Source organism: Camelina sativa, chromosome 9 (genome assembly GCF_030686135.1).
Source record: "Camelina sativa cultivar CO46 ecotype springtype chromosome 9, ASM3068613v1".
Taxonomy (NCBI): Eukaryota; Viridiplantae; Streptophyta; class Magnoliopsida; order Brassicales; family Brassicaceae; genus Camelina; species Camelina sativa.
In genome coordinates, this window is record NC_141888.1 from 23,381,942 (window position 1) to 23,451,013 (window position 69,072).

A 69,072-nucleotide genomic window follows, 5' to 3' on the forward strand; every position below is an offset into this window, starting at 1 on the left:
TTTTATACATTTTATTATTTAATAAATTAAAAAAGACTAATAACTTAAATTATACATCAAGTTTTGTTTTTAGTAATGGAGTGTCGGTTGGGGTTGGGTATGGATAAATTATTATTTATGCTATGGATTGTTCAAATCTCCTTGTGATGATGATGTCAAATATTGACAATTAACCGATCTTTTCATCAGAATTGAATGATTTTAGGTTTTTAAAAATTGATTTATTGAATTTAGTATTAAACATATCTCTTAAGGATAATATATGTACCAAATGAAATTTACAAGAACAGGAAGTTTCTATTTTTTTTCACTTAAGCTTGTGGATTCTCTTTTGAAGAAAAAAAAAAGACTTTTTCAATAATTTAATATATAAGATTTAATTGTAAAATAAAAATAAAAATAAATCCCGGAATAACCGGTTACGCGTAACTAATAGAAGAAACTTTTTTACAGCAAATTAAAAAAGACGAACAGAACCAGAACGCCAGGCAAAAATAAATAAATACAGGGTGGATATTATTAAGTGGACTGAAGAACGGAACACTGAAATTTCAAATCAAGTTGGGGAAAAAAAACATTCATATTTATTCGAAAACTGAGAGTTACTGTAAAGTTGGTAACACAACATTTGTTGCAAATAGCACAACATTCATATTTTGTCTTCATAAAAAACAAACATTCATTAATGCAAGCCTTCTTAAGTATGTGTAATAGAGAGAAACAGAAAGCATAGATTATGATGGAAAATATGACATAGGCTTCAGAGTAGAAGCCTTTTAATTCGGTTACAAACTCTGTTGAGGAAACCATAATAACTTCAACGTCTGGCTGTTCTTCTGGCTTTAAAGAACCTCTCTCTGATTGAGATCAACTCCTTTGCAGCTTCACTCATTGCCAACCGGTTGATCGGGGAATCTCCACAGCACCTAAGTCCCAATTCTAAAACCAATTTCAAGCACTCAGCAACAGGGAAACCGACTCTGAGACCGCTGTGAAGAATCGATACGTCCATAATGTCCAATACTTGCTCTGGCAACGCCGATTTGGTGTAGCTGTGCAGGGTAAAGTTTCCTCCAAATAACTCATTGGTTGGACGTTTTCCAGTGAACATTTCCAAAAGGAGAACCCCAAAGCTATACTCATCACCGTGTATTGATGGTTGTCCTCCCATTCCATATTCTACACCATAGTTAAAAAAAAAAAAGACAACAAGATTGTAACAAAAAAAATTACATAAACTTTTCTCTTCATCTAAACATTCCATATGTGTAATAGTTTTACCTGGTGCGGCATAGCCAATAGTTCCTCTAACACCAGCTGAGCTTAGTTGATTCATGAAGGACTCCTGGTCGAACTTGAGAAGAAGACGAGCGAGACCAAAGTCGCTAACATGGGCGGTCAGATCATCATCTAATAGGACGTTTCCTGGCTTAAGATCGCAATGAGCTATAGGTTCATGGCAGTGAACATGAAGATAGTCCAACACAGTAACCACGTCTATGGCAATGTTGAGCCTTTCAAGAAGTGTCAAGGTTCTTGAAGGCCTACGTATCTCTTCCACTTCCTCTGGATGCAGCCACATATCCAAACTTCCATTTGGCATGAACTCATATATGAGAGCTCTGAATTCGTTTCCTTGGAAATCAATACTAGCGCAAGCTGTCAATAGTTTCACAAGATTACGATGCCTTACGTCCTTCAAAGATTCACATTCTGCCACAAAGCTCTTCATCGCTCCATGTCTCTGCATGTTAAGAACTTTCACTGCAAAAATCTTGTTATCAATCGGGAGCAATGCCTTAAACACAGTACCAAAACTGCCTGACCCAACTATATTGCTCAAAGAGAAGCCATCTGTCGCATTTCGGAGGTCTCCGTAACTTAACTTCTCATGGAAAATCTCCAATGTGGTAGGAGCAGAATTATTGGTCTTCTGGTTCTTCTTTCTTTTTCTGAACCAACGTAGAGAAACAATGAACACTAGCAAAAGCAAAGTTATTCCTACGCTGACCCCAATCGCAACTTTCCTCAAAAGCACAGGAGATGGATGCTTCGCCTCTATTGGTGGTGCTTGCACAATGCATGGTTTTAGTTTCAGTTCCTTGATGCCTCCACAAAGATTTTTGTTCCCAAATACCAAAACTATGGTAGAGTTCTGAAATCTTCCTTTTGTTGGCACCTGTCCGTCGAAATTATTCATGGATAGATTGAGATATTCCAACTTTAAAAAGCTTTCAAAATATCCAGGTATGCTACCTGAGAGATTATTATTCGACAAATCAACTCTTTTAACACCCACCAACCTTTTTATATCTGGTATTTTTCCATCAAAAGAATTCCCTTGTAGATATATTTCTTCCAATGAGAGACAGTTTCCCAAAGTCTGTGAGAGCTCCCCTGCTAATTTATTGTCGGAAACAGATAGTCGAACGAGCTTTTCTAGTCGTCCAACATCTTTTGGTAGAGTCCCTGTGATAGAATTACTTGGCATGCTAAAGGTAAGAAGCTGTGAAAGCTGCATAACTTTCGTAGGTATGGACCCATTCAACTTATTATACCCAATCTCTAAGTATAACAAGTCACTGCAGTTACCGAGACTTGGAGGAATGGTTCCTTCAAAACTATTGTTATACAAATAGAGTTTTTCTAACCGAGTGAGGTTGCCGATAGTAGATGGTATTACTCCTGACATTTTGTTTGAACTGAGATCTAAAACCCCAAGTCCAAAAAGATTACCAAGAGATGTTGGGAGTGGTCCAAACAACATATTGCCACTTAACTGAAGTGCTTGGAGACCCATGAGATTCCCAATATCGTGAGGAACTCTTCCAGAGATTTGATTTTTTTCTAGGCTTAAACCGGTGAGTTCCTTGGACAGATTGGCAATGAAAATAGGCAAGTCACCCCCAAGCCTATTCCCACCAATCCCTAATTTCTCTAGTTGGGTGCAGTTTGTTAGAGAACTGATGAATTCAAGATCTCCAGAAGAGTAACTTCCCAGAGAATTGCCACTGAGAATTAACCATTGCAAAATTGGTACATTTCTGAAGGTAGGAATACTTCCTGTGAGATTGTTGTCATTCAATGCCACTTTTTGAAGAGTCGAGATATTGGAAAATGTTGTTGGAATGGAACCTGTGAGATAATTTTTTCCCATATTTAAATCTTGAATATTTGGTAGCAGAATACCAAAATCAGGTCTCAGGGGGCCCGAGAAATGATTAAAAGCCATATATAAATATTCAAGTGAGGACATATTGTAGATTGCGGAGGGAATACCACCTGAGAATTTGTTAAATGATAATTCAAGTATCACCATTTGACTCAGCCTAGCTATTTCAGCTGGAATTTCTCCTTCCATATTGTTTCCTCCGAAGCTAGCTTGCGTGAGTGATGTCAAGTTTCCTAGAGATGCTGGAATCTTCCCTTTCAGATTGTTATCACGGAAATTTAAACTAACAAGGTTCGTCAATGACCCTAGTTCTGAAGGAACACCTCGTCCAAGAGGATTCATATATAAATCAAGTTCCAACAATCTAGAGCAATTAGAAATACTGGTTGGAATCCCTCCTCCCAGATAATTAAAGCCCATATATAAGTATTCAAGTCTAATCAAGTTTCCCACCTCTTGAGGTATGGTTCCACCAAAGGAGTTATTAGAGAGACCAAGATATACGAGGAAGGAAAGATTACCAATAGATGGCGATATCTCTCCGCCTAATTGCAATCCTCCAAGCTCCAAATAAGTAACTCTCTTGTGTTTGCGGCCACATGTAACCCCCATCCAGTTGCAGAGTGGGAATGAGTTATTCCAGGAGGACAAGACAACTCTTTTGTCTTCAGAAACTTGAGACTTGAACGCGAGCAACGCTTGCTTATCACTTTCATCGGTAAAACCATGTGCTTCAAGTAACATGAGACCATTGAAAGCAAGTAAAAGAAATATACTCATGCTTCCCATTTTTTTTTTTTTTCTTTTGTTGGTTTAAAAGCTTTTGGTGCTTCTCATGTTTTGTAGGAAAGTGTATATATAAGAGATGAATCAACTGCAAAATGCCTTAACTTGTGGTGAAAATTAAACTCGAAGCAAGAAATAGCGATAAGAAATATGCTCACAACCAAAGAGAATTGTCCAAAATGGCATAGATTCTTGCCGTCTAGACTCATATGCCGTGTAAGTCAAGTAGTCAACTGTCTAGAAAGACAAAAATACATTTCACGAGTCTTTCAACTTTTTTTAGACGTCATGTGGTGTTGTTAATGAGTTAACCATCAACGACAAAAAAAAAAAATAAATAAAAAAAAAAAAAACAAAAAAAAAAAACCACTTTTACGTTACATCCGACTGGGATCGTTTATTTACCCCAGGAAAATGCTTATCATTTGTTAAAGCTGTTAACACAAGATTCATATAAAGAATCAAAATCAAGAAAGTTGTTTATTAAACAGGACAAAAATATTATAAAATTATAAGCAAATTAAAAATCTTTGGCCTCACAGTTATAAGGAATATCACTACAAAAATTAGTAATTTATACACAATTCTTATATTCAAAATCTTCATAGACCAGGTAAAAAGTGAATGTAGCAATGCTTCTGACCAAGAATGCCTTGACCGCATAGCTAGACAAAAATATTTGTGAGCTAGCTTGGTCCCGTACGTTAAAGATCCTAATAGCAGGGAACAAAGAAATTAAAAGAAGCAAAACAGTAACACAGAAGATGAAGAAGAGAACCAAGGACTGACTGTAATCGTGTCTCAGAGCTACAATGCAAAGAAATATAAGTAACCAATATAATAAGACTCTTATTTTGGCGAGAGATATATCGTCGAAGAAATGAGGGTTTAGGGTCTAATCGTTCCCCTTTTCTCAAGTTTCTAAGCTAGCCATCTCAACTACTAGTTGTATGTATGGCAAAAGACAACAACTTGAGTTGATGAATCAATTCAAACATCATCAGTTAATCAAGTGGTTTAAGATTAACAACAGAACATATTGATCACTGAAGTCAGAGAAACATTGACTTTTCTTTCATTGAACTCTCTATTTTAGCTTTATAATTACAGTCAAACAAGGTTGGAGCTCAAACATTAAAAGCACAATAGAACCACTCTTATCATACACAATTTCAGGGCACACATAAACATTGACCTTTCTTTCATAAACAATGTCAGAGAAACATTGACCTTTCTTTCATTGAACTCTCTATTTTTTCCAGAAAATAACAGAACAGAACCTTGAAAAGCTTGACAAAAACGCCTTTGTTTTAACCGCTAGACAGAGTCGTCCGTAACCGCTTGGCAACTCTCACTGTAGGGGATTCTCGGCCAGAGGATGTCTTCGGTGTTTGGTTAGCTACACGCTACTAATCAATCGATTATCTCTGTTTTTGTTTTAAAATCACTTTCAGACTTAAAGTTGAAAATATTGTAAAGGCAGACGGTTTTTTTTTGTTTGAATAAATTTAACATTCATTCAAAATAAAAAAAAAAAACGCCTTTGTTTTTAACAAAAGTAAACAAATGCAGGGCAGCAAGTGAACAGAACAGAACACATACGTTCCAAATATAGTGGATTAAAAAAAAACATTCATATTTATTCGAAAACTGAGGGTTACTTCACTTTTTTGAGATTATTTATTATTCCCAGAAAATTTAAAGCTAGAAACAGAAACATTCCATCATGTCTGGAAACAAAACAGAGCATAAACAGAGGAAATAAAAAAACCACAGATTATGAAAAAACAAAATGATATAATTATACAGGTCTCAGATTAAGGCTTTTAAGTGGGTAGGCAAAGTTTGTAGATGATTAACACTTCAACGTCTGTTGGTTTTAAAGAACCTCTCTCTAATTGAGATTAACTCCTTTGCTGCCTCACTCGCTGCCAATCGGTTCACTGGAGATTCCTCACAACACCTTAGTCCCACTTCGAAAATCAATGTCAAGCACTCAGCAACAAGGAAACCGACTCTCAGACCACTGTGAAGAATCGATTTGTCTACAATGTCCAATACTTTTTCTGGCAGCGCCAACTTGGTGTAGTTGTTTAGGGTAAAGTTTCCCCCAAATAACTCATTGGTTGGTCGTTTTCCAGTGAACATTTCCAAAAGGAGAACCCCAAAGCTGTAAACATCACCATGTATTGACGGCTGCCCTCCCATTCCATATTCTACTCCATAATTCACACAGAAAATGACATCAAGATTATTATGCAAAAATATAATACATAAATTTTGTTCAAAGAAAACACATATAACTTCTCTTGTGTGATAGCTTTACCTGGTGCGGCATAGCCAATGGTTCCTCTAACGCCAGCTGAGCTTAGTTGGTTGAAGAAGGACTCTTGGTCGAATTTGAGGAGAAGACGAGCCAGACCAAAGTCACTAACATGGGCAGTTAGATCATCATCTAGAAGGATGTTGCTTGGCTTAACATCACAATGTGCTATAGGCTCATGACAATGAACATGAAGATAGTCCAAAACAGAAGCCACGTCTACAGCAATGTTGAGCCTTTCAATAAGTGTCAAGGTTCTTGAGGGCCTACGAATCTCTTCCATTTCCTCTGGATGCAGCCACATATCCAAGCTTCCATTCGGCATGAATTCATATATGAGAGCTCTGAATTCGTTTCCTTGGAAGTCAATACTCGAGCAAGCTGTCAAAAGTTTCACAAGATTACGATGCTTTATGTCCTTCAAGGATTTACATTCTGCCATAAAGCTCCTCATTGCTCCATGTCTCTTTAAGTTTAGAACTTTCACTGCAACAACTTTGTTCTCAGCAGGAAGCAATGCCTTAAACACAGTACCAAAACTACCTGATCCGACCATATTGCTTGAAGCAAAGCCATTTGTTGCATTTCGAAGATCTCCATAACTTATCGTCTCATGGAAAATATCCAATGTGGAAGGAGTTGTATTATTGGTCTGCTGGTTCTTCTTTCTTTTATTGAACCAACACAAAGAAAATAAAGATACGGACAACAATAAAAGCAAAGCTATGCCTAGGCTTACTCCAATTGCAACTTTCTTTACATGAGAGGAATGCTTTATGTCCAGTGGTGGTGCTTGGACAAGGCATGGCTTTAGTTGAAATTCTCTGATGCCTCCACAGAGATTTTTGTTCCCAGATATTGAAACTTTAGTAGCATTCAAAAAGTTTCCTTCTGATGGCACTCGTCCTTCGAAATTGTTAATGGATAGATTGAGATACTCCAACAGTGAGAAGTTTGCAAAGTATCTAGGTATACTTCCAGAGAGATTATTATTTGACAAATCAACTCTCTGAACACCCATCAAACCACTTACATCTGGAATGGCTCCATTAAAAGAATTTCCTTGTAGATAAATAGCTTCCATCGAGAGACATTTTCCCAAGGTTTGTGGGAGTTGTCCTGATAAGTTATTATTCCCAAGAGACACAGTACAACAAGATTTTGTAGTCTTCCAACATCGTTTGGTAGAGGGCCAGTCAATGAATTACCTCCCATGCTTAGGCGAACGAGGGTCGGGATTTGCATAATTTCCTTAGGTATAGCCCCATTCAACTTATTATACCCAATCCGTAAATCTAATAGGTGCCTACAATTACCTAGACGGAAAGGAACCATTCCTTCAAAACTATTGTTATACAAATATAGTATTTCTAACATAGTGAGGTTGCCTATTGAAGGTGGTATCTCTCCTGACATTCTATTTGAATAAAGAACGATCGCCCCCAAATCTGAAAGCTTCCCAAGAGAGTTTGGGAGCGGTCCCGTCAATAAATTTTGTGCCAACCAAAGTGTTTGGAGTCTGATGAGATTCCCAATGTCACGAGGAATGCTTCCTGATATGAGATTTTTTTGAAGGCTCAAATAGATGACGTTTGCGGACAGATTGACAATTGAAGTAGGCAACTCACCAGCAAGCCTATTGTCACCAACATCTACCTCTTGTAGTTGGGTGCAATTAATCAAAGCGTCAAGAAATTCAAGATCTCCAAAATAGCCACTTCCGAAATAATTAACATCAAGTCCTAGGTGTTGTAAATTTCGTACTTTTCCGAAGCTCGGAGGAATACTTCCTGTCAAACTATTATACTCCATCCTTAACGCTCGAAGATTCGAGATATTTGAAAGTGTGGTTGGAATGCTTCCCGTGATATAATTTTTGCCCATATATATCTCTTGAAGGTTTGGTAGCAAAGTACCAAAATCATGCTTTAGGCTACCCGCGAAACCATTTTCAAATATGTTTAAAAATTCAAGTGAGGATAAATTGTAGATAGCGGGAGGAAAAGCACCTGAGAAATTGTTCGATGGTAATTCAAGCCAGCGATATCATCCAGAATTCTACCTTCTATATTATTAACGCCAAAGACAAGATTTCTGAGAGATGTCAAGTTTCCAAGAGATGAAGGGAGAGTTCCTTTTATGTTGTTCCCACCAAAATTTAAAGTTACAAGTTTTGTCAATGATCCTAGTTCCCAAGGAACCCCTTCTTCAAGATGATTGAAATCCAAATAAAGCTCCAACAATCTAGAGCAGTTAGATAGACTTGTTGGAATCTCTCCTCTAAGAGCATTTGACCTCACAAACAAGTGTCGAAGTCTAAACAAGTTTCCCACCTCTAAAGGGATAGTACCACCAAAAGAGTTATCAGAGAGATTAAGTGATACGAGAAACGAAAGATTACCAATAGATGGTGATATCACTCCGCCTAACTGCAATCCTCCGACGTCCAGACCAGTAACTCTCCCGTGTTTGTGGCCACATCTAACCCCTTTCCAGTTGCAGAGAGGGAAAGAGTGATTCCATGAGGACAAGACAAATCTTTTGCCTTCAGAAACTTGAGACTTGAACTCCAACAACGCTTGTCTATCAGTTTCATCGGTGAAACCACATGCTTCAAGTAACAAGAGAGCACTGAAAGAAAGTATGACAAACAGTTTGATCATGCTTGTTTTAGTTATAAAAGCTTGTGGAGCTTCTTTTGCAGGAAAGTGAATATAAGGGACGACGCAATTGCAAAATGCCTTTAACTTGTGGTGATAATGCAACTTGGAAAATTACATTAATGGTTCCCAACCACATAGAGAAAACTGCAAGATTTTTTCCAGAATCGACTGTGTGCATAAAATGTCTACCAACCTTCTTGCCTGTTCCCACGAAAGTCAAGAAGTCAACTGTCTGAATAGTAAAAACAATGCCCTTGTCTTCACGACTTTGCTGTAGACCTCGTGGATCGGATTTGTGAAGAAATCAACCAACCGACAAAAGTTTTGCTTTCTTGCTTCTCATATTTTTGTAGGACAAAAAACATGCAAATTGTCTGTTCCTTGGGGTGACGTACTGCAACTAAAAAATCGTAATAATCACATAAAACACTTCCAGACTGATCCAAAATGAATTCTATTTCTTCGTTCAGCTTTTTGTAGAGATGGTCAATATAAGAATTGCATTAAAATGAAAAATATTTGCAGCTTACCTCTTAGGAACTGCAAGCGTTGCAGTAATCCATATTCAAGGAGAGCCAGAATCACTCATCTCTGTAGAACACCCGAGTCTGTAAGCACAGGTCAACACAGCCACTAACAACAAAGGTATACTTGAGATAGCAAAAAGATTCTGTAAATGAACCAAAAAAGATATAATGACTTCTTTCATTCCAAACAGTAAAACAACAAATATCATGACAAATATAGAGTGACAGTTATAGAATGAAGCAGTTTATATAGCCCCAACAAGAACTCTCTTGGAAAAAACAACAATGCTCATCCCCATCGACTCTAGCTACAACTGATAAACCATTGCGTATGCATAACACTACTATCTACCCCTTTAGCGACGGCGATCTTCCCTTCTTGAAGAATCCCTATCTTGCCTCGTGGATGTATCCGATCGCCTACTTGAACCTCTTTCCTCCCTGTCGTAATGATCTCTTCTGGATTCCGCCTTCGGTTTCTCCCAATCATCTGTTCTGGATCTCTTGTCCTCCCTTACATAATCAACATCAGCATCGTGTCTTCTAGATTGTGAATCATCATGCCGTCCTGATCTCTTTTGTTCCCTCCTATCATACCTTGGCTCCCTATCCTCCCTTTCCATTCTTTCTCTTTCTTTAGGGCGACCATACGAAGCATCTCCTCCATGACCCTTTTCTATGTAACCTTTCTCTTCCGCATCAGGTTTGAAATCTCCTCGCTGGCCAAAACTTGTACCACCCTTTCTGGCACCATTAAACTTGTCATGATCCCACTTGGAACTTCTATCCTCTTCATGACCCCAACCAGTATTTGCAGCTCTCTGTCAGGGTTCAAGAAAATAAATATTAACTTCTATCAAGTATTAATCATAAACCATATGTTGAAAGAATAAGTTGTACAACAATATCATCCAAATAAATTAGCTTCCTTACTTTTTCATCATGGGAAAATTTGCAAGAATCACCACGAGTACACTCTCCTCTCTGAAAAGCTCTGCATACACCACGAGCCTCTCTGTTCTGCCGTTGCGTCTCTTCATCCTCTTCTTCTCGCTTAGTGTATTTGCCACAATGATTCACCTTAATGGTCCGCCCCAACAACTGAGCTCCATTCAAATTATCTGCAATCACAAAACAGAATCCAATTACAACACCTATAAAAAGGAAGAGTAAAATCCACAAGATGAAACCAAATAATGCAAGAGTCATGACACTAACCAACAGCAAGAATGGTACTTCTCTGATCTTCATACGCAAGAAACGCAAAACCCCTAGATTTACCAGTTGCCTTGTCTCGAACAAGATTGACATCAACAATTTCACCATATCTACAAAACAAATAAGGCATAAGAAGAACTTTAAAAAAAACCCCATTTGGAAAAATTGAAACTTGAGAAACGCAAACAAACTAAACTTACTGTGAGAAGATGGCGAGGATATCACCTTCCGTGAGATCGAACGGTAGCAATCCGGCGTAGACATAAGCAGAATTTTTGAACTCAGCGTGCCATGAAGCTTCGCTAGAGATCCCTAAATCTGATTCCTTAGCGTTTCTACTCTGTATTAGCTTCACCTGCGTCAATGGATTCATCCTTTCAAAATCTCTCTCTGCGGTTTCGTGGCCGAGCAAGTTGAAGGAACCCTAAATCTTAAGAATTCGAGATCGAGCGAGATTAGCTGAGCGGGTCGGGTTTTCTTATGACCCGAGCTCTTACTAAGCAACCGACCCAGATTAAGGCCCAGTTATTTTATCTGGGCCGAGCAGATCTTGTTTATTTTGTGGTACATATTGTTTGTATACTTATTTGTCAAATTAGGTTTTGCTTAGGCTAGTTAAAAGGGTTTATTATTTTTAGGGTTTGTAAAGAAACAAAAGTGAAGACTATTGTTATTGGATTCTTGGTTATAAACTATAAAGGGAAAATACTTGGGATTACCACTAGGGGTGAACCTCTTCATTCACTCACTTATAAAATAAGGAAATAAAATCTGTATACATTATTATATAATTAAAAACTTAAACCGCTTTTTTATAAACCTAAACCGATATGTAATTTCATTCTATTGTAAAATCTAAACTCTAACTATCTCATTTGTAAACCCAAACCGATATATAATTTCGTTCTAATTGTAAAGTCAAAACCCTAACTATCTCATTTGTAAACCTAAACCGACATATAATTTCATTCTAATTGTAAAATCTAAACCCTAATCACCTCATTTGTAAACCCAAACCGACATATAATTTTGTTCTTATTGTAAAATCTAAACCCTAACCACCTTATTTGTAAACTCAAACCGATATATAATTTCAGTTTAATTGTAAAATCTAAACTCTAATTCTCATTTATCAACCCAAACCGATATATATTCTCGTTTAATTATAAAATATAAACAAAGTCAATATTTAACTTGCCTTAAATAAAAGTATACAAAATTTGTTTCCTTAATTTGTTTTGTTTTTAAATTTAATTTTGATTTATTTTTTAAATAAAATATTAGATAAAACATTCTGATTGGTTGAGAGGAGAGGGGGTGAATACAAAAGTTCAACCCTTAGGGGTGAACCTTATTTTTTCATTATAAAGAATGTTGAAGACTTCAACAAAATCATCAAAAAGTGAGTATTTTATAGTATTGTTGATTAGTTTTCTAAAATTTTGTAAATTAATCCAAACAATATCTGTATTTTTATAATATTTTATATGGTTTTATTTTGTAAAGAAAATGTGTAAAATCATGAACCAATAACATAATAATTGAATTCATTAATGATCCTAGATTCTTTTGTTTTAATTGAATAACACAAAATTTTAATTGGCTTAATAAAAGTCTAATCCAATAAACCAAATTTGTTAAGATTTTAAATGACTTTTTACAAATAACACTAAAAACAAAATATTAATTTAATAACAACAGATTCTACCCAACAGACAACACCGTATAAAGTCTTAAAACTCTATTAAAATATCAAACCAATAATCCCATAAAGTTTCCTACTTACATGAATAATTTGGTTATAAAAATTTTGAGAAGACGAGTGAAATTGTGTATTCTCGGCTACTGTGTATCCACCAGAAGAAGAAAGGTAAGCGAAGAATGTTAAAGCGAGTAGTCGCCTTCGTCTACTCTGTATTAGCTTCACCTGCGTCAATGGATCCGACACCGATCTGCATTCCTCTTGAGCTCCAGATTGAGATACTCTTAAGATTGCCTGTGAAGTCTCTATTGAGATTTCGATGTGTGTCCAAGCTTTGGTCCTTATCATCACCAGCCAAGATTTCCAAAAACGGCATTTGACTATTGCTTCTTCCTCATCTCCTCGTCTTCTCATTGCTTTTGAAGACTTCTACGGAGAAAAACTCATGTTAGTCTCCTCTCCTAACCCAAACACATCTTTGTCTTCCTCTTCTTCTTCATGTTGTGTATCTTACGAAGATTTGAGACGACTCAATATGAAAGGGAAAAAGGTGTATAATGCGGGTCAGGGTTTGATTTGCGTTGGAGGTTTTAAAAATGTTGCGATTTGTAATCCCAGCAGGAGACAGGTGCATATTTTTCCCGACTTCGAATTCAAAGAGTATCCACAAGTTTTTCCACGCCCCATGTACATGTTTGGGTACGATCCTGTTGGAGATCAGTATAAAGTGCTTGCCGTTGATGATTTGCCTAGGAGATTGGAGCATAAGGTTATTGTATTGGGAGGAGAAAGAGCTTGGAGAGAGGCTCCGTGTATCACCTGTCCTCATATTATTCAAACCCGGGGGATGTATATGAACGGAACACTGTACTACGGGGCTGCCTTGAAGGACAGTTATTCCCCGGATAGTAATTCTATAATTGTGAGTTTTGATGTTAGGCTTGAAACGTTTAACGTCATCAATGTACCAAGCAGACTTATACCAATGGGTTATGAGAATATGTGGCGTGCTGATAAGTGGGCTATTACAGTTACAGATAAAACTCTGATCAACTACAGAGGTAAAATTGGTGTGGTTGAGAAACCTCGTAAGGGTAGTTTTCGAATGTGGGTTGTGGAAGATGCTGAGAAAGAAGAATGGTCCATGAACACGTTTCATTTGCCCCAGTCAGCTGCTGGTGATGACTTTAACGTCATGGATACCTTTTATAACGGCGAGATTTGTCTAGTTCGAAAAGAATTGTCGGATCCGTTTCGTCTTTTCTTTTACAATTTGGATAGGAAAAGCATGAGACGTGTCACAATTGAAAGATTACCTATGTCCGAGCTTAAGCGACTCAGTGACATTTCTGTGACTGTTTCCGATTACTACGAGAGCTTAATGTTCTTAGAAAATGTTCTTAGAAAACGTTCTTAGAAAATGATCTTACAAACATGCAGTTTATTTAAGGTTTTTCTTTATATATGCTTATCTAATTATAGAACTTAATAAAAACTAAGCACCATTATTTAAAGATTCCAGCTTAAAAATCATGCTCGACCTGATCTTTTTGACTCTCCAAAAATTGACAGAAATAAAATTTAAGGAAACTTCAACATGTTTTTGGATGATCATGCAGCTTCTTCTCTTTTTATTAATAGTGTTAAAGAAGAGAGGTCTCTCACTGATATTGCAGATAAATATCATAACTATATTTCCTATGTACCTTAAAGAAGAGCTGAAACAAGAACAGAGAGTGTAGATTTGTGAGTAAAAGCCACTTCTTGAAGAAGTGGTTTTTAGATTCAGACATGAATGTACAATAGAAATAAAAGAGTTTGGGAACCAAAAGCCAGATGCAGATAAAAAGAAAAGCAAGTAGAAATGGACTTCCCCCGGAAATGGTTACTATATTTAATTACTACTTTACTCTAAAACATTATATTTACATTCAGATAAAGTTTTACCAGAACCGGTTCTTCTTCTTCTTAACTTCACTTGACATGGCAATCGTAAGGAGAAGATGCAAACACTTGATCTGGAACCACTAGAGGTAGCTTCTCTACGTACATAAACAGCCTTTTCTTATTCTCCCGCGCAATTGTATACATATTGACCGTATCTGATTTCTCCATCAACATCCACAAGTCTCCTGAGTTTACTCTCTTAAGACTGTCCCGGCAAAAAGGGCATGACTCTGACCTCCCATGCCTGCAAGATCAACATCCAGTTATGACTGAATCATCGGTTATGCGCAGAAGGAGATAGATACCGTTTTAGGAATTGATGACTTACCAATCGCGGTAACACTTGATGCATAAAGAATGTGTACAATTGGGGAGAACAACCATGTTGTTCATCTCCATGCAAATCCCACATTCTTCTTCTCTCTCGATGTCAATCTCCGAGAGCTTGACCTTTTCAGTCTCATCTTTGTTTCTGTACCGTATCTTACAGACCTCTTTCTGTTTGCGATCATCAAGGTCCGTGATACCCCTTTCTAGTTGTAATAGCGATGGAAATATCACAGCTGTTTCACAATACAGAAGAAAAAAAACCCCATAAGCATTACGAATAACTATCAACTTATTACCAAACAACTTGAATCTGAGCATTACCATAGAAATCTTTAATACTTGTTTTCCTCTCGTAAACCGACATTGTGGTTTTCCCATCCGCATAGGTCTGATTCAGTTGAACAGATTAATCCAACAATTACAAGAAAAGGTTTTGAAAAATGCAGTGGAAGAGAAAGAAGTGAAGAATATACCATGTAAATGAGAACTCTGAGCAAACCGAGGGCACCAGCAAGGTGGCAATCAGTCCACTGAACAAGGAAAAGTAAAAACTGGGCAGCAGGGTTGTAAGACAGTCTCATTTGAACACGCGCACCATCCTTCTCCCGAGGGTAATCTAAAGCTCTGTTATTCATAGAGAGAAAACAAAATGACATAGTTTATAATCACCATAACGAAAAAATTTGATAAAAAGCACAAACATAACAAGACTCTCTATTCGATGTATTGATACTGATACGATCGCAGGCATAAACATCAGAACAGATTGAACAATGCACGCAACCAAAAATGGAACTTGTCTAATCCAGCTAGATCAGCCCTCGGATACAATATAAACCACTTGATCATAGTACACATTCAAGGGTCAAAGTATTGATAGAATCAAGCATACTCAGATGTAATAAGTTGTTTTCAAATAACCAGCAGAAGAGATTGATTACCAAACTCACCAAAACATTCACTTTTCAGACATAGAGGTTCCTAACTCAGCTATATTACCATCAGAAACCAAATAAAATAAAGGTCTTAGCTTTAGATTACTTTTGATCATTGCAAACAAACACAATTTCCACCGACACCAAAAAAAAAACATCATCAACCAAAGACTTGGTTCAATTTCAAGAGTCAACACTCTTCAAAACTGTTTTTAGGATAAGACTCCTTAAAAATGACTTCATCACTCTTAAGTCGTTGGATCACTTAATTTACATGGGGCTCTGTTCAGAACCAGATTAAACCCTAAATTCAGTACCCAAAAAAAAAAAAAACAATCCGTACAAATTCCAAACTCTTCTGTACCACAAGAAAAAAATTCAGAAAACACACTTTGTTGTGGTCCTAGAAAAGAAAATAAGCTCAGCTAGAAACTTTTATTCCACCCAGAAAAAAAAAAAAAAAAAAAAAAAAATCGAAACTTTGAATACAAAAACAGAGAAAAATCAAAAATTGCAAAAAGGGGTTTTTAGAATTGAGAGGCTTACACAGTGTTAGCGTGTTGGATATCAGCTTCAAGAGCTTTCAGAGAATCCTTGAACGAAACTTTTGCCATTAAAACCCAATTCTCATCAAACAAACGAAACAGAGCAATCAAAACTAAATAAAAAAAAGTATCAAAAGCGAGAAGAAGAAGATGAAGCAAAGGAAATCAAAGTTTGATGCTTTTTCCTTTTTTAGTTTTTAGCAATTAGAAAAGATATTTCACCCAAATTCGATGAGCAAAAGAGATGAGAGAGAAGAATGGTATTTTCGTAAATTTGTGATATAGACAATGGTGTTTTGGTAAACTGGAACATAGAGATAAATCTCAGTTACGATTCTCGAAGTAGCTTTATCGAAAAAAGACGCTGAAGTGGGTTTCGAGATTGACTATTTTACCCTTTGTTCGGCTAATGGTAAGAGAGAGACACATACAAAAAAAAATATCGTGAGGGAAATAATCTTGTGTTTAAGGCGTAGGTGTAGGTTTTGTGGTATGCAATTGTATTTTGATACGTGGAGGATAAGGTTCTAAAGTATCTGCTTTATTATTAAGGATTACAAATCATTTGTCATATCCTTTAATTATCAAAAGTCAATCAACCCACTTGTTTGTAGTTTATGGTATTAAACATTGAATACATTACTATAAAACAGATTTGTGGGTAAATGACAATTATTTATATTGGAGTATAAGAAAACAATAAAGGAAAATGATTATTTTATACTAATATTAAGATATCAGAGTTTATATAATTCAACTAGATTATACTTTTAAAAAATATATACATACAGTATAGTGTTTTTTGTGCTGTTGACTATATAATTTTACAAATAATATTTTGGTAGCTAAGAAATTTTTTTAATCAGTTATTAAATATTATGTTATTGTTATTGATTTAAATGTATGATTTTCTGTCATATTTATTTTATCCAATAAAGTTTAGACAAATTTATATAGAACACAATATTTGTAATCACACAATTAGTCATTTTCAAACAACTAAAATATGCACAATTGAATGTCAGAGATTCAAGTGGTTTAATGAATGGGAGGTCTCAAGTCCAAAAATTATAGATCTTAAGACTAAAATTTATTGGGTGACCACAACAAAAAATCACTTGAAAAATTAAAATGTACACAAAGAAAAAGAAGCAAATAATTGATAAAAAAAAAAGTAAAACAAAAAAAAAATAAATGAAAATTTTCAATCTCTTTATAACACAAATTAAAGAGTCAGGTCATGTTCGCATTCTTGTCGCTGCATCCAGCGACAGCGACCAGCGACAGATTTCAGCGACAACATATGTTGTTCGTTTGTCTTAGCAACTGTAGCGACTATCACTAGAAAGTAGAAATTGTCGCTAAATTGTTCGTTTGCCTGTCGCTGCGACTAAATACCACATATTTTAAAAAAAAATTAATAAAACTTAAGTTTTGATAATTTATATTTTTATTTTTAAAAAAATTACATATAGCCATGAAAATAAATTAAAAAGAAGCTGAGGCAAAGACATTTTCTCTTGAAGATTTAGCGGAAATCAAAGTCTAAAGTGCCTTACTGCGCGAAAACGCATATTTGACTCTCTGGCCAAGTCTGGAGATAGACCAGGAAAGACATCTTCAAACCTGCCACATATTTACATATTGTAAAATAATTAATTTGAATTTTATTTGTAATTTATTCATTTTAATATTATTAAAAAAAAGCAAAAAAAAAGAAATAAATGAAAATTTCCAATCTCTTTATAACACAAATTAAAGAGTCAATGGTTACAAAACAAATTCATAAACACAAACAGTTCTAGAATCATATTTTTATTGGAGCTTGAAATCATGACTAACATCGTTTTATTTTATGGGTGGAGCGCATCCATCTCTTCCTTGAACTTTGCCATCGCGTCCCTAGGAAGTGTTATAAGCATTTGAACACCACCACTCTTCCCTGGAACCGCTTTAGATGACGGCAACAAAATACATAGAAAGGCTAGTGTCATCGGTACCAAAGGTATAATGTTCACTAAACTTCCCCAAACGTCTTGATGCATCCCGAGATGACGCCAATCAGTCATCATCATGATTTCTCCTCCGCAAATCTCCTTGGATGCCAACTTCAGCTTCATCGTATTCTCCATCTCTCTAAGTTGCTCCCACAAGTAACAATTCTCGACCGCTTCTCTCTTCGCATCTTTTATGAGCTTCACAAGGCGAGACATCGGCGTTTCGCTCAGCTCTTTCGCTGTCAATGCCACGAAGGCAATGACGAAAGCATTTCCGTAGTAGCCTTTAGGTAATGGTGGATCCATAGTGTTGCGGATACCGACAGATATCATCAAAACCGTAGTCTTGTCGGGATTTAGTTTCATGGCTCGACATCTTGCTCTCCAAACGTAAGCCGCAAGAACCTCCACCGTCGTGATCACCATGTTCTTCTTAATCTTCTTATTGGTAAGGTCGTTCTCAGCTTCCATGATTATGTTCTTGAATTTAGTGATGTCTTCGGATGTAATGTTCAGAGTTTCACGGACCATGTCTTCGGTTGGTGTATCGGATGAAGAAGCTTTCTCCAAATAAACGAGTTTTGGATTTTTGTCGTCGCTGCCGATATTGCCTAAATTCACCCCTGTTAAAATTTTCACATGGATATGTATAATAGATTAATGATCTAATTAATCAAAATTTTGGACCAGACTAAAATCAAATAGAGATATATAAGAAAACGATCCAAAACATAGAAAAAAATATCTAGCAATGTTTGTAACAGATTTATTGATTTTTCATATTTTGTAATAGTTTTTCTTGAAATTTTAAAAATATATATGTGAAATATATTGACTCAGTAATATAACTATAAAATTTCTAGAAACGCTATAAGTATATATATATATACTAATTTTTTTTAGGCTAAGTACACGTAGAGAAAAACATCTGTTTAGTAAGATATTACATAAAAATTTCCTTGATTTAAAAAATAATTTAAGAAGCTCGTTAAGGGTAAACATGGAATATGAAAATACTTATATATATGTACTCAAACAACCTTTGCAATTAACGGGCAACTCTAGCAACCAAGAAACATTATGTACAAAGAAGATTTAAAAAAAAAAACAAAAAAAAAAAAGAGATCAAAATAAATGTAAATCTGAATGAGCAGAAAAATTAATTTAATAAGCATTTAAATTTAAAAATTTATACATAATTTAATTTGGACTTTTAGTCCAACCGTTTAATTATATTAGATATAATATATTTAAGATTCTAAACATTTACACTATAAAATTAATATCACGAGACATGGTTATATAGTGAAATGAATTTGGATCGATATTAATATGAATTTTGAATATTATTAAACTGGTATTACACAACGTATAATCATCATCACTATTTTGTTAATACCGTTAATAAAAATATTAGATATATTAAATTAAGTTGATTAAATTTTAACTATATAATTTTTTTTTATATAATAATCTTAAGAATAATAATAATTGTTTTGTCATCGGATATATAAAATCCTACTATATTACTCGCCCACTTTAATTTGTTACCAAATGGAAAAGATCTATGAAGCTTAACGTCTGAAAGCATAAAGCGAGATGGTTGTGTTAATTTCTTACATACCACTAATTTGGCTAGACGTGAGCCTGTCTCTGTCCCACACGGGGATGACCGTGGGTTGGATTTTCCCGGAGGCCAGCTCAAGTAGGGCTTGTGAAAACTGAGTCATTCCAACACCATCACAAACGGTGTGAGAATAAGTCATTCCAATAGTCATTCCTCCACATGCGAACTTAGTGACCTGTAGAGCCAGAGGATTGTACCCAGAATTACAACCATTCAAAGTATCGTGTGAAGGTACAAGTTGGTGGTAGGCTCCGTCCAAGTGATTAGCACTCTCCAAGTAACTGAGAGAAGAGAGAGTGCACAAGGCTGTTGCCTTTATAAAGGGGACTCCATCGCCCGCTTTACAGTTTAATTGGAGTCTCTGGTCGTTGGTCCGCCGGTGAAGTTTGCCTGCGAGAGGGTAGTAATAGACAAGGGTATTAGAGAGGGCAAGTTGAAGTAAAGAAGCCGGATGGTGGTCGGCGTGATCTTGGACGTAGGAGTTTGGGGAGAAGACGCATATGATTTCGAGGATGAGTTCGTTGTTAGGATCATTGTCAATGGTAGAGAGAGACAAATTGACATCAGGTGTTGGCTTTGAGGGTTTCACAAGAACCACTTCTAATCTCTCAACGACAAAGGGACATGAATTGTCTCTGCTTGTCATGTTTGTGTCTGTGTGTGTATAATTGAGTAGTGCTCTTATCTTAGCTATTTTTTATATAAGCATGTTTTGTGAATTTAAAACCAATTCAAACTTTTAACGAAAGTTGTTAACATTTAATATCAATACTGCTAGCTAATATTAGTAAGCCACTCGATGTGTATAAGTATAATGCTCTACCACTAACCCATTTTCTCTATCTAAGCACGACCTATTCAGTATTTGCTCGGTTCCTATTTTTCTCTTTCCTGGACTCTTTCTAATTTTGCCATGGTGGCTGTAAAGTAAACGAGACGGTTATTATACAAACATTTAACAAAAATATATATACTAATATATGTACGCATGAGTCTAAGTAGTAGAGATCCTCCACATTGAAGATGGCCAGATGACAAATGGGAGATAGAAACTACAAATCATGTGACTTATTATATATGGCTTCAATGGGTTAACCTCTTATTTTTCAAAGTATAAAAATAGGGAACTTTACTAGAATGGCTTAGAAAAGCTAAAAAAAGACTAGAATGTCATTTTATTTATCAAAATTTTAAATGACAACTGAACCCTTTGAAAGGTGTGTGAGGAAAAAAAAAATAACAAGTATGCCATTAAAAAGTCATGCCATGTATATGCTTCTCACACAACTGTTCGAAGTTTTTGGGGGGAAAAATTCCCGCTCAAATAATCGAAATGACGATAGACATATAATTTTCAATAGAGTTATATAAATTTTGGCAGACTTATTGGATAGAGTTTGATAATTAAGTAGATTAAATTGGTAGAGATAGAATAGTGATGGCAGAGATAAATTTACTTGACGGAGTTATGGTTAGCGGTAGATATATTGGGTAGATTTATTATAATGATGATAGAATTAATATTTTTTGATAGAGATATTAGTATAATGGTGACAGATATATTATGTTTTTGTCGGGTGGCAGATTTGTTTGACAGATTTATGTACTCTTTATGGTAGATATATAGACGGAGATAGATTTATATGACAGATATAGTTATACGCGATGGTAGATATGTCCATATTGATAGACATAACTGAAAGCGATAGAGTTATAAGTTAATGTAGTGGTAGACATATTTGTTACTGAAATAACAAAAGTTAAGTAGAGTTAAGCATATAGATGTGATAGAGTTATTTAATTTATGACAGATTTATACTATTGATGTTTTAGGTCAAAATAAAGCATTTTGGAATATGCTGTGTTTTTTTTATTGGTTTATATACTATTTTAATTGATAATAATACTTAAAGACAACGTAGTGCAGTTCTTAAAGTCTTTTAAATGTGTATCATGACTATGGTTCGAAGCTTAGCGGTTGCCAAACATTGATTTTTATAGCGAATTTTGACTTGGTCGTAGCGACTAACCTCTGCCTCCTCACCGCCGTCACTATCCTCCAAAACCAGTTCAAACCAGATGGTACACATCAAAGCAGATTATTAAAAAATAACATTTTAGATCTTTTTTAATGTCAATTACATATCAAAGCAGATTCATGGCTTTGGATCTTTGTTGACGTCAATTACTATCCCCACTTCCGGCAAGAAAGATTTAAACTCATGAATCCACAACTGTTTCCAACTTTTTTTTTGCCAATTAAATCCGAGATCAAAACATTTTTAAGTCGGTAAAATGGTGAATCTTTTGTAGAGGTTTAACAACATTTTCTACGGAATCTTGGGCCAATATAATCTAACAAAACAACACAGATCCGGATCCAAGAACTTACCAGATCTTGCCTAGATCTGAAAGTTAGTTCGAGTGGAGGAGACAATAGTAGAAACAAAAGCCCTCTAAATTTCAGATCTTTAAATTTAAACAAAATAAATTTGCACAAAGATCCATCGGAGATGAAAACAAGACAAAGCCAACCACCGATGTCGGAAAAATAGCTGGCCATCAATGTTAATGGAACGAAGATCCACCGTAGACAAAGCAAGAAAAAACTGATTTTTTACCTTTTATTTGTTATTTATTTATTTTTCAATTGTAATGGCATGATAGTAAATAACGAAAAAACAAAATGCTCTATAGTCTTTTTCCAACTTATATGTGTTATTTGAGTAAAAGTTTGGTTGGATGTGTTATTTGAGTAAATGCACAACTTTTATGTGTTGTTTGAGTAATTTTCTCATAAAAATATGTGTTCATTAACGGAGTTAAGAATTTTGTATCAAACAAACTTTAGTTAAAAATTGAGTTAAAAAAAAAACTGTGTTCATTCAGTTGATTTAAAAATTTGTGTTCATTTAGATAAGTTTTTTTTAAAGTTTTAATTAGGTTCAAATTGTTTGGATCATACTTAAGAGGGAGTATTAAATTTGATATTTTAGAAGATTTGATTGGACTTAAATATATTAGAATTTTGAGAGTTTTGAGAGATTTGAGTGAACTTTTAAAAGATTTGATTATTTGTTAGATTTTTTTATTAAAAAGAAATAAAATATGATTCTGTGAGATTTTGTTGATAAAAAACTTTTGGATGATTTTAAAGTGTTTTGATATGTTTAAATTTATCCTAGAACTACTCACTCGAATTAAGAGATCATTGTAGTACATATTGGTCAAATTCCACAATGACTCAAGTTGACATAATAGATTAATTAAGGGGGATGTATTCAACTTGACAGTTAAAGTGATTTGTGTAAAAGTTACAAATCTTATGTTATTCAATCATGAATTTTTAAAAATCTCCTGAAATCCACTGTTATTGAACTGATGATTTAAAAATCTACTTTAAAATCCACTATTATTCAAAACAGTTTGTGGATTTGGATTTGGAAAAACGATCTGTGTCCCCCCAGGAACTTTCATATAGCACCACATCCACCCAGTTTTTAAACTTCGATCTCTGTCCCCCCAAATTGTAAGTTTCAGTCCAGTATCCCCCTAATTGTAAAGTTTGAAACTTCTGTCCACACATTATGCTAAAATCGTGGTTTATCATTGGTTTACTGTTCCGGAAAATACATTAACCGTGTGCCAACAAAATTAAACTAGATTAACCCAGAAATCGACCCAAATTGACCTGGTTCAACCCGTTAAACAATACCCATTTATCCTAAAATCCCCAAAACATAAAAATCCCCAAATCGAAGAACCCTAGAAACGAAAAGATCTCAATTTCCATGGATTCGAATGAGCTGGAGACGAATGCGATAATCGTTCATGACGAGGCTACTGCTACTGCTACTGGGTCTGTTCCGCCAGAGGAAGGAGGAGAAGGTCCGATCCAAGACGATGAACCCGACGATGAAGATCCAAGAGAGCGAGACGCCTTTGACATCGAGAAAGCTGTACTGGAGTTTGTAGACGAACCATCGATCGTTCATGATGAGTATCTGGACAGTTCAAGTGACAAGATGACAAGAAACATATCAATTTGGTTTCTCATTAGACATAAAAGAGGACACAACAAGAACATAACACTACCAACAACAACACGATACATAACAAACCAAACAACTACAAGCCAATACATAACAAAACCAACAACTACAAGCCAATCAAACTATCATTTTACTCAAACCAATCATAATCATACAACCTACAATTACAACAATCATTATTTTCTTCAGACTTGATTTGGTTTCCAACAGTTCTTCTTCTACCCTCTCAAAAATCTCTTTCTCTAGCTTCATTTGCATCCTCTCAAAAACAATCTTTTGGTGATCTATAGTCTCTATTGTAATCTGGGACACTGTTTGTTCAAGTACAGTCGTTCTGACAGCCAATCTCTCAATCTCATCCAACAATGCTTCGTCAACCCACTTGAAATTGTGGTTATCATCAATGAGCTACAAAGCACAGAGAATTAGAGTGAAATTTTTCAAAAAAAATCCAAAATTCAAACACATTACCTTAAGTGATGCAGCATAACCACACCGATAGTAACGGCGGTATGGATTGGCAGCGGACTTTGAAATCAACGCCACGATACTAGCTCCACACCAACATGTCTTCGGTACACCCACAACTCTTCTTCTCTGTTGGACATTGGATGTTGCACTCGTAGCTCCAGATGAATTGCTCATATCCAAGCTCAGCTGTTGAAAATATAAATAAAAAATATCGATGAAGAGAGCAAAATTAAAACTAGGGTTCTAAATTTTTTAATTTAGGGATTCTTCACACTGAGTATTTATTTCGGGTTGTGAATAACTCTAATCGGGTCACAATTTGGTTTATTGTATTCGGTTGTTGGTTTCGCATTGGTTTTATGTCATCAAACGCGTAAACCAATGATAAACCACGATTTTAGCATAATGTGTGGACAGAAGTTTCGAAATTTACAATTAGGGGGATACTAGACTGAAACTTACAAATTGGGGGGACCACTACAAGAAAAATGAACATTTATAGCACGGGATTTTCGCTATAATATGTTATTAATAACGTTTTACTAACTGCTGTGTCATCCGGAGCTGTGGTAGAGGTTACCCCTACCATAGCACATTTCTAATGCAATGATATATTAGATAACATAACGTTTTCTGTACGCTGTTAATTATTATACTATAGCAATATATTTTTGGGTAATGTTTTTTTAATAGCTCTTACTAGGTGCTACGAAAGATCTCCATATAATGACAAAGATTTTATGCTGTGATATATCTTATCATCTCATTTTTTTTTTCTCAATTTTATTATTTAACAAGTATTTTGTAGTGCTATAATATATGTTGATACGATAGCTTATGAGTTTTGCCATACTTAATTTATTAATAGCTACACATATGCTGTAATATAGGTTTTGAGAGCTAATTTTTAGCGCTATAATATATAAAGATAACGTTTTTTTTTTGCTGTCATATGTATTTTAATATAGCTATCTATTATTATAATTTGCATAATATAATTAATACACAAGTCTGAATCCAAAATACCATATAACATAAGTCTGAAACCATAAAATTAACATGTCTGAATCCAAAAGAAGCAACATAAGTCTGAAACCAATATAGCATAAAACATAAGTCTGAATCCAAAACACATAGTTCTTTAACATATTCTTAAACTAAACAAAAGTAGCTAGTTAGACTAGCTGGACCAAAGTTGCTTCACTCCCTGCAAAGAAAATTTCTTTCATCATTAGTTTTGTAATAACATCTGCATAACATGTATACTCAACTCACAATCATCAATGTCTAACACTTACCTTAGTTTCTACCCGTCAATAGACAACCAATTTATCAATTGGCCAAGCGATAGGTGAACCAAGTGCATCTCTCATAAACTCGATCTCATCTGATGTCTTCCAGACTGCTGCATCATCTACCTTCACTTTTTCAATCCAAACACTAGCAGCATTAGGACCCAATGTAACAGAGTGGACCTTATGCTCCGGGTCAGTTTTATGAACACGTCCCTCAGCAACAATCCGCTTCTTTCCGCTAATATCCATCAGCTTACACTTCTGATTTTCCTTCATACCTCCACCTATGTTTTTCCTCTGACATGTTTACAATATAAACCATTTAATAAAGAGAGAATACTAACTATAATAAATTCAAAACATGTATTGTTATTTACCGGAGATCTCCGAAGAGGGGACTGTGAAGTCAAATCAATTTCAGTTGCAGGAGATTTTGATCCTTTTGTTAGAGACTTCTCTCCTGATTTAGGATCTGCTGCAGATGATTTCTCCTTTGATGTTGCTGCAGATTTTTGACATGATGCTGTAGACTTCGTCTTTGTTGCTGCAGATTTTGAACATGTTGCTGTAGTTGTATCAATATGGGACTTCTCACCTGTTTCTGTAGATTTCTGACATGCTCCATCTGTGTTGGTGTTTTCAAATACAATTTTGCAATAAGGCCATGCAACAAAAGATAGTAAACAGTCCTCAAGGTATGTCACTTCCATCGTAGCCCTCCATATAAATGTCTCGGACTGATGCACCTCATCAACAAATACTTTAACAGCCTTTGGTCTGATTGGAACTCCATTCACCAATGCCTTTGGATCTTCTGAATGAACACGTCCTTCAGCAACGACTACATCATCATTCGACAAATCGAGTAGTTTGCATTTGTTCAATGAATCTTTCTTTGTACCCTGTCAAACACATTGTGTCAATAACCTAACTATGTTAACTGATACTAATCAAGTCATGACAAAGTAAAGAAAACCTTTACCAGTGTTGCAATATCATCTTGCTGCAGCTCCTGTTCTAGATTAACACACTTGTTGGCTGGCCAGGCAATCATATGCCCAACAGACAACAGTCATTGACGCATGCATGAATCTTCTGGTAACCCATGTCAAATGATTTCAGAAATTTCTTCACCTCGTAGAGTGATGTGTGTAGCACATTATCCTTTGGTAACATCTTCGACAATGTTTCTAGCAGGTCATTGAAGCTCTTATCAGACCAACCATTCTGTGACTTGATTCTGAATAGTGTTACTATAGCCGAGAGCTTACTATGGTTGACACAACTTGGATACAAGGGTGTTTCAGCATCTGCAAGTTTTGCAAGAAAATCATCTTCTTTCTTCTCTTCACCCTCTCCACTATCACCTAAGTCAGCCATATTACCATACTCATCAGCCATAAATTCATCAGCTGCTTCATATAACCTAAAAATCTCATCATTCCACTTGCTGAATCTGCTGTCACTGTCACCTTCAACCGCTGAATTTAATTCTTCATGATGATACCATACAGACTGTAGCTTATATGCCTCATCCATTCCCCTTATAACAAGGTGATCAACTACAACACTTTTTGAGTGCCGATCTATATTACGACAGTCAATGCAAGGACATATAATCAAATCAACATCTCCCAAAGAAGCAGCCACATCTCTTACAAAATTTGAAGCCCCTCTCACATAAGCAGGATCAGCTCTTCATTTAAGAATGAAGAGAAAAAATAAATAAATAAAAAAATCCACAAACACCTTTTGAAAACTTTAACATCTATAAATATAATTATATTTAATACATGGAAAGATGCACCCAATCTTTGTCCAGCATTATATGTTCTAAGCTTAATTCAAACCTTTAGTATCATTAATATCTTTAGTATATATCCTTAATATCATATCATAACAGAGTTATTGAAAAAATCTTATAACAAAATAACTCTAGTATAAAACTAATCGCATATATCAATGTAGACAACAATTCAAAAAGATATACCAGATAAGTACACTATGTCAAACACATATCAAACATTTTTTAAAACTATCACACCGAATAAAACAAAAACCAAAACAACACTACACCAATAGTTACTTTCATCAACACTTTGTACAAAAGACCATTCAGACACAAACTATCATAAATAAACCACAAAAACAAGACAAACACATTCACAGTAATGTTATAAATGAAACAGAAATCAAACACACAACATAACAAGGTAAGAAATTGTACCAACCTGTCGTATGATTTCAGCAAAATAGTAGAGTTGTTTCAGCTATCCAATATTAAAATCAGCAAGACTTGCAAAAAAAGAATATTTGAATTACTATATGATGAATAAATCAAACAAATAAGTATAGAAAGAGTATAGGATTTTTGAGGAAATCAAACAAATAAACAGATTTGAAACAATCACGGTAAACAAATAATTGTCAAAACATGTTCTTAAATTAGATACACAACCTAAATGTAAAAATGATGGAGAAGCTTTACTCGGATAGAATAACTAAAACTCAGATCTTAAACTAATGTTCTTAAATCGGATTGCATGTCCAAAACAACTGTCAATTTATCCAATTTCTAGAAGAAATCGAAACAAATAAACATATTTGAGCTTCAATCGAAACATATGGATGCAAATAAAAGAGGAAAACTATGAAATCACATAGAATCGTTGTTTACAATCAAAGAAAAGAACCCATAGTAAAAGAAAGAAAGAAAGAGTAAGAGGAAGCAAGACATGCCTTCGATTCAAGCTCAAATCCGGGATATGCGAAAATAGGGTCGACGGCTAAAAGCTTGGTTGTCGCCGGTACTTTCAAGGGTGATTCCGGCGAGTTCAATTCGTGATTGGTGAAGCAATTTGAAAGACTGAGAGAGCGATTTGAGGGTCTGAGAGAGCGATTTGTGGGTTTGATTTGGTGGGTCTCACGAAAGCTTCGAGAGAGTTTTTTTTAGGTTTTGTCGTGAAAGTGATTGTTTTTTTGGGGAAAAAAGAGTAAAGTCTAAAATTTGTGAAATATTGGCTAAGTGTTTGGTGGACTAAGTGACTTTAGTTTCCCGGTTAGTAAAATTTTTTCCACAGCGTTTGAAAAACGCTATGCTATAATAACAAAATTACTAACTCATCTACAATAGCATTACAGTAAATCGTGCTATAATGTAATGCTATAAATGTTCATTTTTCTTGTAGTGGACAGAGATCGAAGTTTAAAAACTGGGTGGATGTGGTGCTATATGAAAGTTCCTGGGGGGACACAGATCGTTTTCCCTTTGGATTTTAATAAGTTTTAGAGATTCTGGGGGATTTGAGAGGATTTGTTTAGTTAAAAATACAGAAATCCAAATCTCATGGTTTTAGGTAGAATTTGAAAGAATTTTACCATAAATCATATAAACTTCCCTAAAATCTATCAAAATTCTAAATTTACTAAATCCCATAAAATCCTCCAAAATCATTCTTTCAATACACCCCCCTAAGTATCCAACTAAGCTAAACAAAATAAATTGTATTAAAATAAAAAAAAACAAGAAAAGCAATTAAAACAAGGGAATTTTGCACTTACACCCACTTTCCCCTAAACTATTAACACACACATCCACTTTCTACTATCACCATATTTTCCTTTTGTAAAATCACCACTTACCCCTCAAACTAAACAAACCAACTCTCTTCCAATTAACTTACCTATCTCGATTCTAATTATAGAGAGAGAAAACAATACATCTTCTTCTTCCTCAACTATGATTCTTCCAATTTATCAACCAACAAAAATAATTCAATTCACCATCCTCCCAATTATTCAACCAAACAATACATCTTCTTCTTCCTTGTTTTGCTTTTGTTTCATCCATTGAAAAAGAAAAGCTTGTTTCTGTTTCTCTCTCTTTCTCTCTCCCATTCCTTTTCTAAAGTTTTCAAAAACCATTTCAACAATGGTGGAAACCAGAGAAGGTGAAATCTTTAGATCTCTTTCTTTATCACTTTAGATTATATGAAATTCGATCTGGGATTTTTTTTATTGTATTGTGATTTTACGGATTAATTGTGGTCTTGTGAGCTTTTTAATATTAAATTAGTTTAAGTTCAATCTGGGAAAAAGTTTGAGTTTTGTTGTGTGAGTGTTATCCATTACTTATATTGTATCCACAAATAGTTTTCCATTCAGATAAGTTTGACAAATATTGTATCCACAAATAGTTATCCATGTGGACAAATATTGTATCCACAAATTGCACTATAACCCCGATCAATAATATGTTTCCATATGGACATGTTGTCATGAACACCTGAATTGATGGGTATTACTTCTATTCTGAATTGATGGGTATTACTTCGATAATATGTTTCCATATGACACATTGTCATAGACACCTGAATTGATTGGTATCCACATAACCGTAGATATATGGATTTGATGTTGTCATTGTACCATAATGTACAATAGTTCATCTAAAGATATATCAATATAGATCTTAAAATGTAGAAAAAACAAATCATAACTTACTGTATAAAAATAAATATATAATTTTGATAATAACTAATACAGTAAAAGAAAAGGAAGAGAAAAAGAGAAAGAGGAGAGGGAGAGAGCCTTTGTCCAAAAAAAAAAAAGAGGTGAGGGAGTGAGAAAGAAAAACATCAATTCGAAAAAATCTATCCTCCATCAAAATTCTTCTGAGGACAAAATTGTAAAAGAAACATAGACACATAAGCAACAAACTTAGGAAAGTATAGAGAGTTGGGAAAGTGGGTTTTTGTGAAGGATGTTTACTTCAAAGTGGGTGTGAGTGCTAAAAATCCTTAAAACAAGAGTGTATTCTATAGAAAGAGAGAGAGGCTTAGGGAATTTCTTAGATAATTCAGAATTGCATATTAAATATAATGTCATGATTAATTAAAAACAAGTTATAAAACTCAAATCACAATGGTAAAATTAACCAGCTCTCGCTGCAAAAATTATCTAAATCTAAAAACTAGGATTCTAAATCTCTTTACAAATCCTAAAGATGAAACCAACATTAATTAAATTCTTTGATAAGTTCAAAAAATCTCTAAACCAAATCTCTTTGTGAATAAGTATTTTTATTTGCTCATCTAAGATTATTTCAGTAAATCAATAACACTCTCATGTGTCTACCTAATTAACCTAAGATCAGATTCTAGGTTGCTCTCGCCACTCTAGAATAATCAATAAGCACAATCCAGATGAAGAACTCTATAGATATTATCCTAACAATCTGATAACTTAACAATTCATGAATTCCTTTGAAAACCCTAAAACTAACCGAGAATCTACTCAAACATGGTAAATGAAACAAACATTATGAATAAAATAGATTGTATATAGAAATTAATAGAATGAGTAAAAGAGTTTTGAATCTTCTCTAAAAGAGTTTCTGATTCTTCTCTCCAAGATCTCTACAAATCTCTCTCTTCCAAATAAAGCTTAGGTCTAAACAATGACCTTAAAATCATATAAATAGTCTAAAAATACGATTTGGAACTTAATTGTAAATAGCTGAAACTTCTAGGGTAAATTTTGTAATTCTTGAAAACTTGTATAGAAATCTGTACTGTGTTAGGTGTTGACCGACAACACTCCTGTTTTGCTCCAAAATGCTCCAATTGATCTCAAATCGCATCTGAACCTGAAATAACTCTAAAAAAACTCAATAAGTAGACTCTATAAATAAGACATATATCATCGCAAAAAAACCTTTAAAACCATGATATATCATATTTTATAACACAGTAAAGGAAATCCGACGTGAGAGTACAATATTGAATTCGAGTTGTAAGCTAGGGTTATCTGCTTCTCTTTGAACTTTGTTTTCTTTTCATCGTTTGATAATATGCTTTTCTCCCATGGCTGGACTTTCAATTCGTTCTTGTGTTGTTGTTTATTCGGTGGATTCGTTTATGAGGTTTTTTTGTACAGGTGCTTTCATTCTTTGAAGCTGTTCCTTGCTGCGGATTATTTGTGGTTTTTTTCCAAGGATTCCGTGTTCTATTGAAGATTGTAAGAGTTAAAGGTTTCGTTTTCTAGGGATTTGCAAGCTAGTTTTTTTTTGGTTTTAGTGCGTTTTACGTTTTGATTATTAATTTGTGCATCATGGGCAGATGTGGTTGACAAAGAGAACGTTGGTTCTGGGTCTCATCCGTCTCGACTTACTTGTGTTCCTCTGCATCTAAGAAACAAGCAACCAACTTATGAGCTTGTTGCTCCATTATATTGCCAGCTAAAGTACGTGTAGGTCTTTGTGGTCCACGTTCTGGGTCTCGATGGGCTCCTGGTGCTACTGTTGGTGCCTGGTGGTTGGGGTGGTTGATAAGGGACGAGACCTGTGGAGATGCTATTGTTTGAACACTTTTTTTTTTTTTTTTAATCTTTCAAAATTCCACCTTTTAAAGGTGTGATTTTATATATATTAGGATGTCGGCCCGTGTGATGCCGCACGGGAATGTGAAAACTTAAAATGACTAACATTGTTAATTTCACATTTCGAATGAAAATTTTATGATAATTTTTTAACTGTATAGTATAAAAGTTAGAAATAATCACTAAGATGAATCAATCAAATTAATTAAATAATTTTTTTTGTTGTATATATAAAAATCAATTCAATAACAATAAAAGAATAATGTTAAAGATATATGAATCAAGGTTTGCTGAATCATACTCAGATAATCAATTTTGAAAGATATTCACATAAAATAAAATTTAAATCATATTCTGTCGAAATTTACAAAAAATAATAAAAAAAAAGCAGGGAGAAAGAGCTAATAGATGCAAGCCTGCAACCAACCAAATTGACTAAAAAGATAAATCATGAAGAATTAGAAATCACAATCAATTATCTAAATTAATACTTGGAAGATATGATAGATGTGGGTATTAGATGGAAAATGACACCAAAGAAAAGTTAGATGAATGAATCAATAAATAAAACAATCCAAATTTTAATAAAGATGAGCGAATCAATGTTGCTTAATAAATTGAAAAAATAATACTTAGAATTTTTAAATTTGAAGGTGTTATCAAAGAACAAAAACTCTTTTCAAAGTCCATAAAAATCTATATATATATATATATAAATAAAGATGTGTGAAACAAAAATGTGCAAAACAAACAAATTGAAAGCTGAGAGTACGACGAAGAAACACAATTGTTGGATCAAAACATTGTAACTTTTGAGATTATTAACAAATCTAAACAGTTAGATGAGATAATAAAAATAATCTCATCCGTTAAATTTAAATTGACCCTTAAAAGTGAATTTGCTATAATAAATAAACATATAAATCTATGAAAAATTAGAAATCACAATCAATTACCTAGATTAATTCTTGGAAGAGATGATTGATGCGGTATAAATGGAAAACGACACCAAACAAAAGTTAAATGATGAAATTAATAAATAAAACAATCCAAATTTTAACGAAGATGAGTGAATCAATGTTGATTAATAAATTGAAAGAAAATAATACTCATAATTATTAAAACTTGGAGATGTGAAAAAAAACTCAAAAAATAAAAACTTTTTCAAATTCCATAAAAATCTGTATATATAAAAAAATAAAAAGGTGTGAATAAAAAAGGTGCGAAAACTAACAAGTGCAAACATTGAAAGATAGGGGTACGACGAAGAAACACAACTGTTGGATCAAAACATTGCAACTTTTGAGATCATTAACAAATCTAAACCGTTACATGAGACAATAAAAACAATCTCATCCGTTAGATTTAAATTGACTCTTAAAAGTGGTTTTGCTACTATATATAAAATTTTTTTAAAAAACACTCCAATAAATCGTAAGTTTAAAATTATTAATCGTAAGTTTAAAATTAAAATAATATTCAGAAAACAATAAAATAGAAACTTGTTTTAATAGTCCATAAAAAAACTATATATAATAGACAAAGTGGTGTAAAATACACAGTTGTAAAACATCAAGATGTGAAACAAAAAGGTGTAAAAATTAATATGTGCGATTTTTGAAAGATGGGGATACGACGAAGAAACACGATTATTGGAAGAAAAAGACTTTCAACTGTTGGGATCATTAAAAATTCTAAACCTTTAGATGAGATAACAGAAATAATCTCATCCGTTAGATTAAAATTGACCCCCAAAAATGGGTTTATTAGAAATAGAACAATACAAAAAAGAATAAAATAAACTTTGTATGCGTGAAAGTTTATGTCTTTATAGATCATTAATGCTATACTCTTTCCGAACTATATGACCACATGTATAATAATAATAATCTAACAGAGAAGAAATTAACTTATTCGTATTTAACCAAATGGACACTAACAAGTTCATAAGTAGACACTGACAGGTTCATTCGTAAGCTTTTGTCATTAGTTCGGTGAGTTTCATAAATCTATTTATATATGTTACAACACAACACATATATAAAAATATCTTGAATTGAAGATTGATGCAGGTTTATTAAAAAACACTACAATAAAACAATTTTTTGATTTTATTTATTAACTTGTAAGTTTAAAAAATACTCAGAAAACAATAATTTCAAAACTTGTTTTTGTTGTCCATAAATGTTTATATAATAAACAAAGAGGTGTAAAATATAAAAGTGTAAAACATAGAGGTGTGAAACAAAAATGTACAAAGATTAATAGGTGTGATTTTTGAAAGATGGGGGGTAAGATGAAGAGATGCAAAAATTAATAGGTTCGATTTATGAAAGATGGGGGTACGACGAAGAGACATGATTATTTGAAGAAAAAAAACTTGCAACTGTTGGGATCGTAATAATTTTAACCATTAGATGGAATAATAGAACTAATCTCATCCGTTGGATTAAAGTTGACAAAAAAATGGGTTTGCTATTATATATAGATTCATAAATCTATCTATATGCAAATATAAAATACTTTGAATTGAAAATTGATGCAGGTTAATTAAAAAAAAGTCCAATAAAACAATTCTCTGATTTTATTTATTAACTTGTAAGTTTAAAAAATACTCAGAAAACAATAAATTCAAAACTTGTTTTTGTATTCCATAAATGTTTATATATAATAAACAAAGGGGTGTGAAATATAAAGGTGTAAAACATAGAGGTGTTAAACAAAAAGGTGCAAAAATTAATAGGTACAATTTTTGAAAGATGGGGGTACGATAGAGAGATGTAAAAATCAATATGTGCGATTTATGAAAGATGAGGGTACGACGAAAAGACACGATTATTTGAAAGAAAAAAACTTGCAACTGTTATGGATCATAAATAATTTTAAACCATTAGATTAAATAATATAACTAATCTCATCCATTAGATTAAAGTTGACACAAAAAAGTGGGTTTGCTATTATATATAGATATCACTCATATTTTTTATTCAAAAAAGGTTTAAAAAAAAATCTTAAAATCATTCAAAGTAGTTTGAAAAAAGAAGTCATGATATTTTGAATAATAATAGATTGGGAGTTTTACAAATTATGGACTAAATAACAAGAGATTGTGAATTATTTAAAATGATTTTACATAAATCTTAAGTTCAATAACAATCAAAATACTTTTAAAAATCATCAATTGAATAACAAATTATTTTAAAATACCTTAAATTCTTCTTAAATATCAAATTCAATAGATCCCCTCAATTAGTTGATTCAGTGAAATATCATGATCAATTTTATATAATAGAATATAGATTGTATAAGAAAAATGCATTCAGAAAGTTTATAATATAAATTATTAAATATTTGCTAGAGTCGCAAATTTGTATGATTGTTAGACGTGTAACTCGCTAGTTTCTAAAGTACAACATCTTTACCTGCGGTATACGGCGAGAAAATTGTTTTTAGATATTAATTTCTAATTATGATTATATTACAAATAATAATTTCAAATTTATATATATATATATATTCAAATAGTAATAGTTTAATTATGTAAATCTTACCCGAAAAAATGTTACTTTGATAAATGTATTTCCGAATTCGTAATAGGGGATATGATACAGATACAATTAAGGTTTTTCTTAAGGTGCAACGGTGGTATATCTTTAAGGTGTTTTTTGGTTTTGTAATTTTCTGCCAAAATAGAAGTTGGTACCTATTTAGAACTTGGAAATTTTGAAATATAGGCATTTAAGGTTTTAATTTTCGTTTAAAAACATTAAAAATCGATAATTTTATTTCTTTCGACATTTCAGCTGACAGATGGTTCAGAGCAACAAATGGGACAAATCTTCTTCGTCTCAAGCCATTTGGTTATACAATCAGAGTGGTATGGATGGTCACAAGGTCGGAGAACGACCAAAGATTCTCTTTCTTCAAACTCCATTTGGCAAACCACACAACGATCAATCTCGTTTTTGTTATTTGAAAATACGTATGTCGATGCGTTCAAACACGTGGAGATTTCGGTAGGAGTCAGCCCACGTTTTTCGACTCCGATAAAGTCTCCAAGTGCAATCAGTTCCTCGTAAGACAACTGGTCGGGATCAATCTCATCTTCTTCCTCCAAAAAATCATCCTCCTCAGGGTTGGAGTTGCTACTTTCTTGGTCCTCAAGAAACTCATTGATTTCGTCTTCATCTTCTCCATATCCATTGCTGTCGAAATACTCGTAGTAGTTCTCATTGGTTTCTTCTTCTTCATCTTCATCTTCAGATTCTTCGTCACTTTCCATCATCGAAAGCATTGAAGAGACCGAATCATGCATAGCAGGGGCAAAATGGGAATTAGCTTGGGAGGCAGCAAGAGCAACTTCAGAATTTGCTCGCTCGAAGAGGGTTAGATCGGGAAGTTTGTTTGGAGGGTGCTTAGCCTCTTCTTCTTGGTTATCCATTGGAGAAGAAGAAGCAATTCGGGTTGTGGTTTAGGAAGCCGTACTTTAGGATTTTATATGAAAATGGCTTGCATGTCAAATAGGTTACTTAAGCAACAAGAAATGAATAATGTAGAAACTTCCGTACAAAGTGATACAAAAGTAATATGGGGAAGTCAGGGGTATCCTTTTTCGCTGTTATAAGCAAATATAGTTGCATTAAAACTTAATTTACTGCATTTCCCCTTAACTTTGGGTTTCCAAGAAAGAAATAAAAGTCATTTCTTGTTGAAGCAATCTACTTAAAATTCAAGAATGTTTAGATGAAGCAATCTACTTAAAATTCCAATATAAAAATGGATCTCGTTTTACACTATTGCAGGTTTTAACTTTAAAACATAATAGAAAAGTTAGTCTCAACAACAAAAATAAATATTCAGTACACCACACCAAGGTAAAAAAAAAAAACGTTTCACACGATTCGAGGGTTTATTCAGTACGTAATTGTTCATAATAAAATCAAAAGCAATATATACTTGAAACATTAATCAAGCTCATGCAAGACCGTACGCCGTTTAATAGTTAAGAAACACTCATCTCCTCTTTGAACTTAGCCATTGCAGCCTTCGGTAGCGTAACTAGCACACGAACGCCACCTTCCATCCCTGGAACTGCCTTTGAAGATGGCAAAAAAACACAGAGTTGGGGAAAATTCACTGGAAGCAACGGTATTATGTTCACTAAACCTCCCCAGCCATTATAATGCAGACCGATTTGTCGCCAATCCGAGAGCATCATGGACCCTGCGTTGATACCCGTAACCGATGCCTTCATCTTTAACGTTCCCTCAATTTTGCTAAGTTCCCCCAATACATACTCCTTGCGTATCGCAGCTGTCTTCATGTTCTTTATGAGCCTCACGACATGAGACAATGATGATTCGCTTAGCTCGCTAGCTGTCAATGACACATATGCATTGACAAAGGCATTGCCGTAGTAGCCTTCTGGTAATGCCGGCTCCATAATGCTACAGATACCAATGGCTAACCATAGATCCGTAGTTCCCTCTGGATTCAGCTTCAGGGCTCGGCATCGTGCTCTCCAGACGTGGGCCGCAAGAATCTCTAGAGTCGTGATCGTGACTACCACCTTCTCTTTGTCATTCGTCATTTGCTCGTCCTCTCCAACTATCTTTTTGAGTTTTGTAATATCTTGGGAAGTAATGTACAGGATCTCACAGACCATGTCCTCAGTCAGTGTATAAGGCGAAGTAGCAATAGACGAAAAAGCCTTCGGCAAATCAACAACTTCCGGATTTTTGTTGAAGTCTCCGAGTTCACCTACAATGTTTTTGTTACCATAGTTTCAAAGTTATTTAACCAAAACAGAAACAAAAACAATTGTTACTATTTACGCAAACAAAAAAATTTCAGATTGCGTTTTGCGTTTACATATATAGATTACAAGTATCTCTTATTAAAACGTAAAAAAGTGCTGTTGTAAAAATAAAAATGTAAAACAAACAAGAGTACTGTTTTGAAAACATATAAAAATGTAAAAATTAACCTTTCAACATGTAAAGAAAAATTATTAAAACATGAAAGTTTGGTTGCATACCGTTAATGTTGTTAAAGATGAGCCTCTCTCTCTCCCATACGGGGATGACGGTGAGTTGGGTCTTTCCGGAGGCAAGCTCGTTCATCGTTCGGAAAAAATGAGCCACTCCAACACCATCACAGACTGAGTGAGAGTGAGACATTCCAATAGTGATTCCTCCACACGCAAACTGTGTGACCTGTAAAGCCAGAGGATCGTATCCCTCACAGCCCGTCACTGGTTCGTAACAAGGCACCAGTTGGTAGGCGGCGTCCAAGTGGTCAGCATTGTCCAAGTAATTGAGAGAAGAGAGAGTGCACGTGGCAGTTGCCCTTATAAAGGGGACTCCATCTCCGGCTTTGCAATTCAACTGAAGTCTATTGTCATCGGACTTCCGGTGAAGTTTTCCGGCAAGAGGGTAGTAATAGACAAGGGCATTAGAGAGAGCATATTGGAGAAGAGAAGCTGGATCATGGCTGGCTTGATCTTTAAGATAAGGTTTGGGAGCGAAGACGCATATGGTTTTGAGAATGGCTTCGATGTTAGGATTATTGTCGATGGTGGAGAGAAAGAGAGAGACATCAGGTGTTGGCTTTGATGGTTTCACTAGAACCACTTCTGATTTCTCAACGACCAAGGGACTTGAGTTATCTTCACTTCCCATGTCTATGTCTTTGTTTGTAATTAGTATATAGGACGTGTGTTTTGTGTGTGTATAATTTCTTTCGTACATGGGAAGATGGTTCTTATATAGACAATTGTGTAAACCATAAATAAAAAAAGTTGAAATAGTTTTGTAACCATTCTCATTTTCCGTGTGTCGATCTATTTAAAAATACACACAGCTAAGTGGGGGACTTTAAAGATGGAAGGTTTTTAGAAATAAATAATGTCGATGTATTTATAAGTGAGGGTCACGATTACAATTAACAAAAAAAATATGTTGCTGTAACAAATATATAGTATCGGCTTTTCTTAAATTTATGTTGCATGCTGTCAATGCTTTTTTTTTTTTGGGCAACAATGGTTACCTGATTTCCTAACAACCTGTAAAATAATTTAAACAAAAAAAAAATGTGTAATTAAAAAGCATTTGTAAAGAGTGGTTGCGATGTCGGAGATTCATAGAGATGTGGTGACGTAAAGTTATGTAGTCATTTTATCCACATAAGTCCCTTACTCTTCGACCATCTTCCACTTCAGTTGCTAGCTACAGGCAGCGTCAACGCCTCCTACGATGGCCATCGACATGCATGCCGGTAACATATAATCTAAGATTTGATTTTCTTTGCATCTATCGATAAACTTGAAGATAATAGTTTACCCTGAAAGACAAAACTTTGCGAACAAAAAGGTTTCCAGTACATATACTTAGAGAATATGAATGTTTTCTGAAAAACAAAAATCAGCTATTAATAATATAGATATTAATAACAAAAATAATAAAAATAGGGGGTGATGTGGCAGGCGATTTTTTTGGCGATTGTTTTGGCGATTAGGATTTTCAACTTCTTCCGCACGCATGGAGCCGCCGGGGGTTTCTCCAGTTCGGGTGGACCTTCAGGGATCGGAAAGTGGGTCAAAACTTCCGGTGCAAGTGGTTCCGGAGAAGCAAGGTTCGGTGGAGTCCTCTAGAGTGAAGGGTGAGGATAAGCAGAGAGCTAATCGATCTTTTCTTTCGGTGGCAAAGAAGCACGTTTTTTCTAAACAGAAATTTGAGGTTGTGGAGGTTAATGGTAAGTAGAGGGTGGTTGTTCCGAAGGATGTGTTAGTGGGGGTGAAGCCCTTGTGGGAAGATTTTCTTGTTGGAAAGTTTTTGAATCTGAAAGCTCCACATGTGGGGAAGATCCACATGATAGTGAATAAGATATGGCGGTTGGGTGATAAATCTACGGTGATTGATGTTTACGCTGTAAACGTTTACATCGTTAAGTTTCGGATACGTAATGATGGTATGCGACACAGGGTGTTGAACAGAGGAATGTGGAATATCATGGATATTCCTATGGTAGTATCAAAGTGGTCGCCGTTTGCGGAGGATTCGCAACCTGCGATGAAATCCATTCCCTTGTGGGTTACGTTGTGGAATGTTCCTCCGACTATGTTTACAGATAAGGGTTTGGAGTACTTGTTTAGTGCGGTGGGGAAGCCTATTAGGCTTCATCCTAAAACTGAGGCCTTTATGAGTTTTGATGAGGCTGAAATGTTAGTGGAAGCTGATTTGACACGTGAGTTGAGGAGTTTGTTTATGGGGGTGATGAAGAAGGGGAGGTTGAAACTGTCATCAACTTTGTCTATCCAAGGTTGCCTCCGAGATGTAGCTGTTGTCAGAAATGGGGGCATGCTACTGACCATTGTTTATCCCTTGCTACTGCGGTCGCAAGGAGTGAGGGGGCTGGAGCAGAGATTGTTCTGCCGCCGGCTCCAACAAATATTGGTTCCCATGTGGGAGATAGTGGCCAGGAGAACAATGTTACTACTAAAGGCTCACCGGCTAAATCGAGAGAAACAGCAGTTGCACCCGTGGTAACGGATCCTGCTCAAGGGGTGGTCGAATTGGGAGAGGAGACCGCGCAGGAATGGGTCACTCCTTTAAAACTTGTTCGTAGTCCAGGAAAAGTTCAAAAGGGGACTCAGTCTACTTTGATTCCCATTCTATCAAACACTTACTCTGTTCTTGGGGTGGAGGAAGACGTGGAAGAGGAGACTGTTTCTGCAGAGCAGAGTCGCAGTCCTTTAGAAGAGCGAGTTCAACAAGGAGACGAGACTTCTCTGCCTCCTGTTGGGGTTGGGGGGGAGGACCGAGGGGGGAAGCCTGTGATACCACTGAACCTTCTTTGCCTCGTGACTCGAAGACTGCACATAAAACGGTTTCAACGGTTTCTGTTCAATCTACTAGAGTTAACTCTAGAGATCAGAGTCAGAAACCCCCTCACAAACAATTTTAATGTCAGGTTTCTTCTGGAATGTTCGGGGCTTCAATAAAACATCAAAACATTCTGTGTTGCAGAAGTGGTTAAGGGAGAGTAAAGTTCAGTTTGGTTGTTTGTTAGAGACGTTTGTTCGCGAGGGGAATGTGCAAAAGATACGTAATAAGGTGTTTAAGGATTGGTCAGTGTTGATGAACTATGAATTCAATAGTAGGGGCCGTATGTGGATTGTTTGGCGGGATCATGTGCGGTTAACTCCTTTTTACAAGAGTGAACAATTGATCTCTTGTTCAGTTAAGTTAGAAGATCAGTCGGATGAATTTTTCTGTTCTTTTGTGTATGCACTGAATACTGCAGAGCAAGGCAGAGTCCTATGGCAGGAGCTAAAGCATCATGCGGACTCGCCTGTAATCTGTACGAAGCCTTGGGTGATCATGGGTGATTTTAATGAAACGCTTGATATGTCTGAACATTCAAGGGTGGATGATCATCCAATGGTAACGAGTGGAATGCGAGAGTTCCAGGAAGCGGTTACTTATAGTTCCCTTACTGATCTCGAGTTTACAGGTCCGTTGTTTACTTGGTGGAATAAGCAGGATCATGATCCAATCATGAAGAAGCTGGACCGTGTGCTGATTAACGATGTGTGGCTCCAGCGGTTTCCAAGTGCTCATACAGTCTTTGAAGCTGGAGGTTGCTCTGATCACTTGCGCAGTGTCTTACATATGAGGAGTGATATTGTCCTTAAGAAGCGAAGGCCTTTTAAATTTGTCAATGTCCTTACAGAACTGGAGGAATTTAAACCTATGGTTGATACATATTGGAAATCAACGGTACCTCTACACTTATCTACTTCGACCCTCTTTCGTTTTACCAAGAAACTAAAGAGTTTGAAGCCCCTGGTTCGGACCTTGGCCAAGAACCGACTGAGTAATCTGGAGAAGCGTACTCAAATAGCTTTTGAGCAACTTTTTCTTAAGCAAACGTAGAATCTAACAAATCCAACGGCTCTGTCGATGGAGGAGGAGAACGAAGCTTTTCTTCGTTGGGATCATGTTGCCTCTTTAGAGGAGAAGTTCCTCAAGCAGAGAACAAAGCTCCACTGGTTGCTGGTTGGAGATCGGAACAACAAAGCTTTCCACCGGGCTGCTGCTACTCGTAAAGCAGTCAATACTATTCGAGAGATCACCTGTCCGGATGGTCAGGTGGTTAAAGGTGAGGACATCAAACAGGAGGCTGAGCGCCATTTCAAAGAGTTTTTGCAGTTGGTTCCCCCAGATTTTGATGGTGTGGAGATAGCGAAGCTCCAGGAACTCTTGTCTTTTCGTTGTTCCACTGGTGTTCAGGCCAAGCTCATCTCCCCTGTCACCAGTGAGGAAATAAAAAATATCTTATTCTCTATGCCGAATGATAAATCACCTGGTCCTGATGGTTTCACATCTGAGTTACAAGGCAACATGGGATATAATTGGGTCCGAGTTCATTCTCACAGTCCAATCTTTCTTTGTGAAAGGCTTCCTTCCGAAAGGAATAAATTCTACGATCTTAGCTCTGATTCGAAAGAAGCTTGATGCCCAGGAGATGAAGGATTATAGACCAATCTCCTGTTGCAACGTCCTTTACAAAGTCATCTCTAAAATAATTGCAAACAAGTTGAAGGTGGTGTTGCCGTGTTTCATAGCAGGGAACTAGTCCGCGTTTGTCCAAGATAGGTTGTTGATAGAGAACGTTTTACTTGCCACAGAGTTGGTCAAGAATTACCATAAGGATACCATAACAGAGCGTTGTGCGATCAAGATTGATATTTTGAAAGCTTTCGACTCTGTCCAATGGCCATTCATTCTCAATGTTCTTTCTGCTCTTCAGTTTCCATCTGCCTTCATTAACTGGATCAAACTGTACATTACCACTGCTTCTTTCTCCGTTCAAGTTAATGGTGAGTTAGCAGGGTATTTTCAGAGTTCTCGGGGGTTAAGACAAGGGTGCTCTTTATCACCATATTTGTTTGTCATTTATATGGACGTCTTGTCCAAGTTATTGGACTCTGCTGCGGGTGATGGTCGATTTGGTTACCGTCCAAGGTGTAAGGAGATGCATTTGACCCATTTAAGCTTCGCTGATGATCTCATGGAGCTCTCTGATGGCAAACCTCGGTCTCTCGAGGGTATTGTATCGGTTTTCGACATGTTCGCTAAGTTTTCTGGCCTCAAGATTAGTATGGAAAAGTTGACTGTATATCTTGCTGGAGTTACAGATTCAGCGCGTCAGATAATAACAAATCAGTTCGAGTTTGCAGTGGGCGAACTGCCTGTCCGCTACTTGGGGTTGCCATTGGTGACAAAATGTCTTACTGTTGCGGATTACACTCCCTTAATTGAACAGATCAGACAGCGTATTGGGTCTTGGACATCACGTTACCTCTCTTTTGTGGGTAGGTATAATCTGGTTAGTTCAGTGGTGTGGAGCATATGTAACTTCTGGCTAGGAGCCTTTCGCCTACCCCGCACTTGCATTCGAGAAGTAGAGAGGTTATGCTCTGCTTTTCTGTGGTCAGGGGCAGAGTTGAATCCGAAGAAAGCAAAGTTATGGTGGGAAAGTCTGTGTAAGCCACGCAAGGAGGGGGGTCTTGGTCTCCGTAGCTTGAAAGAGGCGAATGATGTGTGCTGTCTCAAGTTGGTTTGGCGAATACTCTCTCATGGAGGGTCCTTATGGGCGAAGTGGGTTGATCGTTATTTGTTGCGGGGGAAATCATTATGGGTAGCCAAGGAGACTCCAGGGGTGAGTTCTTGGATTTGGCGGAAAATCTTGAAATACCGTGATTTAGCTAAACTTTTTTGCAAAGTCGAGGTGGAGAATGGCAGGCAAACATCTTTTTGGTTTGATGACTGGTCACCTTTGGGCCGCATGGTGGAGCTGGTTGGGTCTCGGGGAAGTATAGACTTGGGGATCAGCCGGACTATGTCTGTTGTAGAGGCCTGGTCTACTCGCCGTAGACGACACCATCGTACGCCGATTCTCAATGCTATTGAGCACTCTTTAAACTTGCAATACCAGCGTCGAACAGAGCATGAAGATCGGGTGCTGTGGAAAGGAAAGAGCGACTGTTTTCAGACTGTGTTTTCAACGACGGCAAATTGGTCTCACATACGCTCCACTTCAGATGAGGTAGCTTGGTACCAAGCCATTTGCTTTACTCATGCCACTCCCAAATACACTTTCTGTACTTGGTTGGCGGCACATGAAAAATTGGCTACCGGAGACCGAATGATACGATGGAATATTGGAGCTTCAGGGACGTGTGTTCTCTGTCAGCAATGTACTGAAACACGGTTTCATTTGTTCTTCGCTTGTAGCTTTGCATCTACAGTGTGGACCGCCACCGCCAGAGGAGTTTTCAAGGCGTATTTTTCTACAGACTGGAACCAGCTTCTGGCTCATCTTGCAGACAATCATCAGAACCGCTTGGGAGCTTTCCTCACCTGGTATACTTTCCAACTCACAGTCTATACAATATGGCGGGAACGCAATGGCCGAAGCCATGATCAAAGGCTAACACGGCAGGGCAACTCATCAAGTGGATTGATCGACAGGTTCATGATCAACTACTGTCCATCCAGCGTATGGGAGATAGGCGGTATGACGATGGACTTCAAGTCTGGTTCCACACAAGGACTTAACACAGTTTTCTCCATTTTAATGTTTTATTAACCTTCTAAGCACTTTTTTTTTCAAACACACTGTAGCACAAGTTGTAACAACCCTATTTTTTTTTTAATATAATTTAACATTACAATAAAAAAAAAATATAGATATTTGGGGAAAAAGATACGCGGTTGCTGAGGAACCTAGAAAGGCCTATTTTTCTTCCATGGGTCTCAACATCAAGCTTAACCTAAATTCAAAATCTGCGAATGTAAATGACCTATAGACTCGATTTAAACACACAGTCTTTCTCGGGGAACACAAAGTAGACAATCGAGTATCTCTCTTTCTTTTTCAGCCTCTTTCCCACTTTATGCAACACACTCATGTACTCATCATCACTTAACACCCACGTTGCATCAATTTAATTACCTTCTAGATTAATTCATCTCATATGCAATTTTTTTAGCATGCATGCAAGGTTGGTTTAGAAAATTAACTACCTGCATCATATCTCCGAGTCCAATGACAAAAGAATTGGCATGAGGCGTGACATTAAACCATTCCCCATCTTTCATGAATTCTAGCCCACCAACGTCGCCTTGGTTTATCATCAATATCACCGAACTGCCGGTATGAGCCTCGTGACTTTTACCTCGGTGTTATCAGTCAGAGTTACTGTGTCTTCATAAATCTAGTCGCCGGTCATCATTGATTGGCGAAATGTAGATTGAATTAATCAAGATTTTAAATTTAATGTTATCTATGCAAAGAATCTAGTATATATAAATTTGATTACTTCTTTAAACCAACTTAAACCACCGATGAAGTCAAAGAAAAAATTTCAGTACCTTAATGACTCGAACTTGGGATCAGAACAAGAAAGTGGAAGAATACGAGACAGAGAAGCAAGACGAACGTTGATGCCTTCGAACAAGTGACCACTACATTCTTGTCGTGCCCTCGTTACAGCCTTGTGATCCTCAGTAATATGATAACGGAGAGTTAACGCCGAACAACGTCCGTTTCTCATTAAGAAAGACTCAACACCGACTCCATCATCTCTTTCACCTGTGACATCAACGTTAACGGTATGTGATGAGATCATAACCAGAGTAAACTGATATTGACATGGTCAAGATTGAATGAGATATGGCATCGTGTGTTCTCCTATATTATTGGAATTGTCTCCCACTCATTCACGTTCTATATTTCTTTAGTTGGCAGTTAATTTCTGAACATCTTTCTTGTGTATTTAAGAAACGATTTGTTTTTATTAAGAGAAAGTTGCAGTAACTTGTTCTAAAGTCTTTGAGAACCAAAGTGTTCTTGTCTTTGTTCTTGATAACATTGATTGTCCTAAATTGGGACTTACAGTACGCCAGTGTTCTCCAAATGGAATATCCCCCAGTCTTTGCATGCTTCTCTCAGTTTCTCCACGTCCAAACTCTCCAGATTGAGAACAGGGATATCGATATCCTTGCTCCGGTCTGAACCTGGTGCAATGGATTTTTCTGGTTCTGTAGTTCGCTCATTAGAGGTCGAGACTCTGGTGGATATGACTCTGAGTTCCTCATGAAGTGGACTCGTTTTTTCTGCTATTCTCTCTTTCTTTTTTGAATAAGGGCTAATGCATGTATCAGAATAGGTCTCTGTAATGTTTTTACCGTGTAATGCGATAGGATGTTGTAAAGTTTGGGTTCCCAAAAAGGAATGTGATCTTCTGACCATGTATGCATTACATAGTAAAATTAGACTCAATTTTTTATCACTATGCAAAGGAAAATATTTTTTGTAATGGCGATGAAGAACTTTTAAAAACGGAAAACAAAGCAAGTTTAGGAAACATAAACTTAAAACTATAATGTAGTTGAAGAAGAGGACTTGCAAGAAGAATTCTAAAAGACTTACAGCTAAAATATTATGAGTGAATGTCTAAAGCCAAAGAAATTGTGTTTTAGGAGTCGAGCATTGGGCTCATCTTCATTACTAAAGACTTCCAACTATAGTTCGAAAGTTAAAAAAAAAAATCACATTACAAAACAATGCCAAAACTTTAAATCATGATTATCATAAAACATCATCCTTTGAAAGAGGCTAATAAATATTGACAAAGCTCTGATACTAAGAAAAAAAAAATTTGACATGGTTTTGTAAACGATTATATTTCTTCAGATAGTCATAGAGCAACTAATCTGATTTTTAAGAGAAACTTGATAAGAGAAAAATAAAAGAATACCATATGAAATTGATGGGAAAAGACAGATACGTACATCATACTGAATGATCGTTCTCTTCATTATTATGGAGAGAAACTCTTAATAATTGATATATCTTTTGGCCGACGAAGGGTTATGTATTTTCCTTTCCAAAATTAGCCATTTGAGCACTGGATCTTATATAATACACAAACATTATTTGAAGTTTGTAAGGAATTCCATTGATACACATTATTCTGAGTAAACATATTTATGCAATAAATACGGTTATAAAACATATTGATTGTAATTAATTTAGTCATTTATGCATTATTGAAAGACGAACAGTTTGAACAAAAGAGAACGTCCACTCATAATGTATTAAAAGTAATTGATTGAGCAAAGTGAATGAGTGAGAGACAATTCCAATAATATAGGAGAAACGGACGTTGTTCGTTTAAAATTTTTTATACATCGAAAAACGTGAATGAGTGGGAGACAATTCCACATCGTAAACACTCTCTACCATTTATGTTGTTCGTTTAAGATTTTAATACATTATAACTGAAAGGACCCAGCTTTTTTTTTTAATTAATAAATACTCCTTCTGTTTCACAAAGAGTGTCATTTTGACAATAATGCACACAAATTAAAAAAATTGTTTAAATTTCTGTTTTACCCTTTATAAATACACTAAAGTTTTTTCTCTTTCTAATTATAAGCTTAAATAATAAGGAAAAAAAAAGATTTAAGCTTAAAATTTGCATTGGAAACATAAAATGACACTCTTTTTGTAACAAGAAAAATGTGTCAAAATGACACTTATTGTGAAACAGAGGGAGTAATAAATATAATAAATAAGTAAACTACAACTAGTGGTCTCATACTCACTAGCCACCTAATCACAATCACAATCAACAACGAAATAACAATACCAATATCCAATAAATATAAATAACCAATATTCGAAACATAACCAATATCCAAATAACCAATCATCAGAAAACATGGAACCAGCAACCTAGCAATGTTTATAATGACCCAACTCTAGCAACCTAGCAATGCCAGACAACATCTAATCGAGTCCCTAGAACATCCTACTTTTTATTGCCTTGATTCCACGATCACATTTTGCCTTTACCTGCACCACAAACACAAATCAAGATGCATGAATATTTTATAAACACTCAGTGAGGCAATCCTCCCATCTACTGGGCTATACATACAAGCAACAGTAATTCCAATGTTCCAAACAATCAACAAACAAGGCATACAAACCAGGAAAACAAACATCAACTCGATGGAAGGGAGGTGTCGACCGACACCAGCCAAGTGTCGACCGACACCAGCCAAGTGTCGACCGACACTGGCTCAACGGTGTCGACCGACACTACCCCACAGTGTCGATCGATGCTGCTTCACTGGTGTCAAACAAATGTCCAAACAGGACCGTCACAAAGACCAAAAAATCTGTCTTAAACAGGACCGTCACAAAAACCAAACAAATGTCCTAAACAGGACCGTCACAAAGACAAAACAATCTGTCCTAAAAAGGACCGTCACAAAGACCAAACAATCTGTCCTAAACAGGACCGTCACAAAGACCAAATAATCTGTCCTAAACAGGACCGTCACAAAGACCATCTGTCCTAAACAGGACCGTCACAAAAACCATCTGTCCCGAAGGACCGTCACAAAGACCATCTGTCCCGAAGGACCGTCACAAAGACCATCTGTCCCGAAGGACAGTTACAAAGACCATCTGTCCCGAAGGACCGTCACAAAGACCATCTGTCCCGAAGGACCGTCACAAAGACCACACATCTGGCTAAACAGCCCGCCACAAAGGCTACACATCTGGCTAAACAGCCCACCATAAAGGCCACACAACTGGCTAAACAATATGTCCTAAACAGGACAGTCATAAAGACCAAACAAATGTCCTAAACAGAACCATCACAAAGACCAAACAATCTGTCCTAAACAGGACCGTCACAAAGACCAAACAATCTGTCCTAAACAGGACCGTCACAAAGACCAAACAATCTGTCCTAAACAGGACCGTCACAAAGACCATCTGTCCCGAAGGACCGTCACAAAGACCATCTGTCCCGAAGGACCGTCACAAAGACCACACATCTGGCTAAACAGCCCGCCACAAAGGCTACACATCTGGCTAAACAGCCCACCACAAAGGCCACACAACTGGCTAAACAATATGTCCTAAACAGGACAGTAACAAAGACCAAACAAATGTCCTAAACAGGACCATCACAAAGACCAAACAATCTGTCCTAAACAGGACCGTCACAAAGACCAAACAATCTGTCCTAAATAGGACCGTCACAAAGACCAAACAATCTGTCCTAAACAAGACCGTCACAAAGACCATCTGTCCCGAAGGACAGTCACAAAGACCATCTGTCCCGAAAGACCGTCACAAAGACCATCTGTCCCGAAGGACCGTCACAAAGACCATCTGTCCCGAAGGACCGTCACAAAGACCACACATCTGACTAAACAGCCCGCCACAAAGGCTACACATCTGGCTAAACAGCCCGCCACAAAGGCCACACAACCGGCTAAACAGCCCGCCACAAAGGCCACACAATGTCTAAAAAGACTGCCACACACGGCACAATGACTCAAAAGTCCACCACTAAGGCCACGCAAGCCCCCTCCAAGGCTCTCCACCACTAAAAATGACAAATTCTAACTCACATAAAACTTTCCATTTTTAGCACTTTCCACTTTTGGAAACTTTTATTTCAGGAAACTTTCTCCCAAAACCCCGCCTCATGGAAACTTTGTACCCCGAGCACCACCTCATCTTGTTACTGAGTCAGACAACCAACCACCCCAAGCGAGCGAGCAAACAAGAGAGATGGGCTGGAATACTCCATTCCCGCTCCAGCCACAGATAACAGATGGGACCAGGCTAGACAAGTTCAAGTCGCGGCTTACTTTTCATACCACTTCTTAAACCTTGACTTCATCCTCACCTCAGGCTCCTAAGTCTGCTCCTCCACACCAACAAAGTCCCAAAGAACTCCCATCAAAGGAACCTTCTTCTTCTGAAGTTCCTTGATCCTCCTCTAGAGAACCCTCATTGGTCCCGCTTCCAAAGTCATGTTAGGCTGAAGATTTTCAGGAATCTTAGCGAACAACTGATCATCTTCACGGAGACACTTCCGCAACATAGACACATGGAAAACCTTGTGGAATGCACGCATAACCTCAGGTAACTCCAGTCTATATGCCACTGGTCCAACCCACTCAATCACTCTGAACGGACCCATATACCTCGGACTCAACTTAGTCTCAGTCAAACCTGTTAGGATCCTGCAACATGGCCATCTTGAGGTACACTCTGTCTCCTACCTGAAACTCCAGATCTCTCCTCCTCCTATCAGCATAACTCCTCTGCCTATCCTGAGCCTCCTTCATATTCAGCTTGAGAACCCAAATCTTTTCTGAGGTCTCCTGAACAAAATCTGCCCCGAACATGCTCCTCTCCCCCACCTGAGTCTAGCATAACGGTGTACGACACAGCCTCCCATACAAAGCCTCATAAGGAGCCATCCCAATACTCGCCTGATAACTGTTGTTGTAATCAAACTCTACCAGGTTCAGGTGATCTGCCCAATGGCCTCCCCAATCCAATACACACATCCTCAGCAAATTCTCCAGCGTCTAGATCGTCCTCTCTGATTGTCTATCTGTCTGAGGATGATAAGCCGTACTCATATGCACCTTCATGCCCATCTCTGCCTGAAATGCCTTCCAGAACACGAAGTGAACTTAGAATCCCTATCAGACAAATACTCGCTGGCACCCCATGCAACCTGACTATCTCTCTCACATACTTCTTAGCCAAGACCGCTGCTCCATCAGTCTTCTTAATGGCCAGAAAATGTGCTGACTTAGTCAACTGGTCCACAATGACCCAAATAGCATCAAACGTCCTGGACACTGGCAAACCCACCACGAAGTCCATAGTAATCATATCCCACTTCCACTCAGAAATGGGTAGACGCTTCAGCAACCCGCCAGAAACCTGATGCTCAGCCTTCACTAGCTGACACACATTGCACCTTGCGACCCAACTAGCTACATCCTTCTTCATCTCGACCCAGTGATAGTACCTCTTGAGATCACGGTACATCTTAGTCGCTCCTGGATGGATAGAAAACCTGCTCGCATGAGCCTCTCTCATGATCTCCTGCCTCAACTCCTCATCCTTGGGTACACAAACCCGACCATGCACCAAGATAGTACCATTATCTGAGACCTGATACTCTGAATCCACATCCTTTGAGACATTCACCAGCCCCAAATCCTGCTCCTGAGCCAACCACACCCTACTCAGAAGATCTGCTCTATCAACTGCTTCCAAACCCAACGGTTCATGTGAAACAGCATACGAGCTCAAGGCACTAATCTCTCCTACCAGAGACTCCATCTCCTGCTCCTGAGCCGAAGCTACCATCTTCTGACTCAGAGCATCTGCAACCGTGTTAGCCTTTCCAGGGTGATAAGCTATCTCCAAATCATAATCTGCCACAAGCTCCATCCACCGCCTCTGTCTCAAATTCAGCTCAGGCTGAGTGAATATGTACTTCAGGCTCTTATGATCTGTAAACACATATACCTTTGCACCATAAAGATAAGATCTCCAAATCTTCAGGACAAAAACTACATCAGCCATCTCCAAATCATGAGTAGGATAGTTGCCCTCATGCTTCCGCAACTGCCGCAAAGCATAGGCAATCACCTTCCCATGCTGCATCAGCACACACCCAAACCTACTCTAGATGCATCAGTATAAACCACATAGGGTTCTCCCTACTCGGGCAAAGCCAACACTGGCTTAGTAGTCAACATCTCCTTAAGACTTTCAAAGCCCTCCTCACACTCCTATGAACACACAAAAGGAACATATTTCCCTGCCAACTTAGTCAGAGGGCGTGCTCTACTTGCAAAACCCTTCACAAACCTCCTGTAGTAACCTGCCAAACCAAGGAAACTCCTGATCTCTGTGGCATTCTGCGGTCTAGGCCAATTCCTGATAGCCTGAATCTTCACCGGATCTACAGAAACTCCCTCTGCAGAAACAATGTGATCCTGAAAACCCATCTCACAATGCCAAAAATGCACTTGCTTAACTTGACAAACAACTTCTGCTCCCGCAGCTTCTCCAAAACTGCCCTCAAATACACTGAAAGCTCCTCAGGACTCTTAGAATATACCAGGATATCGTCGATGAAAATGATGACAGAGACGTCCAGGAACTCCTGAAACACGCTGTTCATCAATCTCATAAACGCTGCTGGTGCGTTAGTCAACCCGAAAGGCATCATCACAAACTCATAATGCCCATACCTCGTCCTGAAAGCCATCTTCCTCACATCTGCCTCATCTATCGGTATCTGATGATAACCCGACGCCAGATCTACAATGGAGAGCCAAGTAGCACCTCTTAACTGATCCAACAACTCATCGATCCTAGGAAGAGGGTACTTGTTCTTCACAGTGACCCGGTTCAAACCCCGATAATCAATACATAACCGAAAACTCCCATCCTTCTTCTTCACAAACAACACCAGCGCTCCCCACGGTGATACACTAGGACGGATGAATCCCTTACTCAACAAATCCTCTAGCTGCTTCTTCAGTTCTGCCATCTCTGCTGGAGCCATTCTGTAAGGAGCCTTGGATAACGGCGTCGTCCCCGGTTCCAGTTCAATAGTAAAAGGATCCGACCGAGATGGTGGTAATCTCTGCAATGACTGAAACACATCCTCAAACTCCTGGCACTACAGGAATACCGCTAACCGTTGACTTCCCCACTGACTCTAGCATAGATATATTAACCAAATAAGCCTCACGACCCTTCTCGATCATCTTCCAAGCCTGGATGGCCAAGATCAGGAGACTTCCCGAAGTCGGTCTAATCCCCTGAAAAACCAACTTCCCTCCTGGACGCTCAAACTCCACTCTACCCTGATGGCAATCCAAATGCACCATATGCCGATGCAACCAATCAATCCCGAGAATAACATCATACAACTCCACTGGACTGATAAGCAAATCCGCTGACCACGACTCTCCTGCGATCTGAATATCAACTCCTCTAACTCGTCCAACAACTCTTAGGAACTTGCCTCCCGCAACTCTGACAACTAATGTACTCTCCCCGGGATCCCCTCTGGTTCCCGCACTCTCTGCACACTCCGGAGTAATGAAGCTATGAGAAGCTCCAGAATCAAACATAACGTGAGACTTAAACCCGCCCACCAACAAGGTCCCTACACAAACCTCATGTGTTGAGAACTTAACACTTTATCACAGGAAAACATAAAACCTGAACCTACTACAATTCACAAAACTTAAGTACCAGAAATTATACCTGTGATTGCCCCGACACTGGTTCCACCAATCTATGCAGTCATGTAAACCCGTGGCGCCTGCTCAATCCGTGCCACTTGCTGACCTCCAGGTTGCACCTGCTGCAACGCTGCCACTGCTGCCGGCTGCAACTTGGGACACAAGGGCCTGATGTTCCTAGGCTCCCTACAATGATAGCATACACGAACCCCTGCCGTCAGAGCACTCCTCTTCGGACAGCTAGAAAACCTGTGATTCTTGCTCCCACACTTGAAGCAACCCTCGCCACTTTGCATCTACGTAGCCTCCCACCTCCTCTTGGTTCCTTGCACAGGCTTGCCGCCCCTGCTAGAACCTCCATGATGCTGAGCCTTACTAGACTGAACTGCTGGACTAACCGCCACTGACTGTGCCCGGATATCCTCCTCAATCTCAGCTGCAGTCTCAACCAGCTCTGCACGTGTAGCATAACTGCGTCCTCTACAATGGACCCTCAAGTCATCACGAAGAGCCCTCAAAAACCTACTGATCTGGGCCTCCTCAGGTTCAATAGCCCGACCCCCGTAACAAAGAAGTCGACTGAACTCCAAGTCCAGCTCCCGTACTGACCGCGTCCCCTGAGATAACTGTAAAAACTGCACCTCCAACCGGTCCAATGCCTCTCTAGGAAAATACTTGCGGTTGAACTCCAAGACGAAGTCAGCCCAAGTCATCTCCCTCTGCACTCTCCTATCAGCCACTGATCTCCACCACACCTGAGCATCACCAACCAGATGATGGACCCCTATGTCCACCCAAAAATCCTCAGGACATCTCAGAGTATGGAAGTTATGTTCCACACTTGTCCTTCACGTATCCGCAGCAGTAGGGTCTTTACCACCCAAAAACCGCTCAGTCACAAGACCCTTCATCTCCTTGAGCATGGACAAATAACGTCCATGTGCTCCTGCATCCGCAGCCACTGGCTGCCGCTCCTCCGCCACCACTGGTGGCATTACCTGAGCCTGAGCCGGTACCACGGGTGGTAATTGCTCCAACAACTGTGCTAGCATAGCCGCAAAATCTGCACCAGGGACTCCACCCGCTGGAACTCCCACACCCGAGACCATATCATCTCCGGCCACTGGAGCATCAACACTGCCCCCTCCAGGACACACTGCGACTCGCCAACACCCTCAGCTGTCACACTCTGGTCTGCAGTCTCACTCACTGCTGGGCCTCTGCCCCTACCATGACCACGTCCGCATCCACGACCACACTCGCGTCCACGACCAGCAACAGCACCATCTCTAGCCATCTTCACTACCATGAACAGAAGACTAAGCAAACAATTTCTACTATAACACAGAAACATAAACTCACCGTGGAATCACAAAGTAGGCTCGAAGAGGATGTTTTAGGACTCCATGCCACACACAATTGACAAACTCACATAATCAATCAAAGCATGCAAATCTCAAACATCTAGAGCACAAAGCCTAGTGAACCCAAACCGAGAACCGTAAGGTCTCTGATACCAAACTGAAAGGGCCCACCTTTTTTTAAATTAATAAATAATAAATATAATAAATAAATAAACTACAACTAGTGGTCTCATACCCACTAGCCACCTAACCACAATCACAATCAACAGCGGAATAACAATACCAATATCCAATAAATATAAATAACCAATATTCGAAACATGACCAATATCCAAATAACCAATCATCAAAAAACATGGAACCAGCAACCTAGCAATGTTTCTAATGACCCAACTCTAGCAACCTAGCAATGCCAGACAACATCCAATCAAGTCCCTAGAACATCCTCCTCTTCATTGCCTTGATTCCACAATCACACTTTGCCTTTACCTGCACCACAAATACAAATTGAGATGCATGAGTATTTATAAACACTCAGTGAGGCAATCCTCCCATCTATTGGGCTATACACACAAGCAACAGTAATTCCAATGTTCCAAACAATCAACAAACAAAGCATACAAACCAAGAATACAAACATCAACTCGCTGGAAGGGAGGGGTCGACCGACACCAGCCAAGTGTCGACCGACACTGGCTCAACGGTGTCAACCAACACTACCCCACGGTGTCGATCGATGCTGCTTCACTGGTGTCGACCGACACTATAATGACCCTCACCAAGAGTAGAAATCTCAAAATAAAATATCGAGGAAATGAATTGGGAAAGACCTAAGAAAGAAGAGGAAGGAAAATAAAGAAGGATGACCCAAGGGAGTCCGAGGAAATATTCGTAAGTCGGAGAGTGGTCGAGCCAAGACCGGAGTAACCAGATGCACGACCGAGACCCTAAAACCGATCGAAAGTCGAAGAAATTCGTCGGGAAGGTCGAGGAAACTCGTCGAGGGAATCTGTCGAGATCTCAAAAAAAAAATTGTCGAGGATCGGGGAAGTTACCGAATACTCGAGAGAATTGTCGAGGATCGGAGAAGTTACCGAGTACTCGAGAGAATTGTCGAGGATCGGAGAAGTTACGGAGTACTCGAGAGAATTATCGAGGATCGAAGAAGTTGCCGAGTACTCGAGAGAATTGTCGAGGATCGAAGAAGTTGCCGAGTACTCGAGAGAATTGTCGAGGATCGAAGAAGTTGCCGAGTACTCGAGAGAATTGTCGAGGATCGGGGAAGTTGCCGAATACTCGAGGGAAATTGTCGAGAGCCCGAGAGATTGCCGAGTGTTGCCAAACGGAGCGTCCGAACGATCGAGAAAAATGATCTGAATGAGTCGAGAATTGCCAGAGGGAATGTCGAAGATGCTAGACGAGGGATTGAGTAATTGCGAGAAAATTTCTCTTTTCTCAAAATTTCGACCAATGAGAAGTAAGAAAGGTGGGAAGATTATTTTATTTAAGGTGGAGTTAGTGGAAGAATTAAAAAATTAAGGAAATTAAGGGAGATAGTGGGAAATTAACTTAATCAAGCTGATTAAGAGGAGATGGCGGGATCTTATTGGCTAGAAGTTAAGGCCATGTCTCGATTAAACAACATGCACTAATGAAGAGCTTTACATGCACTAATGGGAGAATTTGCATGCACTAATACAAGGAGGATTAGTGGCTTAATGGCGAGCACCCATTGGGGGTGAAATTCACGCAGCACATGAAAGGAAAGAGAGTGACACTTGTCGAAGAGCATTAAGGAAGAAGGCTCGAGATTGTGCCTATAAATACAAGGGTGTCGACTTCATTTGGGTGTTTATCTCAAAAACACTCAAAACGCTTAAGTCATTTCCAGAGAGAAACAAGAGGGGATTGTCGAGAGAGAGGTCAAGAACGATCGAGAGGAAGATCGAAGGAGAAACGCTTGCGTTAAGAAGCAGAGTTGCTGCGATCAAAGTGATCAAAAGAAGAAGCTGTCGTGATCGAAGTTATCGAGAAAGAAGCGGTTGTTATCGAGTTTGGTTGCGGATTGAAGCGGGACGAAGCAAGAAGCTGTTTGATGCGAAGTAGGAGCGGATTGTCTGGTCGAGTGGTGCTGTGAAGTCCGAGTATCATCGACGGTTGCACAAGAGGTGAGTCTGTGGTAAGCATGTAGAGTCGATGCATGTTGTTGCGGTTGAAGTTTATTGCATGCATGATCAAACTTGGAGGAGTTTAAAAGTGATAAGTCTTGCTTAAAATTGGGTTTATGCATGACTTAATGAGTAAAGCGATTTGCATTATAAGGCATGATGTTGGTTAAAGATGATTGCATGCATAATTTGGACTCAAGAGACTAAACGGTTTAAGCGGTTGGCTTCCATGCATGATTTGGACTTAAGAGATTTAAGTGGTTAAAGTAATTGGACCAACATGCGTGAATCGGACTTAAGTATTTAAAAGGGGTTAAATCATAAACGGTTGCATGCATATTGGAACTTGTTGCATTAACTTGCTTAAGTTGATTGTATTGTTTGCATGCATGTAGAATAATCTTAAGTTGCTTGATTTACTTTCTTGCTTCTTGTTGATTATTCCATGTTGGTTTTTCTTGCGTGATTACATGCTAACGAGCTTGATGTATCATCGCGTGAAAGTGTGGTGGTGGGTTTGGTTGTAGCCTAGCCTCTTGAATTTGTTTCTCGAGTCTTGGCTAGGTTAGTGTGTCGATATTTCTGTTTCCGGAAGTGTATGTCACGCGTGAGTTCTCGAATACCACTCACGCGGGTACCATGTTACGGCTGGCTAGCTACCAGCGTAACCGCTACATGACGATGTAGCTATTGGTGGGTTCATGCCGGAGAACTTTGTGGTCTCGGCATGGGAAGTGTTGGAACGGAACAGATTATCGAAGGGCCCTAGGAGTAAAGAGTCTAGAGTAATCAAGTGTCCCTTGTTTATGTCTAGTCGTCTTTACATGTTGCGTGTTGCGTGTTGTTAAAGAGTCTACGGTATTTTAAGTATCTAGACGTCTTAGTAAGTCGTGTATGAGATAAGAGTCTAAGGTTCAAGTAGTTCTTGTTTCCTTAGGTCGTCTTTCTCTTATGGTAGCAAGTTTAGATCGTTCGAATGAAGTCGTAGAGATCTAACCTCACTTGCATGTTCTTGTTTGAATTGCTTCCGCTAAACTTTTGTTACGTTGCTTTGATGTAGTTTGCTAGCTGTTGTGGCTTGCTAGCTTTCTTTGATTGCCGGGGTAGTCGGCTTGGGGAGAGTAGTATCCTGTTTAGGAAAGAAGGGGTACCCAGACTCACTGAGTAATCCTAGATTACTCATGACTCTTTGTTGTTGGTCTTGCAGGGAAGCATAAGTGAGTCTAGAGCCGGAGCAAACGTTAGGGTACCGGATAGGGTTTTCTTGTGTTTCTTGTAAAACCCTATATTTTCTTAAACAAATAAGTGTAAAGTTTTCCGACTATCTTTATATATATTACTTTAATGATTTATTTGCAATGAATTATTTTATTAAAGTGATATATATACGGTTTTCAGGAAAGCATGGCAAGTTGCAACTGATACTCGGCCCAGTCCGGGCTAACACAACGCACCAGGCCGCGAGGGTTGCAAAGCCTAAGTAACCTCGGTTGCGGGTGGGATTGTGCTAGGGAGGACCGGTCGGGAAGTCTTCAGCTTCCATCCCTCGACCGGATCACCTCGGTGCAATTCCGCAAGTGGCGTCCCGTGGCTGTCCGATGGCCTTTGTGGTCATAGTACGGTTTGGGGGCGTTACAGACACCAAGTGGTGTTGATCGACACTCCCTCTGCATTCGCGATCCAGACAAAAACGAGAGTCGAATCTCACCCCCAAACTCCACCAAATCGTCCAATACTCAAAATCCAAGCCATAAACTTCCGTATGAACCTGTAGCAACCAATCCCAACAAAAAAAAACACACAAACACAGCAACAAACAAGCAAGAACAAGGAATCACAGGCTTAGATTAGCTATGGTCATGCACACACCTCTTTGAAGGAAGTTTCTAACCAACAATGGACGAAGCTACACTCCCAGCAAGCTTTCCACACGTTCCTAGCCTTGAATCCTCACTCCCACAACAAGATCTCTCCCACAAAGCTTTGAAATCTCACAAACTCTCTCTAGAACCTCAAGAACCAACTCTCTCTTTGTTTTTCTCTAAAAGCGGCGAGACAAACACAAAAACACGACCCTAGGTTGTTTTCTCCCTTTTACAACTCGGTTCAATGGTTTCCTTAAAACAAACCGGCCAAAATCGACGATTAAAACAATCCGATCAAACCAGAAAAACAATAGTGTTGACCGACACCCCCTTGGTGTCGATCGACACCCTCCCCCAAAACGCACATATTGGTTTGCGGGTGTTACAATAATATAGCAAAAGAGAACGTCAATCAATTACTTTTAATACATTATTGGATTCTAATTTATAAAGATTTTTGAAGAGTTTAACAAAATTATTAAGTGAATAAGTGAAAGATTGTTAAAGATTGTTAGAGAGTTTTGTTGATTAGTTTTCTAAAATCTTGTAAAGTGCTCCAAACAATCCTGTATTTTTGTCATACTTTCCATGACTTTATTTTGTAAAAAAAGGTGTGAATGGTTGCAGCGGTTGGGACGGACAAATTCATCTGCGGATCAGACCGCTTTTTATTTACCATTCATTATGTGTAGTCCGCAGTGGTGCGGTCTACAGAAAACAGAAACAAAACCGCTGCAGACCAACACTACAAGAAAACAGTCGATTTGCGACGGAAATCTGCGATGGCAAAACGCGCTCGAAAATTTGCGATGGATTTGCGAGTAGTTTGCGGGTACTTGCAATTCCCTCGCAAAATTTGCGACGGCAAAATCCCTCGTAAATTTGCGACAGATTTGCGACTCCGCGAAAGTTCCTTGGAAAAAACTCGCAACTCCCTCGCACATTGCGATGGACTAGTGATGACATTTTCCGTAGCAAATTTGCGACGGAGTTGCAAGGGTCGATGATGTTGGCAGCCACGTTTTTCCCGAGTGTAACTGTTTTGTCGGCAAAACAGTAAAAGCCTCGTAAATCCCTTGCAAGAAAATAATATTTTAAAATATCCCTCCCAAATCCCTTGCAAATTTCCCGTGCAAATCCATAGCAACTATTTTTAGTAGGCCTATAAATATCAAGTTCATGATCCATGGAAACCACAACGCAAAACACTTTGAATACGATAAAAAATATTGTGAAAGAAAAAAGGCTAAAAAAAAAAGCCTAAACACTTTTAAATTATATAATAATTTTTGGAGGCGGGCAGCATGAGATATACACATTGCGACGGTGGATGTACAATCACAGAGATCCGGAGACCGATGATGTGACAAGAGAGTTTTGTGATGGGTTGTGCGCTTTCATGTACGAAGTGACAAACCAAGACTTTGCTCGTCAAAACGGTACAATATTTTGTCCATGTCCTAAGTGCTTCAACGATAATTATTTGGAATTTAATCTAGTGAAGAAGCATCTTTATAATAGAGGATTTATACCAAATTACAATGGATGGTTTCGTCATGGAGAGGGTTGTAGCAGTAACGTAGGAAGTAGTAGTATGAATTATGCTGTTGATCAACCTAGTAATTATGGACATCAAGAATCTGATCAATTTGGTTTTTATGGGTATAATGAGGAAAATAGATTTCATGATATGGTTAATGATGCATTTCATGAAACTACTGCTGCATTTCCTGAGAATAATACGGAAGAACCCAACGTAGATGCACAACGTTTTTATACTATGTTAGATGCTGCAAATCAACCTATCTACGATGGATGTAGAGAAGGGCATTCTAAGTTATCATTGGCATCTAGGATGATGAAAATTAAAGCTGATAATAACTTAAGTGAGAATTGCATGGATTCTTGGGCTGAACTCATTAAAGAGTATTTACCACCTGATAATGTATCAGCTGAGAACTACTATGAAATACAGAAGTTGGTTGCGAGTCTTGGATTACCATCTGAAATGATTGATGTGTGCGTTGACTATTGCATGATTTTTTGGAAAGATGATGCTAAGCTGCATGAATGTCGGTTTTGCGGGAAGCCGAGATATCAGCCTACACAAGGAAAGACGCGAGTGCCATATAAACGTATGTGGTACTTGCCTGTTGCTGATAGATTGAAACGCCTATACCAATCAAAACGGACTGCAGCGGTAATGAGATGGCATGCAGAACATTCTACTGAAGAAGGAGAAATTACACACCCATCTGATGTAAAAGCGTGGAAACATTTTCAATCGGTATATCCTGACTTTGCTCAAGAGTGTAGGAATGTTTATCTTGGGTTGGGTACAGATGGTTTTAGTCCATTTGGTATGTCAGGGAGGCAATATTCTTTATGGACTGTTATATTGACGCCATACAATCTTCCTCCAGATATGTGTATGCAAATCGAATTTCTGTTCTTGAGTATTTTGGTACCAGGTCCAAAGCATCCAAAGCGAGCTCTATATATCTTCTTACAGCTTCTGATTCATGAGCTGGAGCAATTGTGGTATGAAGGTGTTCAGACGTTCGATTCGTCGAGAAAACAGAATTTCAATATGCGGGCAGTGCTAATGTGGACGATTATGCCTTCAGACACTCTTTAAGTTTTTTTTCTTAAGATTATGCCTTCAGACACTCTTTTATTTGTTAACTAATCAACCTCTTTTGTGTTTCTTTCAAGTCTGAGATCACTGGGAAGTTAACTCCGGATTTCCTACGAATCTTAGAAGACACTCATCAAAAACCGGATGGCTCATTTACGGATGGCAAGTCCGAGTCCGTGTTCAATAAGGTATCGTCCAAGATTCAAGAGTTAGAATCTGAGCTTTGTACAGGGGAGAATGGAGAGAGTTCTGCTTCTGGTGGGGTGCCCATTCATATCAAAAACAAAATTTACACTGAGGTAAGATACACGTTCTTAGTTCTTTTTTAAAAAAATACTCAATGGTTGAACTGTGTGGTTAAGTTTTTAGTGCTTCTGGTGTGTTCAGTTGCCAATCGTATATTGTTAATGATTTTGTGATATCTTAGGATTGTTTTGTATGTGCTAACTTAGGATTGTTTTGTATGTGATAACATGCGATTGTTTAGTTTGTGATAACTTCCGATTGTTTAGTTTGTGATAACTTGGGATTGTTTAGTTTGTGATAACTTGCGATTGTTTAGTATGCGATCCATTGTTTTCTTTTGTATGTTTGTAACTTGTCGTTTTTTGTTTTGTTTTTAGGTTGCTCCGAAGAAGAATAACAGAATTTTTGGGGTTGGTTCTCTGCAGTTTGAAGCATCCTCTACCAGTAGCTGTCAGCAACCTCTGTCTCCAGCTAATGATCCGGTTATCTTGGCTCAGAAGCTTGCTGCCGCTGAGGAATGCATTCAAACCCAGGCGACTCAAATCCGAACCTAGGCGAGTCAAATCCATGAAAATAGTCAAAGAATGCATAGCTATGATGCATACTTTGACTATCTCGCAGAAAAAGATCCTGAGTTTGCTGCCAAGTTTCGAAACCCGACTAACCAACAAAGGAGCAACCGAGAAGGCACCAACCCAGAAGGCACCAACCAGGAAGGCACCAATCCAGAGGGCAACACAGGTGAAACGGGAGCAGCTGGTAGCCAAACTGGGACCAGAAACGTGACCTCTCTCTCTCAATCCTTTTAAGAACTCTTCTCACTTTGTTCTGATATCCCCGTGAGGGAGAAAACTTAAACATGACTTTTGTTTTATAATATTTATGTTTTATTCTATTTTGAATCAATTCTGTTCTTTTTATTATTATTTTTTTTAACATCTAAAACATTATTCACCAAAAAAAAACAAACAAAAAAATGTAAAATTAGCAAAAGAAAAATTAATTAAATATGAAGAATTGCTACAAATTTGCGAGACCAACAGTACTAGGCAGATTCATATGGACGTTGCAAAGCAGTCGCAAATTTTGCGAGGGATCGAACATTGCGATGGAAAAAAGTCCTCGCAATTTGCTTGACAGTTGCGAGTACAAACGTCTCTCGCAATGTGCGTGGGATTTGCGAGGAATATATCCCTCGCAACTTGCATGAGATTTGCGAGGGAAAATATTCCTCGCAAAATTTGCGAGGGAAAATATTCCTCGCAAAATTTGCGAGAGAATTGTGATGTCAGCTTATTTGCGGGACGCGATTTGCGAGGAATAGTTGTGTCTCGCAAATCCCTTGCGATTGTCAATTTGCGAGGGAATTGCGATGGATTCTTCCATCCCAAATTGACTGTTTTCTTGTAGTGCAACTGCGGACCAATTTTCCTTACAAATAGAGTTGGACCGCAGCGGTTCACTGTCCACACTTCAAACAGAGGGTCTGGTCCGCAGATGGATTTGTCCGCCCCGACCGCAGTTACCATTCAGAACAAAAGTGTCTAACATTATGAACCAATAACATAATAATTGAATTCATTAACAATCCTAGATTCTTTTGTTTTAATTGAATAAAACAAAATTTTTAATGACTTTTTAAAAGTCTGAATCCAATAACCTAAATTTGTTAAGATTTTAAATGATTTTTTTACAAATCACAAACCAATAACACTAAACTTTAACGAAGTTTAACAAAATATTGATGTAATAACAACAAATTCTACATAACATTGAAAATCTTTAAAACTCTATTCAAATATCAAACCAATAACCCCCACAAAATGTAACTTAAAGAAGCTGAACAAATGAAATGTCTCAAATAAAAAGATGTGTGTAGATAATTTAGCTTTAGATTAGCAATAATGTATTTTTCTTATATATTAAAAGAAAATAACACATGTTAAAAAAAAAATAGAGTGCCGAATGACAATTTCTCATAACTCTTCTTAAAAAAATGGTACTTTATTATAGTTTAATATATAGTAAATATTGACATCTATAACCGGAAAAATAAGTAATAAAGTTATGGTTGTGATAAAAAAAAATTAGTGAGGAATTTATAAATCGTAAAAACCTAAAATATACAAAATATAGTCTTGTAATATGGAATTCTTTTTCTTTCACAAAAGTAGACTATAGAGATTCTTGCTTTGAAATAATAGTAAACAAAAAGAAAACCAAATATAATTACAGATTTGGTAGACAAAGAGAAAATAAATGAACAATTTTCTAAGTAAATAAATAAGGAATATTAGTGAGGAATTTGTAAATCGTAAAAACTAAAATAGTCAAAATATATTCTTGTTAAATGGATTACTTTTTTAAAACTGAAGTAAACTATAGAAATTTTGCTATCAAATAATACTAAACAATAGAAAAATTAAAGATTTAGTAGAAGAAAATACTCATGCATCTCAATATGTGTTTGTGGTACAGGTAAAGGTAAAATGTGATCGTGGAATCAAGGCAATGAAGAGGAGGATGTTCTAGGGACTCGGTTTGATGTTGTCTGGCATTGCTAGGTTCCTAGAGCTGAGTCATTAGAAACATTGCTAGGCTGCTGGTTTCATGTTTTCTGATGATTGGTTACTGGATTATTGGTTATCTTGTTATTGGATATTGCTTATGCTATAGTATTGGTTTTATTATTGGATATTGCTATTGGTATTGTTATTCTGCTGTTGATTGTGATTGTGGTTAGATGGCTAGTAGGTATGAGACCACTATTTGGAGGTACGTCAGAGGGTCGCAAGCGTATCAGGAGGGACCAGAGAGGGTTAGCTCGTAAGAGTGCCGGGGGTGCAGGGAACCCAAGTGTGGGGTTGCAGCAGGTGGAGCCCAGGGTCGAGATGATCGCTTGGCGGATCTAATTGCGTGCTGTTGGAGCGGTTACCGAGAAGGGTACCAGTGCAGGCTCCAGTTGTACCGCATGTGGTGGGGTGCAGCCGAGGGCTGCGGATGTTGAGGAGTTTCCATCTTATGTTAAGAGGATGAGCAGTTGTAGATGACCGGTATGAGATTATTCTCAAGAGGTATCGAGCCTAGAGAGGCGGATAGGTGGATATATGCAGTTGGAGCAGATATTTTTGCAGCTTGGTGGTTAATCCAGTTGGATATTAGAAGTTGAGTGCGCAGGCGTAACATTGCAATGTTATACTTAGACCACAGGAGGTACTTTTGGTTAGGAGATGTTTATAGTAGTTAAGGATTGTTGCTCCTGAGGGGATGGTGATTCTCCTGAATACCGATAGCTCGAGGGGCTGGGGGCTCTGAGAGTGGCAGAGGGGATTATGTTCCCCTGAGGGGATAAGTTGTTCCCCTGATACCGAGATCTTGGGGATTGTGTTCCAAGAGTGAGACGGTATAACTCGAAGACGCTGGTCTGAGAGTGAGATCGGTACGGCTTGAAGGTTGCGACCTAAGGATGGTGGATTTGGGAGCAAGCAATACCTAGGAAGTGAGTATAAACAACCCGATTGAATGTAGACCTCGAGAGATTGACGGTGGTTTAATATCGGGTTTTAGATGTGTTGACCAATGGGTCAGGGTTTTATGAACCAGAGCGGTTATGAATGTGTGGCTGTTTCGCCAGGATTGTGAGGTCGGTGGTGCTGGAGTCCCGGGAAGGGGAGTTACAGCAGGTCTGAGCCGGGAAAGGCATGTTTGCCAGATACATAAGTTCACGAGAAGCCTTCATGGCAGGATAATCTAATCATTGCGACTATGTTGGATTACGTTCATTTGAGATGGACAGGGTTGCAAGATTCAAGGTTTTGGTAAGCTTGCTGAGGGAGACAAGGCAAGAGGTTTGAGTTGGCGGCTTGCAAAGAATTTGACGCGGTGAATCAGAATGTGCGAACGTATGGTACTTGTTTGTTTTATTACGTTCGTATTGATGATTTGCTGTAGAGAATTGCTAAGCGAAAAGCTAACTTTGTAATAAGCTATCTTGTGGAAGTTTTCCTAAGAAACAAGTTACTAGAGGTTCTTCGATGGACAAGAGATGTTGATATCCGAGTGGTGGTGAGTTGTTGTGGGCATACTTGATTATTTGTCTAGTAGAGTTGGAGAAGCAGCTAGAGGATTGGTTGAGCAGGGGACTCTTTTGTCTTCACACTTCACTGTGGGGAGCGTCGGTGTTCGTCAAGAAGAAAGACGTGGTATGGGTTTATGAGTTTGTGGCGATGTCGTTCGGGTTGACTAACGCGCTAGCAGTGTTTATGAGGTTGATGAACAGCGTGTTTCAGGAGTTTATGGACATGTCTGTCATCATTTTCATCGACGCTATCCTGGTATTTTCTAAGAGTCCTGAAGAGCATGCAGTGCATTTGAGAGCAGTTCTGGAGAAGCTGCGGGAGCAGAAGTTGTTTGCTAAGTTGAGCAAGTGCAGTTTTTGGCAGCAAGAGATGGGTTTCTGGGTCACATTGTTTCTGCAGAGGAAATTTCTGTAGATCCGGAGAAGATTCAGGCTATCAGAGATTGGCCTAGACCGCAGAATGCCACAGAGATCAGGAGTTCCTTGGGTTGGCAGGTTACTACAGGAGAGTTCTGCAGGGTTTTGTAAGCAAGGCACGTCCGATGACTAAGTTGATAGGAAAGGATGTTCATTTTGTTTGGTCACAGGAGTGAGTGGAGGATTTTGCAAGCCTGAAGGAGATGTTGACTACTACGCCAGTGTTGGCTTTGCCTGAGCAGGAGATGGAGTCTCTGGCATGAGAGATCAGTGCGTTAGGGTTGTATGCTGTTTCACAAGAACCGTTGGGTTTGGAAGCAGTTGATAGAGCAGATCTTCTGAGTAGGGTGCGGTTGGCTCAGGAGAAGGATTTGGGGCTGGTGAATGTCTCTAAGGATGTGGATTCAGAGTATCAGGTCTCAGATAATAGTACTATCTTGGTGCACGGTCGGGTTTGTGTGCCCAAGGATGAGGAGTTGAGGCAGGAGATCCTGAGGGAGGCTCATGCGAGCAGGTTTTCTATTCATCCAGGAGCGACTAAGATGTACCGTGATCTCAAGAGGTACTATCACTGGGTTGGGATGAAGAAGGATGTAGCTAGTTGGGTCTCGAGGTGCGATGTGTGTCAGCTAGTGAAGGCTGAGCATCAGGTTCCTGGCGGTTGACTGAAGAGTTTACCCATTCCTGAGTGGAAGTGGGATATAATTACTATGGACTTCGTGGTGGGTTTGCCAGTGTCCAGGACGTTTGATGCTATCTGGGTCATTGTGGACCGGTTGACTAAGTCAGCACATTTTCTGGCCATTAAGAAGACTGATGGAGCAGCGGTCTTAGCTAAGAAGTATGTGAGGGAAATAGTCAGGTTGCATGGGGTGCCAGCAAGTATTGTGTCTGATAGGGATTCTAAGTTCACTTCGGTATTCTGGAAAGCATTTCAGGTAGAGATGGGCACTAAGGTGCATATGAGTACAGCTTATCATCCCCAGACAGATGGACAGTCATAGAGGATGATTCAGACGCTGGAGGATTTGCTGAGGATGTGTGTGTTGGATTGGGGTGGCCATTGGGCAGATCACCTGAACCTGGCAGAGTTTGCTTACAACAACAGTTATCAGGTGAGAATTAAGATGGCTCCTTATGAGGCTTTGTATGGGAGACCATGTCGTACACCGTTATGCTAGACTCAGGTGGGGGAGAGGAGCATGTTCGGGGCAGATTTTGTTCAGGAGACCTCAGAGAAGATACGGGTTCTCAAGCTTAACATGAAGAAAGCTCAGGATAGGCAGAGGAGTTATGCTGATAGGAGGAGGAGAGATCTTGAGTTTCAGGTAGGAGATAGAGTGTACCTCAAGATAGCAATGTTGCAGGGTCCGAACAGGTCATAGACTGAGACTAAGTTGAGTTCGAGGTATGTGGGTCCGTTCAGTGTGATTGAGCGAGTTGGACCAGTGGCATATAGGCTGGAGTTACCTGAGGTTATGCGTGCGTTCCATAAGGTTTTCCATGTGTCTATGTTGTAGAAGTATCTCCGTAAGGATGATCAGTTGTTGGCTAAGATTCCTGCAGATCTTCAGCCTAATATGACTTTGGAGGCGAGATCAATGAGGGTTCTCGAGAGGAGGATTAAGGAACTTCGGAAGAAGAAGGTTCCTTTGATGAGAGTCTTTTGGGACTGTGATGGTGTTGAGGAGCAGACTTGGGAGCCAGAGGCGAGGATGAAGGCAAGGTTTAAGAAGTGGTATGAGAAGCAAGCCGTGACTTGAACTTGTCTTGCCTGATCCCATCTGTAAACCATGGCTGGAGCGGGAATGGAGTATTCCAGCCCATCTCTCTTGTTTACTCGGTCGCTTGGGGTGGTTGGTTGTGCGACTCAGTAACAAGATAAGGCGGTGCTCGGGGTACAAAGTTTCCGTGAGGCGGGGTTTTTGACAAAAGTTTCCTGAAATAGAAGTTTCCAAAAGGGGAAAGTGCTAAATATGGAAAGTTTTACGGGAGTTAGAATTTGTCCATTTTAGCGGTGAAGAGCCTTGGAGGGGCTTGTGTGGCCTTAGTGGCGGACTTTTGAGTCAGTGTGCCCATGTGTGGCGGTCTTTTTAGACATTGTGTGGCCTTTGTGGCGGGCTGTTTAGCCATTGTGTGGCCTTTGTGGCGGGCTGTTTAGCCATTGTGTGGCCTTTGTGGCGGGCTGTTTAGCCAGAGTGCTTGTTTAGGCGGTCCTTCGGGACAGATGGTCTTGGTGGCGGTCCTGTTTAGGACAATTGATTGGCCTTGGTGGCGGTCCTGTTTAGGACATATGTTTGGCCTTGGTGGCGGTCCTGTTTAGGATATTTGTTTGGACTTTGTGGCGGCCCTTGTGGCATGTATATGATCCTTGTGTGGTCATGAGGTATTCCAGTGAGGGGATATATGGTTGGTAGGACGTTGAGATGTTTTACGCGAGCCACGGGAAGGAGACCTAGATAGGGATAGAACTCAGACGTGTTCAGAATTGTTTGCTCGCGACTCTTGGAGGACTTAGGTTCTCCTAGTACTGCCATAATTTGAGACTTTGTGGCTTGGGAATATGGTTGGTATATCGACTTCGGATGACGATCCGGGGGCGCGCTGTAGGGTGGCAACCCGAGAGACGAGTTGGATTTTTTCTTATATATTATGGCATGCGGGTTTAGGCCCGATGAGGAGCCAATATTTTGGCATGCAGACTTAGGTCTTATGAGGAGCCAATAAAAACTCAAGGTTTAGGCCTATAAGAAAAGGAAAGTCCAAAAGTCAAGAGCAAATGACGCCTGGAGCATGAGTCTATCGCCTAGAGGTGACCTTCTGTAGGTCGGTCGGAGGAGTGCAGGCCATGGAGACGGTTGCACGGGAGTCCTTGGCTGATGGTTGTTCGAGATTCGAGGACGAATCTAGATTGGTGGGGGAGAATTGTAACATTCGCGAACCAAAAATTGGTTTTTGGGGATGGGTGTCGATCGACACCAAGGGGGTGTCGGTCGACACCACTAAATTTTGGTTCGACCAGATTGAGTTTTTAATCGATTTGGTTCGGTTTGGTTTTAGGAAACCATTGAACCGGGTTATTTAAACGGGTTTCGACACAAGAAGGGTTTTGGAAAGTTTATTTTGTTGCCGCTTTGATGTTTTTGGAGAGAAAG

General features: G+C 38.2%; 11 protein-coding genes and 1 pseudogene across 12 annotated transcripts; 2 read left to right on the top strand and 10 right to left on the bottom strand.

Annotated features, from left to right (window-relative positions):
* Positions 1-627: 627 nt before the first annotated feature.
* Positions 628-4,152, bottom strand: LOC104711179 (putative LRR receptor-like serine/threonine-protein kinase At3g47570). Its single transcript, XM_010427861.3, has 2 exons — positions 1,282-4,152; positions 628-1,179 (listed from the first exon to the last, which is right to left on the bottom strand). The coding sequence occupies exons 1-2, from the start codon at positions 3,959-3,961 to the stop codon at positions 818-820; spliced, it is 3,042 nt and encodes a 1,013-aa protein (XP_010426163.1). The 5' UTR covers positions 3,962-4,152; the 3' UTR covers positions 628-817.
* Positions 4,153-5,720: 1,568 nt separating this feature from the next.
* On the bottom strand, positions 5,721-8,935 carry LOC104711180 (putative LRR receptor-like serine/threonine-protein kinase At3g47570). Its single transcript, XM_087463649.1, has 2 exons — positions 6,285-8,935; positions 5,721-6,174 (listed from the first exon to the last, which is right to left on the bottom strand). Exons 1-2 carry the CDS (start codon positions 7,363-7,365, stop codon positions 5,822-5,824), a joined length of 1,434 nt encoding a protein of 477 aa, XP_087319775.1. The 5' UTR covers positions 7,366-8,935; the 3' UTR covers positions 5,721-5,821.
* LOC147938601 (putative receptor-like protein kinase At3g47110 pseudogene) lies at positions 7,633-8,944 on the bottom strand (annotated as a pseudogene).
* Positions 8,945-9,633: 689 nt separating this feature from the next.
* Positions 9,634-11,302, bottom strand: LOC104711181 (zinc finger CCCH domain-containing protein 42). Its single transcript, XM_010427863.3, has 4 exons — positions 10,890-11,302; positions 10,690-10,799; positions 10,405-10,592; positions 9,634-10,292 (listed from the first exon to the last, which is right to left on the bottom strand). Exons 1-4 carry the CDS (start codon positions 11,060-11,062, stop codon positions 9,828-9,830), a joined length of 936 nt encoding a protein of 311 aa, XP_010426165.1. The 5' UTR covers positions 11,063-11,302; the 3' UTR covers positions 9,634-9,827.
* Positions 11,303-12,472: 1,170 nt separating this feature from the next.
* LOC104711182 (putative F-box protein At3g47150) lies at positions 12,473-13,808 on the top strand. Its single transcript, XM_087465687.1, has one exon. The coding sequence runs from the start codon at positions 12,711-12,713 to the stop codon at positions 13,806-13,808; it is 1,098 nt and encodes a 365-aa protein (XP_087321813.1). The 5' UTR covers positions 12,473-12,710.
* A 326-nt stretch (positions 13,809-14,134) lies between these two features.
* Positions 14,135-16,644, bottom strand: LOC104711183 (E3 ubiquitin-protein ligase AIRP2). 2 transcript variants are annotated; one of them, XM_010427865.3, is made up of 5 exons: positions 16,150-16,644; positions 15,142-15,292; positions 14,990-15,056; positions 14,667-14,901; positions 14,135-14,582 (listed from the first exon to the last, which is right to left on the bottom strand). In XM_010427865.3, exons 1-5 carry the CDS (start codon positions 16,215-16,217, stop codon positions 14,366-14,368), a joined length of 738 nt encoding a protein of 245 aa, XP_010426167.1. In that variant the 5' UTR covers positions 16,218-16,644; the 3' UTR covers positions 14,135-14,365. The 2 variants fall into 2 exon arrangements, with proteins under 2 accessions (XP_010426167.1, XP_087319776.1); XM_087463650.1 differs by lacking the exon at positions 16,150-16,644 and adding an exon at positions 15,619-16,076.
* Positions 16,645-17,875: 1,231 nt separating this feature from the next.
* On the bottom strand, positions 17,876-20,423 carry LOC104711184 (spermidine sinapoyl-CoA acyltransferase-like). Its single transcript, XM_087463963.1, has 2 exons — positions 19,770-20,423; positions 17,876-18,768 (listed from the first exon to the last, which is right to left on the bottom strand). The coding sequence occupies exons 1-2, from the start codon at positions 20,416-20,418 to the stop codon at positions 18,002-18,004; spliced, it is 1,416 nt and encodes a 471-aa protein (XP_087320089.1). The 5' UTR covers positions 20,419-20,423; the 3' UTR covers positions 17,876-18,001.
* A 3,518-nt stretch (positions 20,424-23,941) lies between these two features.
* On the bottom strand, positions 23,942-24,469 carry LOC147938602 (uncharacterized protein At4g04775-like). The gene is made up of 2 exons (XM_087465688.1): positions 24,296-24,469; positions 23,942-24,232 (listed from the first exon to the last, which is right to left on the bottom strand). The coding sequence occupies exons 1-2, from the start codon at positions 24,467-24,469 to the stop codon at positions 23,942-23,944; spliced, it is 465 nt and encodes a 154-aa protein (XP_087321814.1).
* Positions 24,470-35,724: 11,255 nt separating this feature from the next.
* Positions 35,725-36,445, bottom strand: LOC104711185 (uncharacterized). Its single transcript, XM_010427867.2, has one exon. It carries the CDS (start codon positions 36,407-36,409, stop codon positions 35,768-35,770), a length of 642 nt encoding a protein of 213 aa, XP_010426169.2. The 5' UTR covers positions 36,410-36,445; the 3' UTR covers positions 35,725-35,767.
* A 267-nt stretch (positions 36,446-36,712) lies between these two features.
* LOC104711186 (spermidine sinapoyl-CoA acyltransferase-like) lies at positions 36,713-38,695 on the bottom strand. The gene is made up of 2 exons (XM_010427868.2): positions 38,006-38,695; positions 36,713-37,728 (listed from the first exon to the last, which is right to left on the bottom strand). Exons 1-2 carry the CDS (start codon positions 38,646-38,648, stop codon positions 36,971-36,973), a joined length of 1,401 nt encoding a protein of 466 aa, XP_010426170.1. The 5' UTR covers positions 38,649-38,695; the 3' UTR covers positions 36,713-36,970.
* Positions 38,696-39,506: 811 nt separating this feature from the next.
* On the top strand, positions 39,507-44,622 carry LOC147938603 (uncharacterized). Its single transcript, XM_087465689.1, has 6 exons — positions 39,507-39,720; positions 39,814-40,189; positions 40,288-40,903; positions 40,995-41,747; positions 41,904-42,366; positions 42,659-44,622. The coding sequence occupies exons 1-6, from the start codon at positions 39,507-39,509 to the stop codon at positions 44,620-44,622; spliced, it is 4,386 nt and encodes a 1,461-aa protein (XP_087321815.1).
* Positions 44,623-44,642: 20 nt separating this feature from the next.
* Positions 44,643-46,133, bottom strand: LOC104715354 (gibberellin 2-beta-dioxygenase 7). The gene is given in 8 exon segments (XM_087465690.1): positions 44,643-44,651; positions 44,744-44,961; positions 45,056-45,215; positions 45,266-45,533; positions 45,535-45,594; positions 45,596-45,652; positions 45,938-46,082; positions 46,085-46,133. Coding segments are annotated over 8 exon segments (966 nt in total).
* Between the last annotated feature and the right edge of the window lie 22,939 nt (positions 46,134-69,072).

What these genes read in the sequence shown, in the direction of transcription:
- LOC104711179 (XM_010427861.3), bottom strand. Translation starts at nt 3,961, where the DNA reads ATGGGAAGCATGAGTATATTTCTTTTACTTGCTTTCAATGGTCTCATG. An exon ending in TATTGGCTATGCCGCACCAG is followed by an intron (nt 1,180 to 1,281) that starts GTAAAACTATTA and finishes ACTATGGTGTAG; the next exon opens with AATATGGAATGGGAGGACAA.
- LOC104711180 (XM_087463649.1), bottom strand. Translation starts at nt 7,365, where the DNA reads ATGGAAGCTATTTATCTACAAGGAAATTCTTTTAATGGAGCCATTCCA. An exon ending in CATTGGCTATGCCGCACCAG is followed by an intron (nt 6,175 to 6,284) that starts GTAAAGCTATCA and finishes ATTATGGAGTAG; the next exon opens with AATATGGAATGGGAGGGCAG.
- LOC104711183 (XM_010427865.3), bottom strand. Translation starts at nt 16,217, where the DNA reads ATGGCAAAAGTTTCGTTCAAGGATTCTCTGAAAGCTCTTGAAGCTGAT. An exon ending in ATCCAACACGCTAACACTGT is followed by an intron (nt 15,293 to 16,149) that starts GTAAGCCTCTCA and finishes TATGAATAACAG; the next exon opens with AGCTTTAGATTACCCTCGGG. An exon ending in TCAGAGTTCTCATTTACATG is followed by an intron (nt 15,057 to 15,141) that starts GTATATTCTTCA and finishes CAACTGAATCAG; the next exon opens with ACCTATGCGGATGGGAAAAC.
- LOC104711181 (XM_010427863.3), bottom strand. Translation starts at nt 11,062, where the DNA reads ATGAATCCATTGACGCAGGTGAAGCTAATACAGAGTAGAAACGCTAAG. An exon ending in ATCCTCGCCATCTTCTCACA is followed by an intron (nt 10,800 to 10,889) that starts GTAAGTTTAGTT and finishes TTTGTTTTGTAG; the next exon opens with ATATGGTGAAATTGTTGATG. An exon ending in AAGTACCATTCTTGCTGTTG is followed by an intron (nt 10,593 to 10,689) that starts GTTAGTGTCATG and finishes TTGTGATTGCAG; the next exon opens with ATAATTTGAATGGAGCTCAG.
- LOC104711182 (XM_087465687.1), top strand. Translation starts at nt 12,711, where the DNA reads ATGTGTGTCCAAGCTTTGGTCCTTATCATCACCAGCCAAGATTTCCAA.
- LOC104711184 (XM_087463963.1), bottom strand. Translation starts at nt 20,418, where the DNA reads ATGACAAGCAGAGACAATTCATGTCCCTTTGTCGTTGAGAGATTAGAA. An exon ending in CACGTCTAGCCAAATTAGTG is followed by an intron (nt 18,769 to 19,769) that starts GTATGTAAGAAA and finishes AAATTTTAACAG; the next exon opens with GGGTGAATTTAGGCAATATC.
- LOC147938602 (XM_087465688.1), bottom strand. Translation starts at nt 24,469, where the DNA reads ATGAGCAATTCATCTGGAGCTACGAGTGCAACATCCAATGTCCAACAG. An exon ending in GTTATGCTGCATCACTTAAG is followed by an intron (nt 24,233 to 24,295) that starts GTAATGTGTTTG and finishes TGTGCTTTGTAG; the next exon opens with CTCATTGATGATAACCACAA.
- LOC104711185 (XM_010427867.2), bottom strand. Translation starts at nt 36,409, where the DNA reads ATGGATAACCAAGAAGAAGAGGCTAAGCACCCTCCAAACAAACTTCCC.
- LOC147938603 (XM_087465689.1), top strand. Translation starts at nt 39,507, where the DNA reads ATGGAGCCGCCGGGGGTTTCTCCAGTTCGGGTGGACCTTCAGGGATCG. An exon ending in AGTTTTGATGAGGCTGAAAT is followed by an intron (nt 40,190 to 40,287) that starts GTTAGTGGAAGC and finishes TGTCTATCCAAG; the next exon opens with GTTGCCTCCGAGATGTAGCT. An exon ending in TTTCACATCTGAGTTACAAG is followed by an intron (nt 42,367 to 42,658) that starts GCAACATGGGAT and finishes TACTTGCCACAG; the next exon opens with AGTTGGTCAAGAATTACCAT.
- LOC104711186 (XM_010427868.2), bottom strand. Translation starts at nt 38,648, where the DNA reads ATGGGAAGTGAAGATAACTCAAGTCCCTTGGTCGTTGAGAAATCAGAA. An exon ending in CATCTTTAACAACATTAACG is followed by an intron (nt 37,729 to 38,005) that starts GTATGCAACCAA and finishes AAAACATTGTAG; the next exon opens with GTGAACTCGGAGACTTCAAC.